Consider the following 72089-nt stretch of genomic DNA (forward strand, 5'->3'; position numbering starts at 1 on the left):
AAAAGAAAAATCCCAATGCAATCAGACAATCAGACAGTGTTGCCTCGCTGAAAAGAATCAGCGTTTTGATTTAATGTTGATGAAAGAGAAATAAGGTTATTTCTGATGTTTATACCCAAATTATGTAGTGGAAAACAATTTCAAATGTCTCACTGTTGAGTGTTTTCATGCGAGGATGGTTAATGTCAAGACCTATAAGAATAATTAGTTTGCTGTGCCCTCGTTGAATAAAGCAACAAGAAAGTTGTTATGGAAAGAGATTGTTACATAAGGTGTATGAAAGAGATACGCAAACTTTATCTCAAACATAAAATTATAATTATTAGCATCAAATTGCTTCTTTATTGAAGACTCACAGAAATTAGATTTTATATTCACTGTTATTTTACAGTACAGTCCATATCAAACGTTTAAGACGGCTTTGAAAAATGGCAAAAAATCCTATTTTGCATGGTTGGATCTTAAAAAGGTTCCAAGTTGAGCTTCAACATGCAACAAGAAGAAATGAGAGTGAGACAATTGATTGAAAACAACACCATCACTGCTGAGGTGGGACGCAGTAAGACGGTCATTTGGAATTTATTAAATGATCCTGGGGGTTGTGGAACAAAAACTGAATTGACCGACCCAAAAAAGTCGCCAGCACTGAGCCGGAGGATCCAATTGGTTGTCTGTCAAGACACTGGATGATCCTCAACCCAAATTAAGTCCGTTACTGGTGCTGACTGCAGCCTCTTAACCATCAGACGGCATCTGAGACTGAAAAGGCTTCAAAAAAGAAAAACGTCTTCAAAGGCCTCGTGTTCTTGAACGCCACAGAACTGACCGTTTGGACCAAACATGGGACATTGAGAGGTGGAAGAAAGTTTTCTTCTCTGATGAGAACAAATGATGATGATGAATGATGGTCCTGATGGTTTCCAACATTACTGGCATGACAAGCAGATCCCACCTGAGATATTTTCTACACTCCACAGTAGAGGAGGAGCCATAATGGTCTGGGGTGTTTTTTCCTTGAGTGGAACAGTGAAACTTCAGGAGGTGCAGGGGCATCAAACTGCTGCTGGCTGTGTCCAGATGTTGCAGAGAGCATCCCTCATGACTGAGGGCCCTCGTCTATGTGGTGTTGAAATCTCCCAAGGAGGTGGCTCTTCTGTGTTGTGCCATGCGCTTGTGAAGTGGCTGTTTGGTCTCTCCAATCTCTACATTGGAGAGACCATGGCACAACACAGAAGAGCCACCTCAACAGGACAAGACTCAGCAGTCCATCTGCATCTTAAGGATAAAGGACACTCTTTCGAGGATGCCAATGTTCACATTTTGGACAGAGAGGACAGATGGTTCGAAAGAGGAGTGAAAGAAGCCATCTATGTCCACTGTGAGCGACCATCTTTGAACAGAGGCGGGGTTTACGACACCAACTCTCTGCCATCTATAATCCAGTTTTGAGATCCCTTCCCAGACGCCTTAACGCCTACTCACATCCTGGGCCATCTGACCTCAGGAATTCGCATGATAAGGTGGGGCCAGGTTTCACAATGAACACACCCGAAACCCTGGCTGATTGGGACCCACGCCCAGTTTCCCACCTTGGCTCAGGCGATTAGAGGATCATCAGGGGGTCCTTTTGTCCCTCTGTGGGGGGTTACTCCCACTAGGTTTATATCTGGGACTCTCCACCATTTGACCTTAGAACTGAAGAAGCTTCTCGGATGAGAGGTGAAACGTCTTCAAGCAACTTAAAGAAGTCCAGACGCTTTTCTTTCCAAGCTCCTTTGACTACGATGACCTGGATGACTGAGAACCTTCACAGATTTATTCTGCACAGAAAATGAACTCTAAATCATGAAACCCTTCTATTTATTGGACTCTTAACTGTAAATGAAATACATTGGTACCAAAGCATATGATTTTTAAACCTTTTATCAAATATTCATATTTTAACCATTTTTTTTATAACAGTAGACTTTTTTTTCTTTGTACTGCAAGCCTGAATAACTGCAGACAGGGCTACACATAGAAATAAGCTCAGTGGAAATTACGTGGCATGTATGGGTTTCCTTGTATGTCTGAAGATACACTGCAGGCACAATGTTTTCTTTGCAGCAAAATTCTGGCAGATAATTTGGTGAAGGCAGCCCATCGTCGTAGCAGCACCAAGCACTCAGGGGGTCTTGGATTCTCACAGTTTTACTTCAAAACCTCTTCAGTTTTACCAAGTCAGAAGAATAGACTGAAGAGTATGAAGCAAAACTCTGGAGGAAGTTTCCTCTGTTACTACTTGTGAAACAAAAGCCAAACTCAGTTGTCAAAAAACTCATTCTCTCTGCGTTTGGCTCAAACTATGTAGAATACATCCATGAACATATTTTGCTTTGCTAGTTAATTACAGAAGCTGTCAAAGTCCATTTTCCATACGAGAGAACATTTGAAAAGTGTGGATGTACTGCAGACAATGGCAGAGCACACATAGGTGTGTGAAGAAGGTGAATCCAGATATAAAGTGGAAGCTTTGTATTATTCACTACCAGAAATTTACCAGTAAGACCCAAACAGTTAAATGTTGTTTTATGCAGTTTACAGTGGTTATCTTTGGAAATCTTTGTCATGACAGCTACTCATTTGGCAAAAAAACATCATGATGATCCACAAGACTTTTGGGAGAACATTCTGTGGACTGATGACAGAATACTTTAGTGTTTTGGATGGTTTATACCCTGGTACATTTGGTACAAAACTAAGAAGAGCATCAAAGGAACAGTCAAGCATGGTGGTGGTAGTGTGATGGTCTTGGCTGCTTTGCTGCTTCAGGAATGGACAACTTGCTATGAAACATAAATTCAGCACTTTACCAGAAAATCCTAAAGGACAGTGTCCATCCATCAATTCTGAAACATGTGAAAAAAAGCAAATAAAATGAAGGGGGTAAATTTAAAGCACTGTGTTTATGTCATGGATCTGCTTCTCCCAGTGGATTCTCCTTTTCTTTCTCCCTCACTCTCTTGCCCCCTCTGTTTTGGTGTGTGTGTAGTGTTGACAGTGGGCTGGACTCTTTCTGAGTCTCTGCCCTTCTCACCTGTGGCTGATCGCTCACCTGTAGAGGATGAAAAATCACAGCCCTTCTTAAGGCAGAGATAGTCAGCCATTCATTTCTGGAACCTTGACCCACAACCCCGGCTCATTCTCTAGTTGAGTCCTTGTGTGTTTCCTTGCAACTTCCTTCGGTTACTGTTTGTCTTCCTTGTGTGCAGGATGTTGTTCCCTTCAGCGTTTCCTTTGAGTGTGATGAGAGAGAGAGTCTTCCCTCAAACCGTGAGAGTGTGCGTGGATCGTGGATTTTTTCCTTGTCTGTTAATAAATATTCTAGTTTAGCCATGACAGTAAAGATCAGTATCGCCTGTGTGACAGCAGCCAGTCATTAATGTACTCATTTTGTGTGTTAATGCTAAATTATCAGCTAGCACTAGTGGGTTTGGTTAACAAGCTGTATCTATAGACTGTACATGCTCAACACACATAGCATAGCTCTGATTAATAAAATATGATAAAGTACAAAGAACTTGGATGGTCGCTGTCCCACAGTAGGTTATTTTATTTGTCAAATAGTTCCATTAAAAATGTTCCAAAAGACTAATACAGCAGTTACTGGAATGTGGGAACATCGCATTGATTTTAAAATCTTATTGGTCACTTTTAAAATCATAAATAACACCACGCCCAGCTATCTTATGGATCTCCTCAGCTTTTATACCCCTGGGAGAGCGCTTAGATCAGCAGGCCAAATGCTCCTGGTGCGACCTAGATCCCGCCTTATGACCAGAGGTGACCGCACATTCACCTCTGTTGCACCCTACCTCTGGAGTAATCTTCCTCAAGCTATCTGATTCAATTCAGTCTTTTAAATTTTGTTTAAAAACATGTTTATTTAGCCTTGCCTTCCCTGCCTCCTAGACCCTGCATTTTAACTGTACTGTAACCTTTTTGCTTTTATTATTGTTTTTATGTTTGAACCTTCAGCCTTTCAGCTCGTGCCTACTATGCCTGCTATCTTTGGTTAGTTATGTCTCCCACCTGTTGGTATATTCTATTTGTACGTATATTATTTACTTGTATTTATTATTGCTCTCATTTGGTTTCTGTGAAGCACTTTGGCATACACCTTGTTTTTAAATGTGCTATATAAATACAATTGTATTGTATTGTATGGGAAGGTGAGGTCTACCAGTGAACACATGCCACGTCAGTGTATCTGCCACTCAAACGAGTCACATTCCTCACTAAAACATTCGCCTTGTTCTAATCAATGATTTATTCAAAAAAATATTATGTAAATTAACCCTCTGTACAATTATGAGGGCAGATCCATCCACAAAGACCAAAAGCTTCTTAGTAAAAGGCTGTGAAGATGCACGTTGGTATTCTAATATTGGAGTTTACAGAGACTGCCTCACTTTTGGCGACAGCTTCAAGTGGTCAATAGAAGAGTAGCAGTGTTATACAACTAATAAAGCTTTAGTTAAATTTGTAAGGTTCCTAGATCTGTCTTAAAGACTCTCGTCATAACAAGCTGTCAAGTACAAACATGTACTTCATGTGGCAATGGTGTGCCTTGCAAATAATGGCATTGTTTTGGACTAGATGTGCAAATAAACAGTTACAATAGCTTTAAGGTCATCTGGGGTTATGTAAGGTCTTTTTTGCAGAAGGAGCATGCAGCAGTAAATTTGTACAGATGCAAGAACTGGAGCGCTGGGGCTGTGGTATGCATCCAATTCTATTATGGATGTCTGATGTAAAGGACATTTGTTTCCATGGTGCATCATGCTAAAGCCCACATATAGCCACAAAAGCAATGAGCTTTGACTTGTGGAACAATACAGCGATGGCATGGATTTACAGGGAAGATGTGTTCCAGCAAATCTTGTCTGGGTGTCGACTTTTGGTGCTCTGGCTTCCTCAGTGTGAGAGCAGCATGACAGGAGTTGTGTCACACTATGCTCTCTCTGCACGTGTGTGGGTGGTGTATATGAGCCTGTGTTTGGCTCTAACTTTTTTCTCTGCCATAGACAACAGGCTATGTGTGTGCATGTGTGCAGGCAGCCACACAACCCCCTGCAAGTTTAAATGGCTTTGTCTCTCTACCTTATATCACCTGGTTGTCTGTGGCATGTTTGTGCATTTGTGTGAGATAGCTACTGTGGAGTTAGCCTAAGGTACTAAAATAGCTTTACTTAATCCCTCAGGTTTCAATAGCTGTCGCCATACCTTATATCACCTGAGCCAGGAAGGGGGAACAGCAGCACAAACTAAATAAATAAATGAGAAAAAGCAAGAGAGAAATGGAAAAGAGGGAAGAGAGAAAAAGAGATGGGAAAGGAGACGACAGGCGAGGTGAGGGTATTAAGAAACCTCAAGTCAAGAATAGAGAAGTTAACAAAGACTGCATGAATGTAATGGACAATCTGTTTGTCTCCTTTTCTTTCTCTGTTAAGCACGACTGTCAGTCCGTCACTCACCCAGTCCTTTAAACAGTGAACCTCCATCAATTATTTATCTCTAGCTCTTGTACTTTCCACTACAGATTGCAGGCTTATTGCAGAGCCTTGTAATCACATGTCCTCTGTGTCAGATGGGGCTGAAATAGTTACAGAGGACGCATAACATCTGAAACCACGGCATTCTGGGATGTGATCCTCGTTGTCAAGCCGTCAACACCTACAGGGTCAGTCATCCCGTTATGACTCACTCACTGTGGCCTTGCTTTAAAATAGCTCATAATGGCCTGCAGCAAAGGCTTGTTGAACAATGTCACACACAAACAACTGCATCTAGCTTGTGTATTGTAAACAGAAGCTGAGCAGATCTTTCAGTTCTCTTCATATCATTGAAAAAGCTCTGATACGGGTAAAAACTGCCACCTGTGTCTCTCATCCAGGAATCCAACTGTTGGAAATATTGTGGTTATTTTGCTCCGTAGACATAAAATATATGTTTTATCACAACATTAGCACTAATACATAATGAGATGCTGATGGGGTATCATTACTACTAAATTCCCACACACCATACACCTTCCGTTTCATGGAATGTACGGAGCATCCAAAAAGTTGTACCATATAGCCCTGTAAATCCAACTCTCAGGAGCATAGCTCTGTTGCTTATTCTTGGGTTAAAATAGAGACATTTCCTCATTACAAAAATAGTCATAAATATGCTTTTAAAGGTTTTAGGACAGGCACGATTAAACCACATCTTTCCAGCAGGAAATAAACAAATGTGTGATACTTTCAATAGTAGTTTAAAGTTTTGTTGAGCTACCATCCACACAGAGCTTCTTTGATGCGTGTGTAGTACACGCATAGCACAGCTACAGCCCTTAGAGGATCCGTTCATATAAAACATACCAAAGGTTCAGAACAAGGTGCTTTATGGGAGGACAGTTTTCTTTTGCAAATAGCTAGCTTCCTCAAACACCATGAAGCAAAGGTAGTTTTAAGTGTCTTTCTTGATTCAGCAAGTAAAACCCTCATAACAAGGAGAGAAAGACAGCATCAGCTCATAATGGCAACATTAGAAATAGAAATATACAGACAGACCTATCAGGCAGAACCCTGCAGTGTGTTTACTGTAATTCATGCTGTGGCATTAGTCCAATTTGGACACACATTCAAACTTATTTTGTAATTCTTATTTGTATAGTCTTCCGGTTTGATTATGAGCAGCTGGTTAAAGTTAGAGTTGGTGAGACTTTGTCTGATTTGTGTTGCTGCAGTGATAACAGTTGGACTGGAATATGACTTTTGCTATCTCCTGCAAGCAATTTGTCCCACTCCTGATCCTGTAGTATTTTGCCAGCATTAGATTTAGGGACAGGTTATAAATTGTAATCTCACATATTATTATAGTTTCAAAGTTGTGTTGACTTCATTTATCCTTTGCACTTGCATTTCAGGGCCCTTTGCAGAGAAGAAGCATCATCACACCATGTTCCTGTCATGGGAGAATTTTTTTCAAACACAACTTGAAACAAAAGAACTGAGAAAAACCCAAGTGGTGAATACTTTATGTAGTCTCACACCCACAGTCACATCAAATTCTAATGTAACACTTGCAGCACTCTCCAAAAGTGTGTTAACAGTGTGTGCAAGTCAATGGTTGTGGGACTTCAGGCATTTGAATTTGAGATCAAAATGCCACAATAAGATAAAAGAGGCTGTTTATATGCACATATATTTAAATTTTGAGTCCCTCTGTATTAGATCTGCTAAAGTAAGTTAAAAAGATAAAGTATTATATGTAGTGCAATGAAAATAAGTTGTGTGACTCCATCCATGAAAAGCAAAAACTGACTCAATTAAAACTTTGCTGATCTACTTTTCAAGGCCATCTCTTTGTGCACCTCTGGACTGCTTTTGTGAGATCCTGAGAGAAGTCCTACCGGTGGCTGGACAAAGCTGGACTGACAGCACAGAGGCTCTAATCATGGCAGCACAGGAACAAGCTCTGAGCATAAGATCCATAGAAGCTCCGGGTCTATCACAGCAGGCAAGACCCCAGGCTGTGTAAAGATGCCCCTGAGACAATCCAGCACATAACAGCAGGGTGCAAGATGCTAGCAGGCAGGGCATACATGGAACGCCATAACCAACTGGCTGCTTAGTGTACACAACCATCTGTGCCGAATATAACCTGGAAGTTCCGAGGTCAAAAGGGTTGAGAATGTGAGAATGACTAAGCTAAGATCCTGTGGTGCTTCCAGATACAGACGGACAAACTGGTGATGGCTAACCCACCGGACACAGTAGTGGTGGACAAGCAGAAGAACACAGTCATTTAGCTATGCCAAGTGATAGCATCAGGAAAAAGGAACATGAGAAGCTCAAGAAGAACCTGAAGGTGATATTTTCTGGAAGGAAAAAAAGAAAAAAAAAAAAAGGAAAATATGTGTATACACATATAAACACATATTTTGCTTTTCTTTTCCTCCAGAAAATATCATGGTCAAATAATGTCACATACTACACACGGTTAGAAGTGGTGCATTTTTCTAAATGAGCTATCAGCTAATATCACCTGCTATCACAACTGCATGAAAAAGCTTTTTTTTTTTGTTATTTACAGAGGAGAATAATGGACCATCCTTTAAACTCTTACATTTGTCCCATTGTTGGTCTCATATATGTGTATTTCTCCAAGCTGGATTAAAAACATGATAATGGACCACCATTGTCACGGTCAACGAGGCGAGCCGTGTGGAATTTATTAAAGGACCCAAGATGCAGGCATACGTGATGAGAGTGGGCTTTTATTGAGGAGGATTACAAACAGAAATGGCAAAGGAGTGGGCAGAAACTAAGCAGAACCTAGACTGGAGAAAGCTAACAAAACACAGACCCGAATGGCGAAGCAGGGAGACGCAGTTAGAGGACACAGAACCAAGCAGGGAATGACCACAGATGACAGAGGGCGATAACGCAGACAAACTAGCAACAGGCAGGAGAGCACATAGGGTTTAAATACACATAGCAGCAATCAAGGGATGAGCAACAGGAGGGGAACACACCTGGGAGAAATCAGAGCTGACGGGACAGGGGAAACGTAAACTGAACACACTCACATGAGGCAGAGACCTTCAGAATAAAACAAGAAACTTGCAGACACAGAACCAGACAAGACACTGAACTAAACAGACAGATTCACAAGCAGACAGTGTGACACCATAGACAGAGTGAACACAGAGAAGTGGGAGCAGGCAGGCACAGAACAAAACCTCAACAAAAGATAAAACAGGATAAACAAGCACAGGAAATAATATAAAGAAACACAAAACACTGAGTTGACAGACTCTGGACCATGACAACCATGACACAAACCGATTGACACATCTGTCCTTAAGCAGTTTAACATTAAAATTAGGCAACATTTTTTTTTTTGGGAAAGGACACATTTTGTTTTTGAGTTGCCTAAAATATTATCCTTATTATCCATATTTCAAAAGGTTTTGTATGTCTTGACTGCTGTTGTCTTAAGACACCTTGTAGCTGGAAGACTGGCAAACTTTTTAAAGGTTTCATAATGAATTTGCTCACCTGCATTTGCCTGGCATGTTGAAATAATGCGTGTAAGCTGGTATATTTGTCTCAGCAGAGCAGACTAGTTCAGTTAAGCTTTGGCTGTTTCTTCTTGTCGGGGTGGGGTAGTTGCATCATTGACATACTTTAGTTATATCAGAATGTGGCACAATATTTTCCACATTAGACACCCACCTCCAGCACAGTTCAACACCCCCAACTTCAAGGCTCATCCCACGGCTCTGAGGGGAGGTTTGCATTGCACACTCGGAAAAATATTTGGAACAGTGTGAAGGTGAAACACAAAGTGCTCTAAGGCTGAATGAATAGCAAGCACTTGGACAGTTTCGATTGAAAGAATTAGACCGTGGTATGATTTCAGTGAGGCTATCAAAGGCATTCATTTTAGCCTCCGTTCATGGACCTGAATCAATTAAGAAGACATGCCAACAGGGCACAATCTACATTGACTATCTTCCTCCTGTTGAGAGATCAGCAGTTGAGAAGCTCTTCAGGGCACAATAGTTGAAAGGGATGAAGAGGACCTGCTTGACCTTTCTAAAAGGATGGGTTCCCAGTTCCTACCTCTTAAGAGCAACATGTAGCCTGGCATTGAAACAATAGCTGATAATGCCAATGATCAAGCTCTAAAATACAGAGTGAATTGCTTCTCCACACCTATTGCATATCTACAGCTAAAACTGCCAGACAAGGAAAGTATATCGTGTTTGTATGTGAGAAAGAAGGCCACAGGGAAACAACAAAGAGGAAACAGACAACCCCTTCATGTCTTCAATATGATGTCAGAAAAACCAGGCAAATCAAAGCTGTAAAAACACATCTGCACTGGGTCTTTTGTCATCTGTGCTGACAAAATTCTGGTGTGCTTAAATGCTAAAATTAGGCTCAGCAGGAAGCTTGCTGCTACATTTAAAGAACTCGCACTTACAGTTCTTATCCTGAATTTTGCACCAAGTTCAACAGCATCCTCTCCCAGCAATACTTTGAAATTGATTGAATTCCCTTTCAGAATTGATAACTGCAGCTGTACACTACAGTTTGATTTGATATTCTGATGGTTTTGTTGTATGTTACCCTAGTTTTTAATTGTATTTCTTAAAGGGGTGTCTTATGTTTTGAAAATGACTGGAGGTTTCACATGCCAGGGTTGAGGCTAGTGTTAAAGGAACACCTCATACAAAAACAACTACACAACAGCTATGACTAAACATTTAGCTACTATTTCCTAAAAAAATACTACCAAGCCTCCAAAGAAGCTGCACTTAGTTTATGGGAGTCTTTGTTTGTTAGTTTGTTGTCGCCACAGATAAAACCCTAACCCTCCAATGTGATAGCAGGAAGTAAAATAGCTAGACAAAAACTTTCTGCCTACTTGTGACTGACCGCTTGCCGCTCTTTCATTTGTAACGAAAAAGTATCAGCCAGATCAAGAAGACCTGCACACGCTACGACATGACCTGCTCCGTGTTTTACTGATGAGCTACACTGTCTGGATCATGAAACATAAAGATTACAATGGTTCATTTTGTTGTTCATTCCCTCAACTTTGACCTGTCTAATCTTTGTAGCTTGTCCTTGTAATATTTGGCATATTTCAGAATAGACTTTGGATTTTTGCTCCTGATATAAGATTTCTATCTTCCACCAGAGTCTTTGTAACTGTAGTGTGACTGTTGTGCACACCAAAACCTCATATACACACTCGGCTTGTGTTTCAGTGACTGATGTGTTGACATTATTGACTATCAAGTGAACTAACAACTATGTGTTTGTGTGTGTGTGAGTGTGTAAAAGAGAGAGAGACAGAGGAAGGAGTCAGTTGATATCAGCAGTGCAGGGTTACAAAGTGATGATAGACTGTCAGGGGCGTGTTCAGGGTTTTGTTTAAGTTCTCTGAAAGGAAGTAAACTTTTCCAAGGACAGAAAACAGAGGAACTGAAGAGCAAATTACATTCTGCAACTGTTGCTAAACTCTAAACAGGTTTGTCTTTAAATTAGTCCTCGTGGTAATGTCTATACAGTGGGGCAAAAAAGTATTTAGTCAGCCACCGATTGTGCAAGTTCCCCCACTTAAAATGATGACAGAGGTCAGTAATTTGCACCAGAGGTACACTTCAACTGTGAGAGACAGAATGTGAAAAAAAAATCCATGAATTCACATGGTAGGATTTGTAAAGAATTTATTCGTAAATTAGGGTGGAAAATAAGTATTTGGTCATCTCAAACAAGGAAAATCTCTGGCTCTCACAGACCTGTAACGTCTTCTGTAAGAAGCTTTTCTGTCCCCCACTCGTTACCTGTATGAATGGCACCTGTTTGAACTCATCATCTGTATAAAAGACACCTGTCCACAGCCTCAAACAGTCAGACTCCAAACTCCGCCATGGCCAAGACCAAAGAGCTTTCGAAGGACACCAGGAAAAGTATTGTAGACCTGAACCAGACTGGGAAGAGTGAATCTACAATAGGCAAGCAGCTTGGTGTGAAAAAATCAACTGTGGGAGCAATCATCAGAAAATGGAAGACATACAAGACCACTGATAATCTCCCTCGATCTGGGGATCCACGCGAGATCTCATCCCGTGGGGTTAAAATGATCATGAGAACGGTGAGCAAAGATCCCAGAACCACACAGGGGGACCTGGTGAATGACCTGCAGAGAGCTGGGACCAAAGTAACAAAGGTCACCATCAGTAACACACTGCAACGGCAGGGAATCAAATCCCGCAGTGCCAGACGTGTTCCGCTGCTGAAGCCAGTGCATGTCCAGGCCCGTCTGAAGTTTGCCAGAGAGCACATGGATGATACAGCAGAGGATTGGGAGAATGTCATGTGGTCAGATGAAACCAAAGTAGAACTTTTTGGTATAAACTCAACTCGTCGTGTTTGGAGGAAGAAGAATACTGAGTTGCATCCCAAGAACACCATACCTACTGTGAAGCATGGGGGTGGAAACATCATGCTATGGGGCTGTTTTTCTGCCAAGGGGACAGGTCGACTGATCCGTGTTAAGGACAGAATGAATGGGGCCATGTATCGTGAGATTTTGAGCCAAAACCTCCTTCCATCAGTGAGAACTTTGAAGATGAAACGAGGCTGGGTCTTCCAACATGACAATGATCCAAAACACACCGCTCGGGCAACAAAGGAGTGGCTCCGTAAGAAGCATTTGAAAGTCCTGGAGTGGCCTAGCCAGTCTCCAGACCTCAACCCCATAGAAAATCTGTGGCGGGAGTTGAAAGTCTGTGTTGCTCGGCGACAGCCCCAAAACATCACTGCTCTCGAGAAGATCTGCATGGAGGAATGGGCCAAAATACCAGCTACTGTGTGTGCAAACTTGGTAAAGACCTATAGTAAACGTTTGACCTCTGTTATTGCCAACAAAGGTTACGTTACAAAGTATTGAGTTGTATTTTTGTTATTGACCAAATACTTATTTTCCACCCTGATTTACGAATAAATTCTTTACAAATCCTACCATGTGGATTCATGGATTTTTTTTCACATTCTGTCTCTCACAGTTGAAGTGTACCTCTGGTGCAAATTACTGACCTCTGTCATCATTTTAGGTGGGGGAACTTGCACAATCGGTGGCTGACTAAATACTTTTTTGCCCCACTGTACATATTCTGCCTAAATGTTTCAGACAGGCTCTCTATAAGCTATGATCATACACACTGAACAAACGTTGGTTCAAAGAAAAAAGAAACATTTATCTTCACATTGTACTCAATTTTTATTTTAAATGAGCACATAGAGAAATTGCTTTTGCCAATCATGAGTGGCTGGCGAAGGCACTCAGACAAAATTCAAGAGCAGATTGAATTATGTGAAAATATCAGATTTTGACAAACACTGTGCTGGTTTAAAGCAGAAGGAGAACAAAAAAGTTGGCAAATAATTGTGCTAAAAACGTTGTCCTTCACCTCCCTATTCTTAGCTTTTCATTAGAAACAAACAGCAGCTGCAGTGAAAAGAGTGCACTTCTAAGCACTACGACTGATCATGAACGCACCAAGGACTTCAAACTTATTTTGATCATAAAGTCCTGAACTTGTTTGGAACCACTGCAGTATACATCAGATCTGACAAAGCAGCCCAGCAGATCATCCTCTCAACAAAGCTACAGCGCCGTTCCACCAGCAGGTAGAACTTCAAAATAAGCTCGCCAACAGTCTTTCAAAATCTTTTGTATAGAAAGGACGAAACCCAGTAATTTTCCGCAAATATGATGAATGTTTGTGCATCTAAATTCAGCTAGAACTGTTCTCTCAGTTATCAGTGAGGTTAAAGAAGGTGTGTGGCGTTTTATTATCTATATATTAAACATAGTCAATTTCAACACATCATATGTGATATATATGAAATAAGAACAAATAATCCCCTGTAGCTGTGGATATCCATTATGGTGTTCATCATTGCCATATGTGTAATATTACTAAACAATTTTACTTAGTTACATCACTTATCATTCGTATTATCTGTTATTTTTGTGCAGATTAATTCAGTTCCTTTTACAGTCAAGGACCATTTTTGATGGTCAGATGTGCTAATAGGACATTTCCTGACTGTCCTTCAGTTTTGCCTGATCGGGAACAAACCTTTGAATTTATTACTGTTCTCCTGCCTGTGGATTTGCTCCTGCATGCTTTTTACAAGAAACTAAAGGTGTGTGTGAGCCTCAAATGGTTAGAATTACCATAAAAGGGCACACCTGCTACAGATCGGCCGTGAACAAGGCAGGAAACTCTGCTTGTTGCACAACTTGATGAGGAGAGAACAAAAGAAATGATGAACCAATAGATCCAATAAAGGTAGTATTGATGGTCAGCATTATTACTATTACTTTTAAGGTTAAATATGAAAGTTAGGCATAAAAATATGATGACATCTTTTGTGATGGTTTTCTGCACATTTTGTCTTTTTTTTTTATTTATTCAGATCATAAAAAGCAGTAAATACTTGGAGAGAATGAAGCCTAAGTTTCTGCTTGGTTTTATTTCCTAAGGCTTTGGAAGTTACAAGTCATAACCTATGACTGAGGGTGGGATTAGCATCTGGCAGAACGGCTGTTCGCTGAGGCAGAGGTAGATTTAATTAAGGATGGAAGAAAAAAATAACTTGTGTGCTACAGCCTTGCATTTTGATTCCATTTTCCTGGAAAATGTGTGTATTGTATATGAAGGCCTTTGGAAAAACAAATTCAGGACAATAAACCAAGAAGTGTAGAAACACATAAACATGATGGTAAACATGTAGCTAACTTAAACTGATTGTTGGCCAGCTGGAAAAGGAGAGTTAAGCCATCAAAGCCGCGTCGGCCATGGGTTCAGGTTACAGGACCATGACACTCTAGAAAGTTCAGACACATCTTAATGAAATTGAAGTCAGTGTACGAGAGAGCAGCACACACACACACACACACACAGACACACACACACACACACACGTACATACACAGCTACACAGAGGGGAGATGGCTGCTTACAAAGAAACAAGATAAAGGGAGAAATGAATTACCCTCGATCCTGTTCAATGTGATTCAACACCTCATGGATAGATGTGTGCACACTAACGATCCAACAGTATCACATGATCCGAGAGGAAGTACAGGTGCTCAGCTCAGTTCCCCTTTGGATCAACTTCCACTGTAAAGAATAACTATGAATAAAACAGCAGCCAAACAGATCGAGTGTTGCTATCTATGTCTGTGTGTGTGTGTGTGTGTGTGTGTGTGTGTGTGTGTGTGTGTGTGTGTGTGTGTGTGTGTGTGTGTGTGTGTACAGCTGTGTATATGTGACACACACGTCTTCATGTGTGTGTGTGCATCTGCGCACTCACTCAAGCATGCGCCGTGGGTGTGAACGTGTGGAATCGTGCTGCCCTGTTGCGGTTTTCCAAAACAACCTTATGACAATTTAATGATTTAATCAAAGCTTATGGGCTCCTTGTTGTTGGATCATGTTCAGCTTGTAGCAGGTGACACAGGGCCAAGAAACACTGACCTAAAAATAACAAAAGCACCTGATCCCCTGGCACTGGGCTGGAGTTCTCATGTTGAATTACTCTGGATTAAATGATAGAGGTCGCAGGTGAGGCAGATGCATTAAAGGAGAATTATTCGGCACGATTGAAACTTTATTCCTACCTGCTTGTGTTTCTCTTTCAGGCTGATGAGTCATTGCAGAAGGAGCATCTTTTTTTAACAACACTCTGTTAAAAGTTTCAAAGTAAGACATTTCACAGGCGCTCGTGAGACTGGCTTCTGCCCACCAGGGTTGTGCATGTTGGTGTGCTTTCTTTTCCTATTGTTACATAGTTGAGACATCTCTCTCTTCATTTTTATAAGTTATATCTACAAGGAGCACAAATCCTTAAGCATGATGTACAAAATCCAGTTAGTGTGATTCAAATTGACTGCATCCTATATTATCACAATGTAATGCTAGTCTAATAAATAAGCTTAACCCTTTAATGATCAATGCTAACAATAACAGTAAAGCCAGTAAATAAAATATATTGAGTTCTATTGCTATGAAGCACTGAAGAGAGCTTTCAAATACCGTGAGAATCTTCTCTATCATCACTCCTGATATAAGAAAACTTCAGTAAGTTCAGAAATTCCTAAATTAAACTTTACCAAACTTGAAACAACTGAGCTGAAGCTAAATAATATCAGTAGTCCAGTAAATACAGCCAGCAGCAGTCTTTAACTATTCACCATTGTAATGTAACAACCTTATTATTGGATTACATCGATTTTTCACCTAAAAGTTCTACACACAATAACCAATAATGTCAAGGTCAAAAAGTTTGCATTCAAGTGTATGAAAAATAAAAAACTAAAATATAACCTGTTTGAGGTGACTAAATACTTATTTTCCACCCTGATTTACGAATAAATTCTTTACAAATCCTACCATGTGGATTCATGGATTTTTTTTTTCACATTCTGTCTCTCACAGTTGAAGTGTACCTCTGGTGCAAATTACTGACCTCTGTCATCATTTTAAGTGGGGGAACTTGCACAATCGGTGGCTGACTAAATACTTTTTTGCCCCACTGTAGGTATTCACTGCCTTTGTTACAACACGATAACCATGACTGACATGATTTTTGACATGATGTTAAAGCACAAACAAACCAAGTCATTAAGTCCAAGAAACTTTCTGTAGACCCATAAGACAAGATTGTATCGGAGCATAAGTATGGCAAAGGGTGTAGAAAAATGTCTGCAGCATTTCTGCAGGTCCCAGTGAGCACACTGGCTTCCATCAGCTCTAAATGGAAGACATTTGGAATCACCAGGACTCTTCCTAGAGTTCGCCAGCTGGCCAAGCTGAGCGATTGGGGTGTTAGGGCCTTTGTCAAAGTGACCATCAGGTTCTTGGTCACCTCTCTGACTGAGGATAGGGCAGCTATTTCTGCAGCACTCCACCAATCAGCCCATTTGCCTGAATGCCAAAGCAATCAGGCACTGCTCATCAGCTGACCAATACCATCCCTACAGTGAAGCATGGTGCTGGCAGCATCATGCTATGGGGATGTTTTTTGGCAGCAGGAACTGGGAGACTAGTCAGGGTGGAGGAATGGTTAATCCATCTTGATAATAAACTGCTTCACAGCACTCTGCACCTTGGACTCAGGCGAAGGTTTATCTCCCAACAGGACAACAACTCTAAACACACATGCAACAAACGAGTGGCTTTGGGACCACCAGTGAATGTCCTGGAGTGGCCATAATCATAAACCCTCCTTGGTTAATGTTGTCTGCTTGTATGTCATGCAGTTCAAACAGCTGAATTTGGCTTATTTTTGTCAAAAATTACTTTCTAAAGATACTATAAAGATCATTCATTCCATTATGAAGAACTGCATCCATAAACCTGCACTACATCTTAGCCTGCAGTATGTTATATGCCATCAAGGTCACAGCAAGCCCAACACTAATTCTTTCATTTATCCCTCCACCCCCCCAACACACACACACACACACACACACACACACACACACACACACACACACACACACACTGTGCCTTCTGTTTCATGATAAATATTAGCTGGTTGTAGCCTTATCTGATGATGTGTTTCAGTAATGCTGATGGCGATTTTGTTCCGGTTATCACCTAGCAACAGTGCTAGAAAGTCCAATAACTCAATGTACAAATGAATATTAAGCTCAATTTCTGGGGTGGAAATGGAGATGAAACACAGATGTGAGTCTTTAAATTGCTAATTTAGATGTTGTGAATTACTTTTCAGGACAGGTGATTTGTAGGACGCTGACTTTTGAAAACAGTGTTTTATTTTTTGTTTTACTTTTATTTAAATCTACATTTTTTTTTTGTCTCTGGTGAATTTGTAGGCCACACAGTGAGAAACACAAACATGCTTCTTTCTCCCTACAGCTGGTTCATAATTTATTAAGGACACATTGATATGCACGGCACTGTTCTGCTCCTACTTCATATTCACTACACTGGCACAACAAAATGAAATGGGGGGAGAATGACCTCATCAGTGTGTGTGTGTGTGTGTGTGTGTGTATGTTTCAGGTACATGAGTTACCTATTGTACAGTAGTGTTAGTTCAGTGCTATTCAGCTTTATTTATACAGGCCAGTTCCCAAGAAAAATCACCTAAAGGCATTTTATATTGTAAGGCAGAGACCCAGCAGGTCAGCTGTTTCACCTTTGAGCTAAACTGTCCTGCATATTAATTAATTACTGCCATTATTTAACAAGGATGACCCATTGTGCCATTGATATCCATTGAGACTCCGTAAAATGCTTTGAAATAATTCACTTATTTTGTATAATCTAGATTTGCAAATATTCAGCATCACTGAGTGTATATGAGTAAGTCACATGACAGCATCAGTACCCCTAAACAAGGTAAACTTTTCTTGTAGAAGTCACAGTATTTTTCTTTGTCACAAGATGAGTTAAGAGCACTATTTCCAGCACTCCTCTACACATGATCTTCCCAGTACCAGCAGATACATTACTAACTAGCTTGTGAACATATGTGACCTTTTCTATAGTCATTGTTGGAAATCAAAACAGAGGGACAATAAGGGACAATAATACTCTCCCAGACCCAGGCCCTCCCAGGCCGCTGAACTATTCACCCTATCTCTAAGGGAGAGCCCAGTCACCCTTTGCAAAAAGCTCATTCCCACCACTTATATCTGCAGTCTCGTTCAGATGAAGCTCATGACCATAGTTGAGGGTAGGGACGTAGATCGACCGGTATATCGGGAGCTTCAATTTTACGCTCAGCTCTCTCAGCTTTCAGTCCCCAATTCTGTGAAACCAGCTTAAAGTCTGGATTTGGGAGACAGACACCCTCTCTAATTTTAAGATTAGGCTTAAAATGTTTAAAGCATAAAGTCAGGGTTGGATCAGGTGACCCTGAATCCTCAGTTGTGTTGTAATAGGTCAAGGCTTCTGAGGGATTCCCACAATGCATCTTTTTCTTCTTCAGTCACCCTTTTTACTTACTATGTGTTAAGACACCTCTCTATGTTAAATTATTTGTTCTCTGGCTCTCTTGCAACCAGTCACAGCAGATGTCTCTCTCCCTGAGCCTGGTTCTGCTGCAGGTTTCTTCCTGCTAAAAGGGAGTTTTTCCTTCCCACTGTCACCAAACTGCTTGCTCATAGGGGGTCATATGATTGTTGGGTTTTCTCTGTTTTTTTTTTCTATTGTTATTGTTATCATTATTATCATTATTATTATTAGGGTCTTTACCTTAAATATATAAACTTTATATATTTATATATATATAAATATATAAAGTGCTTTTGGGAAACTGTTGTTGTAATTTTGCACTGGATAAAAAAATCTGAATTGGATTGTGTTGCGTTTGCAACACCGTTTCACTCCTTCCTGATTTCCTATTTCTTCTTATGTTTGTCACACTTAAAAGTTTTAGATCATCAAACATATTCAAATATTTAAAAAAATATAAGACTACAAAACACAAAATGCAGTTTCTAAATCAAGGTGTTTTTGATTAAGGGGATAAAACGTGTGTGAAAAGTGATTGCCCGCTCCAACATTAGAACATAAATTAGCTGCGGTGTATCACATGTTTGGAGAGTTGAGTTGAGTTTCTCTTGCCACACCCAGGCGTTACTACCACACCTGTTCTCAATGAAGAAATCACTTGAATAGGACCTGCCTGACAAGGTGGAGTAAAAAAGACCTCCAAAGAACGAAATCATCACCGTGATCCAAGGAAAGAAAATAATTGAGATCTCTGAGTCTGGAAAAGATTAGAAAGCCATTTCTAAAGCTGTGGGACTCCAGCAAACCACAGGAAGAGCCATTATCCACAAATGTTGAAAACATGGAACAGTGGTGAACTTTCCCAGGAAATGTTGTTACATAATAAAATGCACAATTAATGCATAGATTACATAGAATTCATTAGATGCCTCTTCAAGATAAATCCTATTAAAAGAAGAAGACTGTTTCCGACAGGAAAGTCTGAAAAGTCTCTGACAACAAAAAAATGTGCCAACCTGTCATTGGTGAAAAGACTGTAATGCCAGTAGAGCCCACCCACTTCTAACCTGCTTCTTCTCTGGGGAATGTCAATTGATCTGAATGGTGTGGGGCTGTAAGTGTCAGACCCACTTGTAGTGTTTGTTCTGGTCCTCATGGCACAAAGAAGAAGAAACTGGCTCCTACAGCCCTGTCCTGCTCTCTTTATCTCCTGATATCTCCAGCACACTCTTGAGACTGTGTTGGGAGACACAGCAAACCTTCTTGCAACTTCACCTATGGCATCACCTATGGCATCCCACGAGTAAAATTCAAAACTAGAAAAAAAAGAGTCCTGATCGATTAGGAGAGAGCAGTGGTCTTTCCTCGAGGACAGACATTTTCAGGGTAACTTGCCACGTTCAGTGTGACTCTAAACTGAAGATGCCTGTGGTTTAAGTGACACATTCTTTTCCTGTTTTGTGTGTATGGCTCATTGACTACTATTTGGAACAGAGCGCTTAATAATATTGTTAGAAGATGATGCTGTGTTGTGTTTGCTTACAGAGTTAAATGTACACACAGGAAGGAAGTGTGCTCTAACTGTTTGAGAGTTGTCAGCATCAGAGATGGGCAGTAACGCGTTACTTGTAACGCGATTACTTTTTTCAAGTAAAGAGTAAAGTGAGGGATTACTATTGCAAAAACGGTAATTCGATTACCGTTACTTTACCGTAGGAACGCTGCGTTACTGCGTTACTAAAACCGTGATTTTTTTGCGAGAATGTCTCATGACAGTGACGTAAGCAAGTGTGACGTTTGTGACAACAGCTGTGTGCAGATCAACAGTGGATAATTGTCATGGCTAGACGGTCCTCACTGATCGTCTTGCCAATTTGTTGTGGTGTTTGTGTGTACTGTGTCGTGTTCTCCTCTCCATCCTGGGCATGTGTTTTTCTGCTGGAACATGTACTTCCGGAAGCCGTGGCACGGAACGGCAGTTGACCGGAGGGGAGTGTCCTAAGCTAGAATCATCGCACCTGTGCAGAATTACCTTGCCAGCGCAGACCTATTTAATGGGGCGGTTGAGTCACAACCAACGCTGGAACGTTGAACTAAACCGGGTAGCGTAGTCATGATTAGCATACCCGGTTTGTGAAGGAGAGGACGTTTTCGTTATTGAGCGTGTGTTTTTTCTCATCTGCCTCCAGAGTTCAAGGATTGGAGGAGGAGCCGGCACCAGGAGTTGTTGTGGATTATTACTGCACTGTCACCGTGAGGAGAGGTCGCCGTATCACTGCACTGCCCTTTTTGGATTATAGACTCGAACTGTTAACTCACCTTTTCACTGTAAATAAATCCACTGTCATTCTGCAAGGAGTCTCGCACCTGAGTCCTTTAATCCAATTCACCATGACAGAACGTTCCAGCCAAGTGGACTCAGCGGACTCGGCACCTTGGCGGCGCGAGCTGTCGCTCCAGGCGGCGCTACTAGAACGCCATGAGAACATGTTACAACATTTCTCCAAGGAGCAATCAGCGCTAATCCAGGTTGTGACAGAGCTAAAAGGTATGTTGCTATCTCCACCTGGAGCTGCTGGGGGGCCTTTACCAGTGCCACCTCCGATCAACGTCGCTGCTGCCTGCCCACTGCCCCCCTCCCCTCCTCCACCACGGCGTGAACATTTGTTGCCAGTCCCAGAAAAATTTTCCGGAGATTTGGACAAGAGTAGGGGGTTTTTAATGCAGTGTGCCCTCACGTTTAGGCAGCAGCCTCAGGCTTACGCCACTGATTGTTCTAAAATCACCCTGATGGTGGAGCTGTTGACAGGTCGAGCCTTGCAGTGGGCACAAGCGGTCCTAAACTCCCAGCCTCAGATTTCCTACACTGATTTTTTGAGCAAATTACGAAGTGTTTTTGATAAAGGAACTAACCCTGACAGTGCGACACATAGGATGTTTGTTTTGAAACAGGGCCGGAGGAGTGTCGCTGACTTTTCGGTGGATTTCTGGATTCTTGCTGAGGAGACTGGTTGGGAGGAGACGGCGCTCCGGGGAGCTTTCTTGAACAGTCTGAATGAGGGACTGAAGCGTGAGTTGGCTTCCAAAGAATTGCCTAAAACCTTGAGTGCATTGATTAATTTATGTATTAAGTTGGACGATCACCTTCGGGAGTTCAGCAAGCGGACACCGGGAGGCGCTGGGTGGCGGACTGGATTACCGGCCCTGGAGTGGAAGGGGACGGACCCGCGGTCAGCGGAAGAGGAGGAGCAGCCGATGCAGTTAGGCGGAGCACGGTTGAGCTCCACAGATTGGAGGAAGAGACGCCAGACGGGTGAGTTTTTTGCATGGGGAAAGAAGGGACATTTTGCTGACGCATGCCCCTCTCGGGGAAACGACCAGGCCCGTCAGTAGCTGTGGGAGTACTGACGGGTGCGACCATGAACATTGCTCCCCATCTGAGTTGTTCTGCTAAGTTGGTTTTTCAATCTCACACTCACCAGTGCCGTGCATTAGTGGACTCTGGAGCTGAACAAAATTTTTTGGATGAATCACTCGCTAGGCAGTTGGGCTTCCCCGCGGTTCCTCTCCGGGAGCCTCTTCAGGTTTCAGCTCTTAACGGCAGCCCGTTAGCGGCAATAACCCATCGCACTGTCGATCTGACTTTAGTTCTTTCTGGTAACCATGTTGAGAGAGTTTCCCTGTTTCTGTTTAAAGCCCCCGGCACCCCATTGGTCTTGGGGTTCCCATGGCTCAAACAGCACAATCCGCAGATCGACTGGGCTCAGGGACGCGTGACAGGCTGGAGCGAGTGGTGCCATGAACATTGTTTACGTGCAGCGGTGCCCAGTTTAGTGCCCCTAAATCCGGCGGCTCAGGTGAAGGCACCCGATCTCTCAGCCGTCCCTCCAGAGTACCACGACCTGGCTCAAGTATTCAGCAAAGACCTAGCAGTGTCTCTCCCGCCTCATCGCCCTTATGATTGCGGGATAGATCTGCACCCTGGCGCCCCATTACCCACCAGCCGGCTTTACAGCATCTCAAAGCCTGAACGTGAGACGATGGAGCACTACATTACAGACTCTCTCGCTGCCGGCTTAATTCGCCCATCTACATCCCCTCTGGGGGCTGGATTCTTCTTTGTTGAGAAGAGGGAGACGGTCTCTCCGCCCCTGTATTGATTTTCGGGGCCTGAACAAGATCACCGTCAAGAACAGATATCCCCTCCCTCTTCTTGTCTCAGCGTTTGAACTACTCCAAGGGGCGACTATCTTCTCCAAACTCGATCTCCGTAATGCATACCACCTGGTTCGTGTTCGTGAGGGGGATGAATGGAAGACGGCGTTTAACACCCATTTGGGGCACTTCGAATATCTGGTCATGCCATTCGGACTCACCAACGCCCCCGCTGTCTTCCAAGCAATGGTTAATGATGTGCTGCGTGACTTTATTAATCATTTTGTGTTTGTCTATTTAGACGACATTCTCATCTTCTCTAAGACTCGAGCCGAACATGTGAAACAGGTGCGACTGGTGCTGCAGCGTCTGCTGGAAAATCGACTTTTCGTCAAGGGTGAGAAATGCCAGTTTCATGTTCAGTCTGTGCCGTTTTTGGGGTTTATTGTGGAGGAGGGGCGGCTACGAGCCGATCCTGCTAAGGTGAAGGCAGTGGTGGAGTGGCCCGAACCCAAGACGCGTCGAGAACTGCAAAGGTTTATTGGGTTCGCCAACTTTTACAGGAGGTTCATCAGGAACTTTAGCCAGGTGGTTTCTCCCCTCACACAACTCACTTCTCCCAAACTGCCCTTTCTATGGTCTAGTTCCGCGCAGCAGGCATTTGCTCGTTTGAAACAACTGTTTTCCTCTGCTCCCATTTTGATCCAGGCTGACCTCACCCGACCATTTGTGGTGGAAGTGGACGCATCGGATTCGGGGGTGGGGGCCGTTCTCTCCCAGCGGGTGGGTGGCAAGCTGCATCCATGTGCCTACTTCTCTCGACGGCTGACCCAAGCGGAACAGAATTACGACGTGGGCGATCGGGAGCTCCTCGCCATCAAGCTGGCCCTGGAGGAATGGAGGCACTGGTTGGAGGGAAGTGAACACCCCGTTGTGGTTTGGACGGACCATAAGAACTTGGCGTATATCCAGGCAGCTAAGCGTCTTAACGCACGTCAAGCCAGGTGGGCCCTGTTCTTTACACGTTTCAATATCACTATAACCTACAGACCAGGATCACGCAACACGAAACCCGATGCTCTCTGACGCCAATTTGCACCACACACGGATGACGGAGAGAAGCAGAGACCCATTCTGCCCGCCACTTGCATCGTGGGAGCTATCACATGGGAGATCGAGAGGATGGTTAAAGAGGCCCAGCAACAGGAGCCGGACCCAGGGACGGGCCCTGATGGACGACTGTTCGTCCCCACAACGGTCCGGGGCAAGGTTATACACTGGGCCCATACAGCAAAGTTCTCCTGCCACCCTGGTAAGAACCGCACCATGAGTTTCCTGCGACGTTTGTTTTGGTGGCCCTCTCTTCTCAGGGATGTTCGGGACTACGTTGCGGCCTGCCCTACCTGCGCTCGCAATAAGACCCCCAGTGCCCCCCAGGCCGGTCTCTTGCACCCTCTGCCAGTCCCCAAGCGCCCCTGGTCGCATGTTGCTTTGGATTTTGTCACTGGTCTACCGTCGTCATCAGGTAACACGACCATACTAACTGTTGTAGATCGTTTTTCCAAGGCGGCGCACTTTGTGGCGTTGCCCAAACTCCCGACTGCCTTAGAGACGGCTCGGCTCCTTACCGAGCATGTTTTTCGGTTACATGGGATTCCACAAGACATTGTTTCTGATCGGGGCCCCCAGTTTACTTCCCGGGTCTGGAGGGCGTTTTGTTCAGGACTAGGGGCCCGTGTGAGTTTGTCTTCAGGTTTTCATCCTCAGACGAACGGTCAGGCGGAGAGGGCGAATCAGGAGTTGGAAACCATGTTACGCTGTGTGGTTTCCTCGAACCAATCCACCTGGAGTGACCAGTTGGCTTGGATTGAGTACGCCCACAATTCCAGCACGTCGGCAGCCACTGGTGTGTCTCCGTTTGAAGCGTTGCTGAGGTACCAGCCACCATTACTTGCCATCACTGAAGGTGAGCTGGCCGTTCCCTCTGTTCAGCATCATATGAGACGCTGCAGGCGGGCGTGGCGCGCCACCAAGGCGGCTCTGTTGAGGACGACGGCGCAGAATAAGAGGTTGGCCGATCGTCGCCGCACTCTGGCCCCTGCCTATCGTGTTGGACAGCAGGTGTGGCTCTCTTCCAGGTATATTCCCTTACGAACTGAATCCAAGAAGTTGGCCCTGCGTTTTATTGGGCCCTTTTCGATCCAAGCTGTGTTGAATCCGGTGTCTGTTCGTTTGGCCCTTCCTCGCAACATGAGGATTCATAATGTGTTTCATGTTTCCCAGGTGAAACCGGTCCGGACCAGCCCTTTGTGCCCGCCTTCCAGGCCCCCGCCGCCCGCCCGGGTTGTTGCCGGCGCTCCTGCTTATGCCATCACGCGGATTATGGATGCCAGGCGCCGCGGTAGGGGCTTCCAGTTTTTGGTGGATTGGGAGGGGTATGGTCCGGAAGAGCGTGCTTGGGTGCCGCGGTCTGCGATTCTGGATGATGCTATGGTGAAGGAATTCCGCCGCCGGCACCCTGACAAATTTGGTCGGTCGCCGGGAGGCTCCCGTTAATGGGGGGGTACTGTCATGGCTAGACGGTCCTCACTGATCGTCTTGCCAATTTGTTGTGGTGTTTGTGTGTACTGTGTCGTGTTCTCCTCTCCATCCTGGGCATGTGTTTTTCTGCTGGAACATGTACTTCCGGAAGCCGTGGCACGGAACGGCAGTTGACCGGAGGGGAGTGTCCTAAGCTAGAATCATCGCACCTGTGCAGAATTACCTTGCCAGCGCAGACCTATTTAACGGGGCGGTTGAGTCACAACCAACGCTGGAACGTTGAACTAAACCGGGTAGCGTAGTCATGATTAGCATACCCGGTTTGTGAAGGAGAGGACGTTTTCGTTATTGAGCGTGTGTTTTTTCTCATCTGCCTCCAGGGTTCAAGGATTGGAGGAGGAGCCGGCACCAGGAGTTGTTGTGGATTATTACTGCACTGTCACCGTGAGGAGAGGTCGCCGTATCACTGCACTGCCCTTTTTGGATTATAGACTCGAACTGTTAACTCACCTTTTCACTGTAAATAAATCCACTGTCATTCTGCAAGGAGTCTCGCACCTGAGTCCTTTAATCCAATTCACCATGACAATAATATATCGAGTGCGGGAGAGAATATGAGCATGCAACGTTTGAAGAGTGGAAGTACTGACCTTATTTTGATATTGATTCCACAAAAAGTGACAAAAACATTTGCGTCCGTTATGCGTGGGAAGAAAACTTCTTTTTACAGCGCAAAACCGCCCCCCCCTAAACGTCCAAGCAAGCACCGAGTGCGCTACGACGTAATGGGAAATTCACTGAGCGCTGCGGCACACCTGCACCAGGGTAAACCTCCGCCTACCCTACTCCTGCTTTACAGGTGAAAATAGAGCAACAGGACCACTAGTCTTTGACTTTATTTATTTTCTGCTGTGTTTTACTTGCATCTATTTGAAAGAGTGAGTGTAAACACACACTAAAAATATTTTATGTGCTGGAATGTGCAGAAAATAGGTTTAAATATTAAACAAATTTCTTCCAGTCAGAGAATGTTGCATATAATTAAATTTTTGCTTGATGCATAAAGTTAAAAGATTAAAACTAATAAAACAAGTTTTAAAAAGGGACTTTTCCATTTGATTACATTTTGTATGATGGATTATGTAGAAAAAGTAGAACTGGGCTCAAAGATCTATCCTTTATCACCTATTCAGGTTGTAAATGGTGTTTTTAAAAAGTAACTAAGTAACTAAGTTACTTTTGAAAATAAGTAATCAGTCAAGTAACGGGATTACTTTTTTGGGGAAGTAATCAGTAATTAGTTACTGATTACTTTTTTCAAGTAACTTGACCAACACTGGTCATCATTCAGTAATAAAAATCTGTGTCACTTTAAGTAATGAAAATGTGGAGCAGTGTTGAGGTGGTCTTACGGCACCAGTAGAGGTTTTTAAATAATTTTTCAAGGCAAATATAAAAAATGTAAATGTAGTAATTTTGTGTTGGTATGATGATATTATTAAACTAAGTTAAAGAAATTCTTTACTAAACGTGACTCGTTGGTGTTCTTATCTTTGGATGTTGGATCAAACACATGGATGTTTGGATCAAACACATGGATGTTTGTGGAAACATACTAGTATGTACTTCATGCAATCTGTTATTGGATATTTTTAAAAAGAAAACTTTATGTCAGGAACACGTTTTAATAGTAAAGATAAATATACAATAGAATATATGAAAATACTGTACTTTTTATTTAATTATATCAACTGTGACAAATATGTTTTTTATGTTTAATATAAAGAGATATTTCATACTTGATATAATTAAAAATGAAATGTAGATCGTTGTAGTTACTAGTTTACCAACAGGATTTTGACTTTTTTAAGTGTTTTTTTTTTACATTAAATTAGATAATAAAACACTATAACAGTGTTTTTCTGATTAACTGTATTACAGCAGTGTTTGACCACATCATCAGGTAATTTCATTGTTGTTATACATGTAAATATCTTTTATGTAACATAAAAAAATACCACGTTTCATGTATATACTGTCTCACAAAATACGTTTTTTTATATAGATCATTCAAAATTTCTTTGTATTTATGCGATAAAAAGAATTCTGTTATTTTACAGTATTAATCTATTTTTTACAGTGTAGTGCTACAGTGATAGATGGTCTAAATTAGTTAGTTAATTATTTAGTTTTAAATAATGAGGTCAGATATATACAAATAATCCCTATGAATCAAAGGTCAGGCTTGTTTAAATCAGGTTTCACTACTCCTTGTTGTCAAAGAGGGGATATTCCCAATACGGCACAGCGCTACCTGGGAGAGTAAAAATATGCTGAAAATAAAAGAAAAGGTATCCTTCACTGAGTAACACAATCCTGAATATGATGCATGGACACTGAAATGTATATCCTAAAAGGATTTTATTCCAAAGTACCCACTGCCATTAATTACTAGTTACTTCATGACAACAGCTCTGTCTCCAGGAGAAAAAATGACAAAGAAACATTTAACTTGCCTGCATGTTTCATCCTTTCATGAGCAAATTCGGGGAAAACACTTCCAGTTGATAGCACGCTGCTTGTGAACCTGAAACCAATCACTTGTTGTTTCTGAAACCTTGACATGGCTTTGTACCTTCAGGTACTGTCAAACACCTATCGAAAACATGACCACTCACTCTCTTTATGAAACCCCGGAGCACACAGTGGGGACAATGTAATGCACAGCAGAGTCAGGTTTCCTCTGAGAATGGAGCAAACCACTGGCTTACTGAAGAGGAAATAGATTTGCCACAGTGCCACAGGGGGGAGAATGCTCTCCCACCTAGAGAGAGCCTGCAGCATTATTAGGATGTGCAGTCCTGCACAGTCGTGCGATTAAAGATGGATTTCCCTTTCTCAGTGTGGAACAAGGGCTTGATGACCCCTATGAGCTCCAAACCCAGCACAGACCAACCGCAGCAGCTATCCAACTGTGTCTCCCTGCAATGCACCATCTTTAAAATGTCAAAGTGACTGCACATGTGACTAACTGAAATTCAACTGAAATATTAAGTAGACTTTGATACTTTGTGACCTTTACAAGACATAATGTGGATTGCACAACACTGGTCACTACATTCTTCATTTCCGGTTAATACTTGTACAGCTGCTGTTATTGTGTATATATTTATTTATATTTATATTTCTTCATACATTCTTATATAGTTCTATGTTGTGTATTTTGTTGTACAGTTATTTTATTTTCAACTTTAATTTATATATTTTATCTTATTCTTTCCCAGTTAAATTTACCCTTCATTCTAATTTGTGTTGTACAGTTATTTCATTTTTAACCTTAATTTATATTTTATTCCTTCTAGTTAAATTTACCCTTTTTAATTTTTCATATTTATTTCCTATCTTATTCATAGCCTTTTCCTTTTTTGTTTTCTTTAGGTCACGAGCAGTTGTCCAAGCATTTCACTACATATCGTACTGTGTATGACTGTGTACGTGACAAATAAAATTTGAATTTTTTGATTTTTTTTTTTTTTTACAATGTCAGCACACTCATCTCTCTCCAATGAATTGAGATATATCTTTATCTCTATCAGTCCTTCTGTTCTTTGCATACGTCAATAACTCTAAACACAACTTGAATGGTTCATTTCTAAGAACCTGAGTAGGTGCAGTGACACATTTGAGTAGTGATATCATTTTATGGCACTTGGTCAATGGCAATCAGCAAGTGAGCTTACCACACCTCTACTGCTCGGCATCATCATCCAAACTGCATGCCATGGTGTGTCTTCATCTGGCTCCAGGAATAATATTACAGGCATCAGAGAGGATCATATTAAATGGACGCAGCTAAAAAAGTGACCATGGAAAAGAATCCCAGTGATGTCACACAGATATCAATGACAAAACCCCAGTGTGCTAACGTTAGCTTATCTGCTAACACTAGAAGTTGCTTGTTACCCAACTATAGGCCAAAACAAGGTTGGTGTTCTCACCTTAGCTCGTCAATAGCTTTAATGCAAAAATATTAAATGTAATGGATACTATTGCCCCCATTAAGGTGAAGGTTATCTCTGGAAGGAAAAAGTCTCCATGGAGAAACTCCACACTAGTGAAAAATGAAAAAAGAGAGTGTAGGAAAGCTGAGCCCAGATGGAGAAAAACAAACCTCCAGGTCCATTATGACATCTATAAAGAGAAACTTCACAATTATAATTTACAACTGAGGAGTGCAAGAAGGTCCTACTTCTCTGACATCATCACTAAAAACAGCCATAATGCTCGGGTCTTATTTTCTACAGTTGACAGGCTAACAAACCCTCCTGTGCCAGTGGCAGCTGAACTTCATTCAACCATGGCCTGCAATGACTTTGCCAAATTCTTCACAGACAAAATCCAAAAGATTAGACAAGCAGTTGGTACATCAACAGCAGATCCAGGATATGTACTGTGTCCACCGAAAAACTGTTTAAACACCATCAAACAGTTTCACCCGATTAACAGCAAAGACCTGGAGGACATCTTAGGTCAACTGAACTCCTCCTCTTGCTGTTTAGATGTCCTGCCAACAAGTTTTTTCAAAAAGGTCTCAAAGACTTTAGAGTCAGACCTGTTACAGATCGTCAACTTTTCCTTAATGTCAGGTGTGTTTCCAGAACCACTAAAAACTGCTGTAATCAAACCTATACTGAAAAAGGACAATCTTGACAAGACACAAATGAAAAACTACAGGCCGATCTCAAATCTCCCATTTTTAAGTAAGATCATTGAAAAAGCAGTTTCTCAACAGCTCAATTACTTCTTAAAACAGAATAACTGCTACGATGCCTTCCAGTCAGGTTTTAGACAGAACCACAGCACTGAAACCGCTCTGACAAAAGTGTTTAATGACATATGTCTGAACACAGACAGTGGAAAAATGTCAGTCCTAGTTTTACTGGATCTCAGTGCAGCATTTGATACAGTTGACCACAACATATTACTCAAACGACTGGAGAACTGGGCAGGTCTTTCAGGAACTGTACTAAACTGGTTCAAAACATACTTAGAAAACAGGAAATACTTTGTATCAATAGGTAACTTCACATCCGAGCAGACAAGTATCACATGTGGAGTTCCCCAAGGTTCCATCTTGGGACCCCCTCTGTTTAACATTTACATGCTCCCACTGGCACAGATTATAAAGAACAACAAAATAAACTACCACAGCTATGCAGATAACACACAAATATATATCACAATGTCACCAGGAGACCGAGGCCCTGTACAGGCTCTTGGTAAATGCATTGAGGAAATTAATGACTGGTTGTGCCACAATTTTCTCCAACTAAACAAAAACAAAACTGAAGTAATAGTCTTTGGCGCCAAAGAAAAACGATTACAGGTCACCAGAGAACTTCAATCTATACATCTAAAAACCACAAACCAGGCGAGAAATTTGGGTGTAGTGATGGATGCAGACCTAAACTTAGAAAAACACATTAAGACAATAACAAAATCAGCTTACTATCACCTCAAGAATATTTCAAGGATAAAAGATCTGATGTCTCAACAGGACCTGGAAAAACTAGTCCATGCATTCATTTTTAGTAGGCTTGATTACTGTAACAGCATCTTTACAGGTCTACCTAAAAAATCAGTCAGACAACTACAGCTCATTCAGAACTCTGCTGCTCGAGTCCTCACTAAGACCAAAAAAGTGGACCACATCAGTCCAGCTCTGAGGTCTTTAAACTGGCTGCCTGTCCGTCAGAGGATAGACTTTAAAGTTCTGATGCTGGCCTATAAAGCTCTGAATGGTTTAGGACCAAAATACATCAGTGACCTCCTGACCCAGTATGAACCTTCCAGATCCCTCAGGTCATCTGGATCCGGTCTTTTATCAGTTCCCAGAGTCAGAACCAGACACGGAGAAGCTGCATTCAGCTTTTATGCTCCTTATATCTGGAACAAACTCCCAGAAAGCCTCAGATCAGCTGAAACACTCAGTTTATTTAAATCCAGGTTGAAGACTCACCTATTCTCAGCTGCATTTGAATAAAGCACCAAATCCACACTTTTAAGCTTAAATTTCAAAACTTACACTAACTACTGATCTTATCTATTTCTGATTTTATCTGTTTTGATTTTATATACTGTTTTGTTTGTTTGTTTGTTTGTTAAGTGGGTTTAGAGCTCTGGGTAGCTCCCCAGCTGGGTCTAGACTGGGTCTAGAGAGTATTTTAAATTCAGGGAATTTAAAATAGAAAGTAGCTCGTCCACAGAAGGACTGGTAGCTCCCCTTACGATAAGGGTTCAGATCGCGCGAACAGGTGTGAAATGTGTGTGTTTAGTTAGTTTGTTTGTTTGCTTGTTTTAATCAATTTTAAATCATGCTTTTTATTTGTTTTTGTTTCTAATGTCTCTGTAAAGCACTTTGAATCACCTTGTTGTTGAATTGTGCTATACAAATAAATTTGCCTTGCCTTGCCTTGCCTTACGTGTGTTGTTGTAGCCTGAATTTTACTGAAGCCACACCCATGTTAATCTTTTGCCCTTATAATCAAATCAAATCACTTTTATTGTCACATCACATGTGCAGGTACACTGGTACAGTACATGCGAGTGAAATTCTTGTGTGTGAGCTTCACAAGCAACAGAGGTGTGTAAAAATACAATAACATAAAACAAGCAAAATATAAGAATGGCTAAATCTGAGAGTAATAAATATATGTACAATATAAGAGTGTATGCATTACTTGATGTGTATACTAAATATGTTTTTCCACGTGTGTGTGTGTGTGTGTGTGTGTGTGTGTGTGTGTGTGTGTGTGTGTGTGTGTGTGTGTGTGTGTGTGTGTCTGTGTGTATTCATATTTTACAAGTTTATATGGAGTGTGTATAAATTATAAACTGACATTTTTTTTCAAGAATTTCTTCAGTCACTCTTCAGCAACATGTTTCACTATTTTCACCCCGTAACAGCATCTGTTACCGCACGCTGCTCCTGGACCAACAGTGGACCAACAGACCTGGTGATTAAACTGAAGTTTTAAGAAAGCAAAAAGGCTGCATTGTGTTCATTATCCTCTAAACAGCTCTATAGACTTGACTCGTGTATGAAATTAGTTGTGTCAAATCTTCCACCTGAGAGCTGCTGGGCTCAGGTGACGTCAGTGCTCTGCAGAACACAGCTGTTCGTTCTCTTTTGGGAAACTCTTGTAATCAGACCTGATATTTTGAATTATTGTCAATTTTTTTTCAGTGATCAAAGTTTATGTTGCAGACCGCGTGCTGTGAATTGCTCTAGGACTCTGCACTGAGCAGACATCAGCATAATCTGCTGCGCTGTGCATGTCCATAATTTCTTTACCTAATAAAAAGCAGCTTATTTTTATATGAAGAAAAAAGACTTGCCTGTTCATCCACTGTGCAATGGCTTAAAAAATAATAAGCACAGATTTAAGAAAAAGCTGAGTAGACCTTACCCTGATTGAATGCTGGTAACTGTTAAATGTGGACTAGACAAAGATTGTTGTCCTTAACGAATAATAATCAGAATTATATTAATGCTGTGGTCTTTCATACATCTATTTATATCACAATAGGAATGAACGTAATCTCTGTTTGTAGCTTACGTAATTCCATGATAACTGTCTCATGCTTATAACAAGGAGGTGTAAACAGCAGCTTATACTATAGATATGTTCTTGTCTGTACTTTAATCAACACAAATGTAATATGCATTTGGTCCTGGGTTTGTTATGCAAATCACATTCACAGAATCACCAACCATAGCAGGAACCTGTCAGAAATATAGTCCACAGGGCAATGCTGTCAGGCCTCTGAATGGATGTCATAGACTGGGAGAAGTTTGTCTTGCGGAATAATATGAAACTTTGACACCAAATGCACGTAAAGGCACCCCAAAAACATAAGCTGTCAACCGGTGCCCCTTTTTGGTTTTCCTCTTTTTAAAAGGTGCCGTAGTGTAGACCAGCGGTCCCCAACCCCCGGGCCTTGGACCGGTACCGGTCCGTGAGTTGTTTGGTACCGGGCCGCGAGAGTTGAGGCTCAGGTGTGAAATGTATGGTTTTCAGTGTTTTTATCGGTTTTCAGCTTTATTTTGTTATCGTTTTGATCGTTAACTCTGTTTTCCTGGGTCTTTTCACGTGTGTTATGAATAAATCTTCTTTTTTCCGGTACCGGTACTAGTTTTATTTTGTTGTATTTATCCGCGACACCGTAAAGGCCGGTCCGTGAAAATATTGTCGGGCATAAACCGGTCCGTGGCGCAAAAAAGGTTGGGGACCGCTGGTGTAGACTATGTCAGACCTACATCTGAGAACTTGCTGTAGTTTTTATGTTGGGGATTTACTGGCAGAGTTACAATATGTGTGGGCTTTGTTTTATATTCTTTAATTGGTAGCAATGGAAGATCTTGCTCCTGTAGTGACCTCACAGCCCAATCCAAATATCAAAACCTCAATGAAAAGTTCATCATATGAAGTGAAGCATGACTTCCTCCAACAACAGTTCCTGCAAAACTGATAAACTTTACAGTGGCACAGGAGCTGTTCGGATCATCTCCAAAACTGACCGGGGCTCATCATTCATGTCTCGCACACTAAAAGAACTGTATGAATTGCTGGGCATTAAATCATTTTGGACCAGTATCTACCACCCTCAGACTGACTGATGGAGCAGCTGAAGAAGACCAAGTCCATGAAGTTGATTCATTAGGATGAATGAATTTGGGATCCCGGTTAGACCCTCTCTTTTTTCCAGTGCGGGGAGTTCCCCAGGCCTTCACGGGATTTTCCTCCTTTGAATTCCCATTCGGGAGAGACCCAGGGGGAATTTTCAGCCTAATTAAAGAAAACTGGGAGGTAGGTGGAAGCCCAGCAATAAATGCCCAGTGTGTGGAGTGGACCCAATAGCAGACGCAAGAGACAGGATTAAACTTAACAAAACACATGCTGTTTAATATGGCGGAAAAACACAAAACAAAAGGCAAGGTGAATCACGACAACACTAAACAATAACCTAAACTGGAAAAACCAGATCTAAAAGGAGGAACATGAATACCTGGAACTTGGAGACATAGAAAACAGACAGCCTGACAAAGAACAGAGTGAAACTGACAGGACATATACACAGAGGGGTGATGAGGGAAAAGGAAACACACAGTCAGTGGTCAGTCAGTGGTATTCTGTGTTGTCATTGGTAGTCACATCACTCACCTTGAAGTTTAACTTGGGAACAGCCCATTTCATGTCACCAGTGGTTATTTTTTCCATCTTTGCTTGAAGATGTTTAATGTCATTGATGTCCTTATTGTCTCTTGTTGCCTCATTTCTGCTAGTCCTGCGCATTGTGACTTTTTTGACACTAGAAACAGTTTTATGAATCTTTTTAGCTTTTAGTGTGCTTTAGTTTACTGATGGGAGCAAGCACAACGCTACATGCACGACCTAACAGAACTATGGAAAACTGTAGGCTTGTTAAATTGACTGATAACTGCAGAGGGTGCAGTGCTTGTTTCTAAATGAATGGGAATTGTTTTTTTGTAACACTGTAAAGTCTCATTTAGATTAACACTGGTAGTGACTGGATGTGAGACTCATCCAAACTGGCCTTGGTGACCCAGAGGATGGAGAAAGTGATCAGCAGCATTTACACCTGACAATTAACATTCTCAAGCTCTCCTTAATGACAAATCACAAGTGTAAACACTAAAATGAATGAGGGCTGGTTCACTTTCAGGCCCTGGTGATGTGCTTGCTGGCTCATTGTCACACTGTCACTTGAACCAAGCAGACTGATCATTTTTCCTACTATGAGTCATAGACAGGCCTGCATTTTATGTCCTGCAGTTACACAAAATAAGATATGAATAAAAAAATTAAAAACTGCCTAATTGTATGAATAATTATTGCTTCCAAAGCAAGAAGTTGAGTGAGACCCACAGCTATCTGTGTGCTTGTTTATTAGGAGATTATTTTTTTTAGCTTGATGAGTCGTGACAGAAGCATAAAGACATGTTGTCAGTAGTGTCCTTGGTGCTAAGCACAGTGATTTACAACCTTTATGTGGAGCCACATCTCTCTCACTACTGCTCCTTTTCCTTTCTCTCCATGTTCTATCTTTTTTCTTCCTCTCTTTTTCACTGCAGCAGCTTTCTGTCATGTTCTCTGCAAATCTGCTTTAAAAACCTTTTTTTATATATAAAAAGCAAACTTTCATGTATTTCAAGTATTGACAGCGTTATCTCTTACTCCTACACTGGATTAGATTTCCCAAGGTAAACAGACACAGCTCTACATATTCCCTTCTGCTGTACAATTCATTTTAACCACTTAGAGCCAATAACTGAGGTGAAGGTTTTCTTCTCTTGTGTGGCCTCTATGTTATCTTTCATAATCTTAGTGGTAGAGAGAAAGTCATTGATGTTGTTCCACATCAGTGTTCTTTATCTGTTTTTGTAAATTCCTCACCTGATACTTTTAAAGTGACTAAAGACCCTACTCCTGGACGAACTCTTTTCCTGTCATTTTAAAAAGCTTTCCAATCATTTTTCACTTGAGTGTTGTGGTATTTTGATGTTCTTTATCTTTTCAACGAGAAAAAAAACAGTTTCAATGAAATGGTAAAAGTGGTGATAAATTAAAAATAAGGTAAACAAAATACAGATAATTCATCAAATAAACGAGATTATGCAGTGAAAAAGTGTATATAACTGGATGCTCACTGTTACCTATGTATATTTTGTACAATCAGAAGCATACTGTAATAAAAAACAATAGAATGAATACACAGTAATGTTACAGGAGCAGTGATGTTTACAGAATCTGACATTATTACAAAGATTAAGATGATTAAGATTCTTTGTTATTATCCTAATAGTACACACTGAAAAGTCATCACAAGCCACATTGCTCAATCATTTTGTTTTACCTTTTCTAAATTGCTTGAGTTCACCCATCATACTGGATGTGCTCCAACATCATCAGTGTTTAAAAGCACTAAAATTTTTATGCTCAGTTTCAGTTGACTAGATCCTGAATTATCATTTTATCTCATTTCTGCTTGTGTGGAGTAATTTGCCTTTTATTAATGATTTTATTGACGTGATTTTAATTGTTTTCAGATTGTATTTCAGTTTCTTTTGTGGAGTCATCCTCTGTGGTAATGCAGCAGCACTGCAACCCCTGCAACATCTGGCTATCAGCTGACACTGACTGTAGTCTAACATGAGCCATGCAGTTAGCATAGCTTTGAATTATTGCCACTTTGGTAACTTCACTGAGCACTGGATGACTGATATTTTAGCCTTTCATTTTTTACTTTCCTCTGTCTATATTGAGTTAACCTGTTATTATCCTTACCTCTGTGTGCTCTTTGTTGCTCTTTCTAATGTTTATATGTCCCTGCGTTCCTGCATGTGTTCCCTGCCTTTTGGATAGATCCTGTTGCTTTTTGGATTTTATTTATTTATTGGATATTCCTATCCCCCTACTGGCATCATGCATTGGTATGTGTAGCTACATTAAATGTTCATGTCAGTGCACCTGCCTATGAGGTGCCGTAAGGGACATTATTACTGAAACGCTCTCACACACACAACTGAAATTTTAGCTCTCACACACACTACTGAAACGCTCTCACACACACTACTGAAATTTTAGCTCTCACACACACTACTGAAATTTTAGCTCTCACACACACTACTGAAACGCTCTCACACACACTACTGAAATTTTAGCTCTCACACACACTACTGAAACGCTCTCACACACACTACTGAAATTTTAGCTCTCACACACACTACTGAAACGCTCTCACACACACGACTGAAATTTTAGCTCTCACACACACTACTGAAATTTTAGCTCTCACACACACTACTGAAACACTCTCACACACACTACTGAAACGCTCTCACACACACTACTGAAACGCTCTCACACACACGACTGAAATTTTAGCTCTCACACACACTACTGAAACGCTCTCACACACACGACTGAAATTTTAGCTCTCACACACACAACTGAAACGCTCTCACACACACTACTGAAACGCTCTCACACACACAACTGAAATTTTAGCTCTCACACACACTACTGAAACACTCTCACACACACAACTGAAACGCTCTCACACACACAACTGAAACGCTCTCACACACACTACTGAAACGCTCTCACACACACAACTGAAACGCTCTCACACACACTACTGAAACGCTCTCACACACACTACTGAAACGCTCTCACACACACTACTGAAATTTTAGCTCTCACACACACAACTGAAACGCTCTCACACACACTACTGAAATTTTAGCTCTCACACACACTACTGAAACGCTCTCACACACACAACTGAAATTTTAGCTCTCACACACACTACTGAAACGCTCTCACACACACTACTGAAATTTTAGCTCTCACACACACAACTGAAATTTTAGCTCTCACACACACAACTGAAATTTTAGCTCTCACACACACAACTGAAATTTTAGCTCTCACACACACAACTGAAATTTTAGCTCTCACACACACTACTGAAACGCTCTCACACACACTACTGAAATTTTAGCTCTCACACACACAACTTAATTTTAGCTCTCACACACACAACTGAAATTTTAGCTCTCACACACACTACTGAAACACTCTCACACACACAACTGAAACGCTCTCACACACACAACTGAAACGCTCTCACACACACTACTGAAACGCTCTCACACACACTACTGAAATTTTAGCTCTCACACACACTACTGAAACACTCTCACACACACAACTGAAACGCTCTCACACACACTACTGAAATTTTAGCTCTCACACACACTACTGAAACGCTCTCACACACACAACTGAAATTTTAGCTCTCACACACACAACTGAAACGCTCTCACACACACCACTGAAACGCTCTCACACACACTACTGAAACGCTCGCACACACACTACTGAAACGCTCTCACACACACTACTGAAATTTTAGCTCTCACACACACAACTGAAACGCTCTCACACAGACAACTGAAACGCTCTCACACACACTACTGAAACGCTCTCACACACACTACTGAAACGCTCTCACACACACTACTGAAATTTTAGCTCTCACACACACTACTGAAACACTCTCACACACACAACTGAAACGCTCTCACACACACTACTGAAACGCTCTCACACACACAACTGAAACGCTCTCACACACACTACTGAAACGCTCTCACACACACTACTGAAACGCTCTCACACACACAACTGAAACGCTCTCACACACACTACTGAAACGCTCTCACACACACAACTGAAACGCTCTCACACACACTACTGAAACGCTCTCACACACACTACTGAAACGCTCTCACACACACTACTGAAATTTTAGCTCTCACACACACTACTGAAACGCTCTCACACACACAACTGAAAAACCAAGTCATTTCAGTTGAACAGGAAGGCATTTCAGTTGAACAGGAAGGCATTTCAGTTGAACAGGAAGGCATTTCAGTTAAACAGGAAGGTGTTTCAGTTGAACAGGAAGGCATTTCAGTTGAACAGGAAGGCATTTCAGTTAAACAGGAAGGTGTTTCAGTTGAACAGGAAGGCATTTCAGTTAAACAGGAAGGTGTTTCAGTTGAACAGGAAGGCATTTCAGTTGAACAGGAAGTTAATTCTTGACAAGGAAACTGAAGGAAAAAGTGTTAGATTTCAAACAAACCACTACACAGATGTCTACTCAGCAACCTGTTAGTTAGGGGTGGGTTTTTATAATCGATTTATTGATTAAAATCGATTCTGGCTTGGATAACGTGAAATCGATTCATTAAAATCCTGAATCGATTTTTTAATATAAATTTATTTTACCCGAAATGCCAGAATCTCTGGTGAAACCTCACAAAATTTCAACAACCACCAAACAGCTAAGACAGTAAATGAGAGCAGGTACACGCTTCTGCACAAAGACGTAAACACACAGCGCGGACCCGCGGATCAGAATCAGTGAGATGTCGCCTTTCTCACCCGACAGCACGGACACGGTCGGGGCTGAAAGCCGACAGCTTGCTGACTCTGATCTGTCGGCAGGTCCGCGCTTTGTTTTCACGCCGTTTTTGCGCCGATTCTAAAGCTGTTAGTTTTATCTCTCTCCAAACAATATTGACTGAACCAGCAGCAAAAGGAGATCCAAACTGCGCTTCACATAAACATCGTCATGAATTCCCTCACTGTTTTGCTTCCACCACGATAAAATCGCACGTCATGCACAGCCCTCTCTCTCTCTTTCTCTCTCTCTGTACTTCAAGAACAGTTTCCCGTCTAAAAATCTGTTTTCTGTATTATTCGCTTGCTTGTTATGCACAAGTCTACTGTTGTTTACAGCGCAGTCGGCCGCTGTTTTTTTTTTTTTTAATTTTACATACTTCCGAAAAGAAAACCTAATTTCTGCCGTTCAATACTGAATAAATTTAAACTTTTTAAAATTATGCAAAATGCAAAACGTTAGCCGTGTCTCTAATAAAACCGCTGTAACGTCAGAGGTAACGTTCATATGGTTTTCTTTCGTTTTTGATGTACTGCAGAATATTTTTTATAAAATCCCAGGCCAGGAAAACCACCTTCATGTTTTTATGTGTTTTATCTTCAGCTACTTTGACACAAAGGCATCTGCTGTGATGCTCACACCTTTGATAAAGTCTTGCGTGTGTCAGCTTCCTTTTTTTAAATACAAAAATATGTAAATGTACTGATCTGAATTATAATATTTCTGACTGTCAAAATTCCCCATAATCAAATCGAATTGAATTGAATCGAATCGTGGAACAAATCGATTCTGGACCTTAGTGAGACAGCTGCATTACTTAACAATATATTAGCCTCAGCATAAGTCAAAATTTTGAATAGCGGGAGACGTGCATTATCCTGGTTATTTTTTTGGCATATGTGTTTTTTGTCTTTTTTAGCAAAGAAAAATATCTTAAAATCATCAATAAAACCAGGGAGAGAAGGCTTAGCGTTCCTCCATTTAGCACAATGGATATGATATTTACTCAAAAGTATGATGATGTTAATAATGTCTGAGACATCCAATGCTAGATGATCCATATAAAAAAAATTATGATGTAATTCAAACAGTGGCACATCATTAATATCCATTTTTTTAAGTTGCACCAAATACATTGTGTGATAGGGCATAGGGAAAAAAAAGATGTTCTAGGGTTTCATTTTCATCAGTACAAAAAGAACACTGATCCACCTCAAAGCCAAATCTCTTTTTTTAGAAATTCTGCCACAGTATTAGTTTTGTTTAAAGTGTGTTTCTTTAACTTTAGGTAGAATAGGCTCTTTCATAAATTTTTAGTATGCTTTATCCAGTGTATATGAAATAACTAAATTAGAACCATGCCATGTAACCATTCTGTTGTAACTATGAAATATTTTGTCTTTGAAGAAACTACTAACAAATTTCTTATTGCATTTTTATCAAACAGCTGACATTGCCCTAGCAATAAATTTGGGAGCACTGATGAGAAATTATTGTATATCATAAAAATTTTAATCAAATGAAGCAGAGGCAGTGGGACCAGTTCACAAAATTTGTTATATTCTCTTTGAGAACAGTTTAGACAATATTTTTCTGAAAAGTCTGTGTAACTTAGAATGACACCGTTATCATCCAACAAATCTGTTATGAATATAATATTTTTGTTCAAACCAGTCACTCTTGAAAATTGATTTTTGATTAAGTGTTATTACCCTATTATTCCATAAGGTTGAATTATGGGGAGAAGTTGTGGGTAAATCTCATTTTCCCAAAAATGCAACGTCTGTTTTGGAAAGTTTGATATCTTTATGGGGATTTTATTTGCCGCAAAATCACATTTCAAAATAAAGTCTAATCCTGTATACTATTTTATTAAACAAGAATCATGGGATGTGGAGCTAAGTAGAGTCTGGCTGTGACAGACAAGATTTTAACCATTTAATTCTAAGGGTGCCAACCATAAATTCCAATTCTGGAGTTTTGATACCACCTTTATTGTATCCCTTCACAAGCTGAGATCTTTCTATGTAATGGGTTTTATTCCTCCACAAAAATTCGAACACATTTCTATTTATGGTTTTCATGGTATTTATCGTTTTTTTATTTCTTATATTGTTTACGTGGCGCAAAAAAGGTTGGGGACTGCTGTACTAGCAGGTTGCTGAGTAGAAATCCTTGTAGTGTTTTGAAATATACCACTTTTTCCATCAGTTTCCTTGTCAGGAAACAACTTCCTGTTCAGCAGAAATGCCTCTGGTTTCAGTGGTGTGTGTGAGAGCGTTTCAGTAGTGTGTGTGAGAGCGTTTCAGTAGTGTGTGTGAGAGCGTTTCAGTAGTGTGTGTGAGAGCGTTTCAGTTGTGTGTGTGAGAGCGTTTCAGTAGTGTGTGTGAGAGCTAAAATTTCAGTAGTGTGTGTGAGAGCGTTTCAGTAGTGTGTGTGAGAGCGTTTCAGTTGTGTGTGTGAGAGCGTTTCAGTTGTGTGTGTGAGAGCGTTTCAGTTGTGTGTGAGAGCGTTTCAGTAGTGTGTGTGAGAGCTAAAATTTCAGTAGTGTGTGTGAGAGCGTTTCAGTAGTGTGTGTGAGAGCGTTTCAGTTGTGTGTGTGAGAGCTAAAATTTCAGTTATGTGTGTGAGAGCGTTTCAGTAGTGTGTGTGAGAGCGTTTCAGTAGTGTGTGTGAGAGCGTTTCAGTTGTGTGTGTGAGAGCGTTTCAGTAGTGTGTGTGAGAGCGTTTCAGTTGTGTGTGTGAGAGCTAAAATTTCAGTTGTGTGTGTGAGAGCGTTTCAGTTGTGTGTGTGAGAGCGTTTCAGTAGTGTGTGTGAGAGCTAAAATTTCAGTAGTGTGTGTGAGAGCGTTTCAGTAGTGTGTGTGAGAGCGTTTCAGTAGTGTGTGTGTGAGAGCGTTTCAGTTGTGTGTGTGAGAGCTAAAATTTCAGTAGTGTGTGTGAGAGCGTTTCAGTAGTGTGTGTGAGAGCGTTTCAGTAATAATGTCCCTTACGGCACCTCATACCTGCCTGCCAGTCCTTGTGCCTGCATATTGTGTCCTTTGATAACCATTTTCAAAAATGTGACAAGGTCAGAGGAAGATGCACATATGTCAAGATGTCACTGGGACTGGAACAAACAATGAATGAAAAGTAGAAAAAAAAGTTTCAAACCTTTGCAACACATCATGTACTGTATAAAGTATGTGGAAAATGCCATATTTGAATTTTTGAACATGTTAGTTCTTCCCAGAGGTGGGACCAAGTCATTGTTTTGCAAGTCTCAAGTAATGTCAGGCAAGTCAGAGTCGAGTCTCAAATCACTGGTGTAAAAGTCCGAGTAAAGTCACAAGTCTGAAATTTTGAATTTCAAGTCCTTTCGAGTCTTTAAAAAAAAAAAACGAAAAAAGAATGTTGCAGTTATGCTAAATGTAAATATTAGACCATGTAATTTTTAAATCTGTGTTTTTCTCAACACATGACAAAATATTGAACTTAGAAAATATACACAAATTGTGAAATTGCACCTCTTTAAAATGCAGCTCAATTAAACCTAGCTCCAACAATAATTTTCACCGACAGTTCTGAGATAAGCTGCATGTTATTCTTGGATGCGGTTGTAGGACCGGCTTTAAAATCGCATGACAAAAATATCATACACATTAAAAAAAACTGCATCACCAACGTGGCCTGGACAACATTTGCTAGTTAGATGAAGTCAGCTATCTCATTGTAGCATATTTATATGCATATTTATAATTATATGGTTCTTGGAGTGAGTGCACACACTCATGAAGTTTAGTAACTTCAGGTCACTACAACAAGCCCAGGTACCGTTTACCGACAGATGGGTACAGGACCTTGAAATGCACCGTGTAGAACGAAAGACCATCGTACCTATCATAAGTTTACCAGTCTCACAAATCGTCTTCATGAATTCACATTCGTTAAACGTTTATTAATAGGACCTTTGAGCTCAACGGTAATTAATTAGTAGTGGAAATAATTTCTGGTACCCATCACAGAAATGTAGCAGTGACAATAACACTGTATGCTGTAATCGTACTGGGCAATTAGTGATACAAAAAACCTGTTTTATCCTGTGAATAAAAGTATATGTTTTTGTCAATGTACCATAATAACAGAAGCGAAACACAATATTGTGTCAGGACAATTCACTATTTATGCACAATAAACAAAGGAGCATAGCGTGACAATTTCTGTTCAGCGCCAGACTTGCTTGTAACCTATATCACCAATTATGTTATGAAAATGACGTATTAACTACTAAAAAACACTGACCTTTGTGTAAATGCTTGGAGCAGACTAACCTGTGAGCTGGAGTGTTCTGGGACGTTATATTTGATCTTTGAATGGCTGCAATCCAGGCCATCCGTCGCCTGTTTGTCACTTCGGAAACATGGCTCGAACAATTTCTCTTCAACGACGTAATCCGATAACAACAGATCTCTTTACCCGTCGGCTTCCCGTGGCTGTCATGCGACCGGCTATTGCGGTTAATAATACAACAGCTTCTTGACATTTTTGTGTTTCTTTTTATCGCTGTGTGACTGATTTCAATTGAAAGCCTGCGTGCGCTAGTACTTCTTGCCACGAGTTCCCAGAATCCTTTGCGGTTTTACCCCTGAATGACGTCACATTTTCAATCTCTATATAATATGCATGTTAAATTTTATATTTGGGGTGAAATATCAAGTCTTTTCAAGTAAACCGGTTCAAGTCCAATTCAAGTCCCAGGTCATTGGTGTAAAAGTCCAAGTCAAGTCACAAGTCTTAGAATATTTTTTCAAGTCAAGTCTAAAGTCATAAAATTAATGACTCGAGTCTGACTCGAGTCCAAGTCATGTGACTCGAGTCCACACCTCTGGTTCTTCCCCGTGACATGATGATCCAAACTGCAATCCAGTTCAGTCAGGATGAGCTGCACTAGTGCACTCATTCACTGACATGAGTTATTGATTTCTGTGTTTTACAGTGTCACATAGTCACATAGTTGTTTTCCTAAAGGAAGATTTGACATCCCTGAAAGTAATTGCATCCATATAATTTTGATTGCATAGTGGAAAGAATTATTGTCAAGGATCTTATTACAGATTGGCACCACTCTAGTGCTAAAAACCATGAATGTCCTTTCCATTTAAAGCCAGTGTCAGTCACATTCTTGTATAGTTCTAACTCATTTGGTTTGTATCTAAAAATGTGAAGTCTTACATTCTTTCATGGACTAATATCACATTTCTCGTTGGGATTATTCTCCTTAAAAGAGAAGAAATGGAAGCATCTATCCATTTTTTATCCATCCACTTCCCCTCCTGCATTATTGTTTTGAACCTCCATCCATTCATTCTCTTCCACTTATCCCTATCAGGGTCACTGGAGCCAACCCCAGCTACCATAGGGCAGGGTACATCTTAGACAGGTTTATTCAGGGTAACCAGAGAGACAGACAGCCATTCACACTCACACCTACGGGCAATTTAGAATAGCCAGACTAACTGCAAATCATTGAACTGTGGAAGAAGCCAGAGTGAATGCAAGAACCCATGCAAACATGGGGAAAACAAGCAAACTCCACCACCATGTTACCCTAACTGGTTTTAAGCTGACCACTGGATTCAATCCCTCTTGCTATGGGGCCTCAGTGCTAATGACTGTCTCGCTGTGCTGACAAAGAAGAAAACAGAAAGCTATTAAGAACAGATGAGCTCAATACAAAATCAAGCTCAACATTTAAAACCGAGGTCCCTTCACAAAACAAATATCTGCTCACGGTTTCATTGAGTGGTTCAAATTTACAACAAATGCTTTGAACTACACCTTGATCTTTGTGGTCCAGGACTCCTAGTCTAACCTAGATTACAACCTGCTTCATCTTAACACATGAAAACAAGACGCAGCCTGCTGCTTTCACTGTACAGCAAGAAGTGCAGGCACTGCAGATGAAAATTACATGTAATTGGCTGGAATTCAAAGAATAAGATACAGCATGACTTCTTTAAAATGAAGTTGGTTGTGCTCGAGGCAGACAGTAACCTCTCAGGGAAAAGGCTGGGAAAGAGTAAGTACGACAGAGACAGGGAAGAATGCCCCGCCGCGATGGGGAAAAGGGGGAATTTGATAAAAAAAAATTAAGGGAAAGGAATGGTTGAAACACAGTCAGGTAAAGAAAGAAAATAGATAAAGTGTGCACCAGGGTGCTTAAAAAGAGATGTGACATCCTACAAACAAAAATAAATGAGGTCTGGAACAGGGGCCATTATAATCTCCAAAATACATCCAGGTTCTTGTTTGGCCCAGTCACAGTCGCATTCATATTTTTCTCTCCTCGCTATCCATCATTTTCTCTGACTTCCTCTCCCACTAAGTCTTGCTGTCTATTCCTCACATTTACCTCTTTTTCATTCCGTTTTGTTTTTTTTTCCTATTCCTCAATGAGCCACACACACGCACACACAATCCTAATACCATTTCCAGACAGGCATTGTTAAAATCCAGCTAGGCTGAATGAATACACAGCTCACTTCTGCTGGCTGAGAGCTCAGACTAAGGAACTGATTGTTTGTATTATTTTCATGTTGAGGCGTCCAATAAAATGAATTCCTCAGTTTGCAGAATACTGAATGACATAGGTGTCATTTTTTGAGATTGCCTGGCCTCATATGGGTTTTTTGTGTGGAACTGCTTTTGAAAGGACTCAGGTGAAAGTACTTGATTACAGCGTGCCATTTTGCAACGGTAATTCCATAAGACGAGTTTCTTCCTAAGAAATTCTGCGATCCGTGTATATGTTCTGCTAAAACCCACCTCGAATCACCTGATTTACAAAAACACTAATCAGTTTTTGGATTTAAAACGAGGCCTCTTCTTTACGTTGCCAGTCCCACAGTCACCCCTGATACCTGCTCCGCTGCTGTTGACTGCTTTTTCCACTTCTTGTCAGCACTGCACAGATCAACTCTGTTTCATTGTTTTCATCTACAGAAACTGCTGTTTGTGGTTCCTTCATCTCTGTCTTCTTTTCAAGGAAGAGTTATTCTGGGTAATTTGGCAAATGAAAAACCTGCTGTAACAACTGTCATCTGACAAATAGAAGCTCCCCACTGCTGTGTGTATACAATGATCTGTCAAAGCAAAGACGCCCAGGCCCAACCCTTCTGGGTCACCCTCTAAGAGCAAGACTCAAAACTTTTATATGACTCCAACCCTGAGAGGCTTTTATAACGTGCTCATGTGCTCAGGCTGTGCAGACAGTTTCTTTCCACTGCCCTGCTGCATTTCCAGGACCTTTTGTCACAAAGCTTATATTTAGCTTTCTCGCTCTTACATCTGTGCCATGCACTGATGTCATGTAAGCATTAAGAAGGCTGGAGTCTAAATGTAGCGCTTCCACCTTTCACAGAATATTAACCTTTAGCATTAGTGCTGTTCTTACCATATTGCAAATAGATTTTTACCCAAGTGCACTTTTGACTCAATATAAATTATTAATAGATTTTCCTATTTTAAATTCAAAATACTTCTGCAATGTGTCTCAGTGTCCATTTTTGGCATTTTAGTGGATTTCCTGACAAGCCACTTGTTGTCACCTTAAAGAAAACCATTTGCATTAAGCCTGCAGAATACTAATAATACCTGTTTAAGGTATTTTGCTTCAGAGGCGTGTGTGTGTGTGTGTGTGTGTGTGTGTGTGTGTGTGTGTGTGTGTGTGTGTGTGTGTGTGTGTGTGTGTGTGTGTGTGTGTGTGTGCATCCTTTTCTCACTCAAGGTCAAAAAAACGGGATTTAAGAATTAACGGCCCCTACTGTGCACTGGTTTTTAGCTTTCCCAGTGTGCTGGTCACATATGCCGAGTCCCAACCACTTTATATGTCAGTTAGATTAATCCCCATTTATGACTCATGAAGTTTATGTGTAGTAGTCTCTTCATGTCTGCTTATAGAAAACACTTTATAGTGAGATACTCTAACGCGGTGTCCACTGTAACTGATGTGTTTGTATGTTGTCTGAACATGGAACATTCGTCTGGCGGAAACGTCTTGACATCTGATGGTTTTTCCATAATATTAATATTCAAAGTTCTAGAAGACGAAAGGCCATAATGTCTTTGGTGCTCATCTAGACTACCTAGTACCATCAACAACTCAATCTTCCAATGCAAAAGAAACAGAAACATCTCATTGATTAACTGGAACAAACTTTGGCTGAGACATTCTTGGTTCCAGATGACATATTCATGGGATTCCCTGAGTTTCACTCCACCACCAGCATCAGACTGACATTTTTGGCCCAATGTGAGGCATCGCAGCTATTGTATGAATTGCTTTAGAATCAAGTGCACACATTCTGTTCATCCGAGGATGAAATGGAATACATTTGGTGATCGTCTAGCCTGTAATTACATCCTGTAGCACCACTATTGGATTACCTTTTAAAACGAATAATATTCCCACCAGATAGATAAATACAGGAAACATCTCAAACTGACCTGCAGTGCCCTAAAAAAAGGTAAAATGTTCCCCAAATCCGTAATAATATGATGCATAATTAGGAATCTCGAGGTGAATGCCTGCACTGAGTCTGTATTGCTTTGTTCTAATCCAGAGGAGTGGGACCTGTGCAGTGATGCATGTCAGACAATCTGGAAGATGCAGGCTGCTGAAAATGCTGATATTGCATCTTATTATGTTTGCAGTACTGTAACCGGTGACATGTCTTCATTTAAATTGTCCAGTGTGTATCCCTTCACTTACTTTATCGTAGTCAGCTGAGCACCCCTCAGTTCTTTATACTTTGTCTTTGATATGAACATTTATTCAGAGATGCAAACATCCACATCTTCTCAGACTCGCCTCTCTAACGTTGTTTCCAAACTCCTCAACCTGAGCTGTTTCTCTGATGTACTCATTTCTAATCTTGTCCACTCTGTCTCAGTCTTAACATCTTCAGCTCTGTCTCCCGTCTTTTTCTTAGTGTCACCGCCTGAAAAACCACTGCCCTGCTGTCTTTGTGTCCTGCACCACCATGTCAAACATCCCTGCCAGGGCTGCATTCCTCATAAAGTACCACAGTTCCTCTGTTGACACCTTCTCATATGCTTTCTCTAGATCCACAAAGACAAAGGGCAACTCTTTCAGACCTTCATCTGTATTTCTCCACTACATCTACTACATCTCTGCACATCACCTGTACAAGTACACTTCCTCTCTATTCTTCAGGCATCATCTAATTCTCCAGAACTCCAGGCTAAACAATCTGGTTAATCTGCCCTCTTAGCCAAACATCTCCACAGTGATGTCATCAGGACCAGCTGCCTTGCCATCACTGCCTACATCCATCCTTATTTCTCTCTGAGTTTCTTCAATAATCAGTTCGTTAACACAGTCTCTCATGTCAACTGTTTTTCTCCTTCCTTAGTGCACACCCTCACATATAACCCTTACCATTTCCCTCTGCCCTCTCACTCTTTGTTCTACACCTAGCCTCCCAGTACTCCCGTCTAGTTTGGCTATCCCACATTACTTCCGTTCTTTGAATAACTCTCTTTCTCCTCGTTCCTCTGTCCAGAGGGCACACCAAACACTTTCTAGGGAGTTTCTCTCAACACCACAGTTCTACTTTCCAAGTTATCAGCCATCTCTTCTCTACCACCCAGAGCCTGTCTCAGCTTGTACCTGAACTCTGAGGAACATACTTCCTTCTTCAACTTCCACCATCCTTGGCTTTACCTTCACTGGCTTCCTGGTTTTGCAAGTTAAATAAGAAAAAAAGAAAGTAAAAAAGGTCAAACATCAAGAAAACGCAACCCCAAAATGCTCCTACTGAGCTCAGCAGAGAAGAGCAAGTTCAAACTGATGATTCACTGAAACAAGGTGGATGATTTCAATTTTCAGCACCCCATTCACCTCTGGTTGGGATAATGTTGCTTACTGCTTTTTGTTAACTCGCTCCTCTTGTCCTGTTTAATTCCTTATCTGTCAGCATCTACCATGTTTCTATAGACCTGACTCTTGAAATGATGCATTTTTCATAGCTCTGTGATTAATTTCTGCTGCTCCCACTCTGTATATCTCCAGGGGTTTGATTGCTCTCCCTGCTGCTTGAACACAGCATATACAAAAAACAACTGGATAACGATTAGGCCAGCAATTATTTCATCATGAGAGAGCATTTCTGACAAAAGTATTGCAAAAAAAAAATACACCCTAGAGGACACATATATAGTGCTAACCTCATTTAATGACTTATTCAAAAACACTGCCTATGGAAAAGTGCATTTTCTAAGAAGCTTTTATTGATTTATTTCATACATTGCAGCGTTATCCTTTTTCAAATTATCCTTGTTAGGGCCCGAGCACTAAAAGTGCGAAGCCCTATTGTATCTGCTCCGTTTATTAGGGCCCGAGCACTGAGAGTGCGAAGGCCCTATTGTATCTGCTCTGTTTGCAGCCTCAAATTTCTCCAGGAAAGCCTTAAGGAGTTGGTCTTGGGTTACAGTGAAAACTGTGACTTTTCGCGAAAGGGTGTTACCCCAGCAGCATGGCGAACTTTCATGTCTCGCCATGAAGACACAAATTAGTATAACTCAATGAAATCCAGTCTGATCAGTACCAGACTTTACAGGCATGATGTCAGACCCGCCCTGAACAGATTGATGTGCCCATTGTTGGGAATACGCACAGCGCCACCTAGTGGCAACAGGAAATATCATGGCTTTAATTTCGTTGTACTGATTTTCACAGGTTCATCGTGGCCACCTCAAAAGCGGTGAATATCACCATCAGTCCTTCATGATGCTTTAGTGTGAAAATTGTGATTTTAAACTGAATGGCGCACCCTGATGGCAACGCGGTTCATCATGAACAATGGCGTTGCTTTTCAGGGGCTTGGAAAGTTTAAAAAGTCTTGAAATTTGGTGCATACCTCCAAAGTGATGAGGGCTTTTTTGTTATGTGATCATTTTCATTGAATAGGGCTTTGGAGCGTGATGTCACAGGGGGTGGGCGTGGAAAGGATTTTGGCCCGATCCGCCATTTTGGGGGTCTAGCGCAAGTGAAAAGGGAGCGAAGTCACACACAACAGCCATGGTTCATATTTGCTGTGTGGTCGGCTGCAATGTTCGATCACACGACCGGCAAGAGAATAAGGTTGAAAATGGTTTATCTTTTCATTCTTTCCCAACCTGGAAGCAACATGAGCAGTGTATTGATGTTACCAAACGAAGGCGTCTAGCCTGGATAGCAGCTGTGAGACGAGCTGACGTGCAGTTCTCTTCCATCTCCAAATATCTGTTGGTGCTCCAGACATTTTCATTCCGGTAAGTTCTAAATATGTTCATATCACTCTTTATAGCCTATTAGTTTTATTTTCTATGCGCTCTGAGGTCATAGCAAATTTGAACAAACATCCTACTGAGTGATTTTGCAGAACTACCTTCTATCTATATGCGCTCTGAGCTCATAGCAAATTTGAACAAACATCCTACTGAGTGATTTTGCAGAACTACCTTCTATCTATATGCGCTCTGAGCTCATAGCAAATTTGAACAAACATCCTACTGAGTGATTTTGCAGAACTACCTTCTATCTATATGCGCTCTGAGCTCATAGCAAATTTGAACAAACATCCTACTGAGTGATTTTGCAGAACTACCTTCTATCTATAGAGATGCTAATTATTTGGCATTATTGCAGCAAACCAGCCTATGAAATGGATGAAACATCGTGACTGGGTTCCAGCGCTACACAAGGGACCTGCTGCAAACATACCACCATGCCAATCAGATTACTTCTTCCATGTGAGGGTGAAGAGTTGACCCTTGTGGATAAGATGGTGAAGGTTTGCTGCGTTTTGGTGAACAGTGTGATAATAAAACCAGGGAAGAATGAAACCTGCTCCTGTTAAATATTCTTAAGTCTTGTGCTGTTAAAATTGCTGTATTTTTTCAAAAGATACAGTAAATAAAGTAATGTTAGTAGTGGGTGATGTCATGTAAACACTCATGATTTTGTGTAAACATTTTGTCATTTGTAAACTATAAATGACATGGATTCTACATTGTAACTGGTGTGATGTTCTATAAGGTGGTTTCAATAAAAAAAAAAAAGAGGCAAAAATTAGTTTGTTTCTTTATTCAACTTTTGAACAGTGGTACTCAGTCAGTATATATTCAGTAAATGCAAATTATTTACACGGCAGTGCACTACAGGCATAAATGTAGACCCCTAGATAAAACATTATGGGTCATTCCCACAACCCACAGCTTTACTGTGTTCCAGCAAAGTATCCAATAGCAGTGACAACTCCTCCAAAGTAGCAGGTGGGATTTTTCTGTTTTGAGGATGGCTCCTTTTACCTGTCACTACAGATGGTCTGTTTAGGTTTTGATCAAGAGCCTTTTTTTGGGCAGCTGAAGAGGAGAAGTCTATCTTATGGCCAACCTCTGGCTGTATCTTGGTCATATTACCCAGCAAAACCCAGTATGCAGGTTCATCTGTAACAGTCCTTGTGCCACGGATCAACACTGTTGCTTCTACATTAAACAGAAGAGCAGCGACATGGCTGCAGGTCTCTGCGACTCCGGCCTTACAGGTGCAGTGGGCGGCTTCAACCTTCCCTGCGATGCTCACGGTGACCCATGGCTGCAATGCTGGTTCATTCAGTCTTTGAGAGTGCAGGACCTGAAACACACACAGACAAAGTTCATTTAAAGACAAGAACTATGAGCCAAGGCCGACGTAAATGTGTTTTATCTACTTTATCATAAATGTAACAAAGTGTTTAGAAAGTTAGCACATACATGTAATTTTTCATTTCTTTATGTGTCCATCTATAGAACGCTGCATGTTATAGTGTTAATCTGCCTGCAGAAAATGAACCTAAAGTATGTACCGGTAATCACTTTAGAGATGGAGAAAGCATAAAGTGACAATTATGAATCCCTTAATATGATAAGGAGATTCTGCAGGTCATTGATCAATATATAAAATTAAAATAAATTGTATTTTTAGTGACACAAGATACAAACATGGAAGCAAGATGTTTAATTAGGATTATTTATAATAAATATGAATAAAGTGCAATTTCTTTAACCATAAAGAATAACAATCCTTCAGGAGAATGTCACATCAATGCACTGAACTCGCTATGTTATCCACCTAACAGCCTCCACATGTTCTCACTGTAATTTCCCCTCATGAATGAATTTATGCTGCACTAATCTGAATGTTTGCAAGGAAATTAAACGCATTTCACTCGCAGTACTCGAGCTGACTTACCTTTGCTTGAATGACGACTTGTACGCGCTGATTCCACAGATAAGGTACGAAAATATGTCAGGCTACGTCAGTAGCGGTTGGTCTTCAGGGTTTCTACTCCACGGCCCTATTTCATACTGGTCCACATTTCCATTGCACGCTATTTTCTGCAAGTACCGCTGCTTCGCCTCTGAATGAAATCGGTCTCTATACAGTTCATTCTCTTTTGAGCTGCTTTTAAGCATCTTTCTTGTAGTTGTCGTTCCAACACAGTGTGTTTGGTTTGATTCGTAGACCCCGAAAATGGCGCTGCGCTCCCATAATGCATTGCGGCGTGATGTCAACTCCAAAGCTCTATATCCCAAAATGGCTCCACAGCGACCCCTACAAAATTTCAAAACATCAGCCCCTGCTCTGTGTTTTATGTATGAGTCTGAAACCTGGTAAGCTTATAGGAGATATCAAGATGTACAAAAAAGTCTCTTGGAGCAATATCCCAAATCCAACAGGAAGTCAGCCATTTTAAAATTAATGTGCAATTTTGACGACATTTTCCCCTCTTTTCAGGCACCGTTCTTTGACTAACTCCTCCAAGGGATTTCGTCAGATTGGACCGATCTGCAGTGCGTGGCATCTAAAGACCTTTGTGATGTTAAATTGCGAAGCTTTTTACATTCAGGGAAACGGGGTGGTCATGGCGGCTCGTAGAGTTTCAATCACTCGCCAAAAAGCAGTAATCTGCTGTCACTCAAAAAAACAATGTTCAATCTCTCCCAAAGGTCATAGGCGTGACGAGACTCGAGCTCGGAAATGTTTGTTATGCCATTTGTCAGTAATGGTTAGAGCGCCACCTAGTGGGACGACTATAATCATGATTGAATGAGATGAAATGTTAGCTGGTGGTTAAATGCATAAATTCCATCAATGTGACATCAGATTGGACGTGCTGGTTGTAGGTGTTGGGCGTGGCTCGATGCGCGGGGGGTGCGAGGGCCCTCATAAAATTAAAGCTGCTTGCAGCTTTAATTTGTTGTTGTAATCCTTAGTTCCCGGTTTGATTACGTTTCTGTGTCTCTTCCTTTTTCAAGTTTCTGCTCTTGATTGATGACATTGAAGAGTTTCAGTGTTTTCAGCTTGTTTCAATGTCTCAGGTGACTCTTAATGGTATAGTTCCTCTGGTTGGAGTCAACCTGTCTCCAAACAGCCGGGATTTTACTTAGATCAACTGCAATCACTCTCAGATAGATTGGCAAAGGGCTGCAAATAATTTTTATATAATTGGTTTAATATTTTGCAATCATTCTAAGTCAGCCCGTTCCTCTTCTGTAAAGTGTCTCTTTGCAATCAGGGCATTGACTCATCTGGTTCCCAACTATCCTATTCTAGTTATATTCATATGAAAAAGCAATGCTGCAGAGTGCCTATTTTATTTTTCCTCTCACCATTCTGCAGCAATTATGTCACAATTTCTGGAGGAGTTTCTATTATCGCAACTAGTTTACATGCAACTGCCAACTTTATCCCATTTAATTAAACTAACAGCAGACTGACTTCAACAGTTTTACTGCCGTCACTAAAGCTGCTGGTTGAAGTTACCTGGTCCCCATCTTTAAAGCAAGCTTTTGAAAGGTGAAGACACTCTAAGTTCACTGAACACAGCTGCAGTGATTTTGTTTGAGCTACAGTCCCCAACCACTGTGTAACCAAATGTAACTGTAGCACTGTGAAGCTTTCCCATTTAATGGATGTTCTATCCACTTCCAGATATGAGTTCTGAGTGATTATTTTGGGCTGTGTCCATTAAACAATGAAACACATTTTCTGGAAATGTTGTACAAAACTTTGTGCACATGTTTAAAAAGTCATTTCTAATTCAATCATGAGAAACTGATGTTATATCGGATGAATTCCAAAGTGTTACTGTAAACTGAAACTGAAACAAAAGGTGTTATCACAAATTTGATAGACAGCATGTTGACATAACCATCTGAAGTTCTTGTTTCAGAAAGGTGCGAGCATGTTAAAGCATGTGCGTGTGCTCCCAACCACTCCTTACCTTTCAGGGGCAAAATCCTTCTAGGATTCCCAACCTGCACTGCAACTGTTTGCCATCCGCTGATCAGCCGCCCACTACTGTTAGGGAGAACCTTCAGTCTTCACCTGAGTGTTTAAGTAACCACGTTAGTGAGACCAGCTCCAATCAGCCTGTGGCCTGCCTCACTGATCACTTACCTGTTCTTCTCTTCTTTACAGAACATGCTGGTCCTGTTCATGTGATTTGAGCGCTGAGCTCATTAATGGACTTTCCCCTTCTATGGACCTTGTAAATAAAGACTATGGATTTGTCCCTTGACAAAGATCTGATCTCTTGAGTTCTGTGTAAGCACGGCCCGCCTCACTGATTATGACACTTAGAGGGAATTTTAGAGTTAATAAAATTTCAGATAAAATTAAAACCATGAATCTGAACAACGGAAGGGGAAACGCATGACGAGGATGAGGATAAGTGTAGTCAGATAACTTTATAGCTCTCATAAAACCTAATGAAATGCACAATATAAAGTGTGCTCCTCCTCACGGGAGCAAGTCATTCAGTGAATTTGAGAAATAATCTGTTGAGTGGATTTGGATATTTCAATGAAATGAAATGAAGGAGGATCATCAAAATCACAAGCGAAGCGCATACGTGCAGCAAAAGAAATGTGAAGACTACAAGATCAGCAGACTCATTTCAGTCACTGTCTCTCAAATTCAAACATAAAAAGAGGTGATTCTCAGCTACAGTTGAGGGATTGGTAGAAAAAACCCTCGTGGATTAGTCATCGTCTGCTGAGAAACATGAACACCTGCTGGCAGTTTTTAAAATAGCAGTGAAATTGATTTTAGTGTAACTGAACCCTGCAAACCACAAATGCACATGCTGAAGTTCAACAGGCTCATTTGCACCTTTCACTTCCTTTACTCCCATCTCCCCTAATTCTGTTAAGGTCAGAGACATTTTAGTGACCCACAAGCAGGAATTTAGCCCAGGCTGGCACTGACTTCAAATAGCTGCTGGAGTGGAGATGGAGTGGATGGTTGAAGGCCTGGCGTTGCAGATAGCCGAGCAGGTAGAGGACTGTAGATTGGGAGTGTGGTGCGATTGGCTGAGGTCCGGCAGGCAGACTAGAAGGCCAAAGGTGAGTGAGGTAGGCTGGAGAATGCAGTCATAGATGAGCTGATGTAATAACATAACAAACTTAGCACTGACCCTGTATCTACTACACAGCAGTAAGTCGGGAGGTGGCGGGACATTTAGTGCTAGTGATGATCGTATGAAGCAGGTATGGATGCTGACTGAAGGAGACCAGTAAGGCATCGACATGCTGACATTTATACATTTCTGCACAGTGACCCCAAAAACCACCCTGGACCCAGCTGTTCAAATATGCGCAACAGAGCTAATCGCCACCACTCAAGAAAATGCTTGTGATTCCCCCAGACAGAATGTTTTAGACACTTCCCAGAAGCAGCGCTCCGGTCCATGTTGCTAAAAATAGAGTCGGGTCTATTTTTTTTCACAGGAGCCGTGTTAAGCAGCGCAGAGCAGGAAGTCAGAGGCAGGAACGGCATAGTGGGATTCATCCCATCTTCATGTCAGTTTCACTGGCAGCAGCTTTAAGTTTTTGACAAAGAGGCATGAAAGTGAAGTAAAACTCAACCAACTTGTGGTATTTTTTTGCCCCAAAGCATCAGCCCATGAAACTAATTTGGTAACAGTGCCAAAAGCCAAATGTTCAAAACCTCAAATATATATACACACACACACACACACACACACACAGACACAGATATATATATATACACATATATATATAGGGGAGACCGGGGATAGTTGTAACATTTTTGACATTTCTGTCTGTAAATTGAAGCTCTTTTAAGGTAGTGGATTCAAAATGTAATGCAAAGTATTTACATGTCTCTGCTATTAAATAGTGCAGCTATTTTCTCTGCAGCACAATTACCCATTGCATGGTATGCTCTCAAACACGAAGAGTGAAATGTTACAATTAACCCCATAGTCTGGGTTAGTTGTAACATATCCTGGGGTGAAATGTAACACAATGAAATAAGGGTACTAACAAAATATTAACATGTAATCTTTGTTTATTCAACACATGAATGCACTTAGAGCCATTTATGTAGCTATGTGTGTGTGTGACAGAATGCAGAAATCTAGCTTTTGAACATATTCCAACCCCCCAAAAAAGACAAATTATGGAATTTTCTGCAACTGAATATTTCATTAATTTTGGTTGGTCTTCCTTGAGTTTGGCCTCATTGGCTCAGTGGGCATTATAACCTACAACTCTTGCACCAATTTTGAACATAACAATGAAGCTGAAAAAATGTAGTTGTTCACCAGCATTGCAATTCCATTACTTTTTATCATGGCTTACCTTGGTGTGGTTTGCAAAGTGCTTCAGAAAGATGAGGAAATCTGTTTCGTGCACCCATCCTGATTTATTTCCACTACCAATACTTCCTACTGGTCCATCTCTGACACAGTGGTCTGCATAATGTATGTGTGGGAACACAAACAGTGGGGGAATTGTGTTGCCAATGGCATTAACCGCATATACAAAAGCGACCAGTGAACCTCTCTCTGCTGATGTCGTTGCCCCAACTTGTTTAATATAAGTTAAAGTAAAAGTGTGGTAAGTTGTAACATCTGCATTATTGTTACAACTTACCCAGACTGTTGCTGTTACAACTGACCCAGACTCCTATAGCCATGAACTAGCTAACATTACAGCCAACGGCTAAAACATTAGCACTAAAGACCTACACAGAATATATCCCCACAGACATACAAATAACATAATTTAGGTTTGATGAGTTTAACTGCAAAGCAGATAATGCTATTAGAAATTGAAATAAAGTAGAAAAACTTACTTTTTGGCATACAAATTACTTTTTTTCGTGTTAAATTGTCTGTGTTTGACGAAATGTGCTGATTTTTCACATGTGATAGCAGAACTGAGTTGGGCATGCACAGGATGAGTCACATCATTTGAAACTTAGCCCTGATTGGAGAAATTGGAAGTGTTACAACTGACCCACGTTACAACTATCCCCGGTCTCCCCTATATATATATATATATATATATATATATATATATATATATATATATATATATATATATATATATCCCTGCACGTAACTAACACATATATTGCATTATATTAACAAATATTTTGGTATGTCACATTGGTTTGCCCCAGGAACTCTCACATAGATGACTGGCCTCTCCTTCCCACTGCTATATTAAATCCCAAAATATCAACTCAACTCAATTAAGAATCATCCCAAAACATAACCGCAAGCTAAATGAGCATTTACACACAATCAGTCATGAACTAATAAACCTATATGATAACATCTACTGGTCTCCCATTATATTTCATAATGAAGCTCAGCACCAATGCTGCTCTTCTGAAAAGCTCCCAGTGGGATTTGAAGCCTCGCCTGAGATTTGTGCTCACAGACACACATCCAGTGTGTTTCCAGGAAACATAGCAAACAAAACACAAAAGACACGAGGAGAATGAAAACGGGTCGTGGTCAAGTCACATTCATAAGCTCTTGATGGTTAACAGTCTGTGTAAATCATAACCCATTCATAATACATACATTTCCCTTATGGCCTTGACCATCTTTATGCAGCTACTCGGTATCCATTCAGTGATGTCTAAACTTTCTTAAAATGCACCTCAAGTTTTCCCCTCAGGTGACAAAGTCACTGATTTGTTGGGAGTTTGGAAGTGTTTAGATTGTATGTAAGTAGTGTTTGCTGATTTTAGCAGGTATCATGGTTAAAATGCTCCTCATATGGAAAGAAAGTGCTTGGCTGAGTGTTTTCATGATCAGCACAAAATGTGATTGAGGCAGCTTTTTCTTCGCCTGGTGTTGGGGGTAAAAGAAAAAAAAAGTTGTGGACATGCCCTGGAGAGACCCAACTCCCAAATATCTAAAATAAGAGATTACAAATTTGAGACTTGAGATGAAGCTTGGATGTGGCCACAGCAGCCCCCTTCCCTTCTGGATGTTCTCCCATCACTAGGAAGCTTTGCAGCACTATAGCTGCTCTATCTCGCCTGTGACAGCAGCAGGAGCGGCCACGCTAATCCAGTTAGAGAAAACTTGCTCACTCACTCTAAATACCAGCTGCAGAGATTATTCCTTTGGGTGAAATGGCACTGTGTATATTTGTGTGTGTGGGTCCGTGTGTTATGACATGTGTGTGTAGGTCCCTGTGGAACACACAGTGTAATCACAGGAGGCGATTACTTGGTAGCCGTCAGGTGTGTGTGCATGCAAGTCCTGGGAGAGCAACACACTTTAATCACAGGAGACTGTTACTCAGTGGCAGTCAGGTGTGTGCATTAAATGGTTGTAGTGATAAGGACGTATGCACTAAGATAAAATGATTGCTCTGTAGATAGGGCAGGCAGCTACAGCACTGCACACAGACACACACACACAGTCCCTATTTATCTGCATCAGCACTTTGGATCTGAAAGTGCACTTCAGTTTGCAGTGAGAAACATCTCCACTGAACATCAACAGACTTTACGCTGAAATGGCCCTAAATGGTTATCAGAATCCTAATCATACACTGATGAAGATCAAGTGATGTAATCCTGTCTTATGGCTGAGTCACACTTGAGTAAAAATATGGTGGAAACCTTCTTTGTTTGACTCGGAACATTTGCTTTTGCATTTTTTTGTTGTTAATATTGAAAGGTTACCTGGTGGGAAGCAACCTGTTACCAACTTCATCAAAGGAAGATTGTCAAAATCAAGGTTGTCAAAGTTTCCAAATAACTGTTTCTAATTCAAATGCAGTATCACGGTACAGCGTGTAATAGACGTGGTGTGTCTCCAAAGTATGAAATGAACACGCTTGCAGAAGTTGCAATAAGTTTCAATAAGTTGCAGTACCAGCAGAGCAGACCAGCATTTTAGTTTAAGGCAACAGACATTATTAACACATTTACATGTATATACATATTAGTGGTCTAGTTTAACTGTTTGTGGTATAGAAGAATGCTTCATACCTTCCTAAGAGTCTTTAACTCTTGTCTTTACCCTGCTGGTACTGCAACTCCTTCATTATCAGTGATGAAGGAGTTTAGCTGTGACGATAACTTCTCATCTGACTAAAAATCAAAAAGATGAGCCTAGTCCTCTCTCAAATGTAACTGTGGAATTAAAAGTCTATGATTTGGGGACAGTTTATAAGAGAGAATCCGTTGCTCAGCCTGTGGTTTCACCTGAAAAGAAGCAAAGAAAATAGTTTAAATCTACCAACCAAGAAAATCTTCCTGTGAACTACAGACTCAGAATCCACTGTGACATAAACACAGAACATAAAAATAAATTATAAAGAATCAATGGAAGTTTGGTTTACTAATTAAGTGATTTTTTTAAATACATATTAAGCTTCTCCTTATTACCTACACCTTATCCCTATGAGACAACAGCTCAGTATTCAGACCTCCTCTAAATACTTTGTTTTGGTGTTTTTCCATCTCTGGATCTGTATGATGTCAGTGATGTCAGCTAATAATAATATGGCTATCTGCAGCACACAGCTTTAACTGTGAGCACCTGCTCAGGTGGACTCAAACCTATTTGTGAGCAACAGCCAATCAGAAAAGATTTAGATTAAATTGCCCAAAAACCTTCAAAGACAAAAAGGATCATTTTTAAACGTGAATCATACATATTAATCCTACTGGAGTCTAAGAATGAAAGTGTTGATGTGAAAAAGAGCGCAGTAGGTATCAGCTGTAATTTTCACACAGACAATCTACAAATGCCGTAAACTTTATTATTCCATTTAAGGGCGATCGTGGCTCAAGAGTTGGGCGTTCGCCTTGTAATCGGAAGGTTGCCGGTTTCAGCCCCGGCTTGGACAGTCTCGGTCGTTGTGTCCTTGGGCAAGACGCTTCACCCGTTGCCTACTGGTGGTGGTCAGAGGGCCCGGTGGCACCAGTGTCCGGCAGCCTCGCCTCTGTCAGTGCGACCCAGGGTGGCTGTGGCTACAATGTAGCTTACCATCACCAATGTGTGTGTGAATGGGTGGATGACTGGATATGTAAAGCGCTTTGGGGTCCTTAGGGACTAGTAAAGCGCTATATAAATACAGACCATTTACCATGAACATCAGTAGAAGCCCGTCCACCAACTAGATACAACTTCAACATTCATATCTGTTTGTGACTCTTTCAACCACTTTTTTACCTCTTTAGCAGTTTTCTTCCTATCTGTCTTAGTTTCCTTTCCCTTGAGTGCACACACAAACGTTGGTTATTTTCAGTTTGCATAATTCAAAGCCATAACATGTGACTTCATAAAGCATGGTTTCCAGTCATGTTGTCTCCAGTGTATTACTACTTTGGCTCCTTTCTCACAGCAAATCCAAAGTGCTATTTTTGATACCAACTCATGAATCTCTCCCAGCTGTGGCAGTGATAGACATGTGAAAACCTTTTTTCTTACTTCCAGTTGTCAGCTTTCACATTCTTTAACATCTGACTTTCCTCTTGTATCTGGGCACCTCATTTAATTTTTACCTTGTCTAATTTTCATAATGCTGATTAAAGGAACGAGCAAGTGTACATATTTGTTCCTTTATCATTAAAAAAAATTTAACTTCTCTTATTAAAAAAAATGACACTAGCATGATTGTTTTTCCTCTCCTCACATACACTGACTAAGAACCTAGCTTAAAGCCAAGGACATCCATTGACTCTGCTTTTAGATGAGATGTAATAAAAGTCACAAATAAACCTTGTCCTCCATGAAAAATAAGAAGATAGCACAACTTAAAAGGATATGCTGCAGGCACAAGTGCAGAAAAACAAAGGAGCAGCTGTATTATGGCATTTTAAAGGACAGCCTTGGAAATTCCAGCTTTATACTATTAGAGTTTCCAGGCAATCATCCTTCACCTCACTGGGCTGGCTTTTTCTAACCATAAACACCACAACAGCAGCATCTCACAAGTCTTGTATTACTGAATATTTTAGCATTTATTCCTCACTTTTTTTTCTTAAAGAATTAACTTACATTGAGGTAAGAGACAAATTCTTCTAGAGCTTTAACAAGGCTCCTGCACTCCTTATTCACTGAAAGTGTACTTAACACCGAGGTCTACGTCATCATTACTGATGATCTTAACCCTAACCTCAAGTTTAAAATATGTCAATTGTAGTGCTGTCAGCGTTAATTTTGTTAAAATGACGATAACATCATAACCGCATTAACGCAGCAAGTCTGCGTTAGCGAGTTAACGCAGATCGCCCTGTGCATGGGGCGATCCATGTCATTTTAACAAGATTAACACTCACAGCACTAGTAAATTTTCTTTTTAAAAATAATAATAATACCAATTCAACATTGTAACATATTTGCAGAGGTATTCTCCAGTATGTAACTTGTATATGTAATTTAAGCAGTGTAATATCAGCAAAGCTAACATGATAGCTAATTTGGAGAGAACAAAAGTAGCTGATAAGTAGTTAAGTATAACTGCTAGTTGAAAGTAGCAGTTACTAATCATGTTTTAACCAGGAACAAGATGGCAACAACTACATGAAGTTAAAGGATGGTATGCTCACACAGGTCCTTGATACAGACTCACATAAAGTCAACAGAAAGCTGGTGGTTGTAAATTCAGAAGTGTGCAAATGCCGCACTTGCATACAATGGAAAGTGATGTTTTGCATTTTTAAACACTATATGGACAAAAGACATTAGAATTGCTCAGCGATTGAAACCCATAGATGGCACAGTGTTTATCTAGGAGGGAAGGAGCTTGACAAACTGATTTGTTACAATGGTGGCATCCTATTACAGTCCCAAGTCTCAAATCAGTGAGCTTCTTAGAATGACTTATTATTTTACAAATGTTTGTAAAGACTGCATTACTGTGTGGTTGATTTTTATACACCAGCAGCAATAAAACTTAAAAACATCTGTTATCTTAGAGAACTACTGTGCAAGTTGTTCCGTCTTCCAGCTGACCCGTTGTGTTGCCGACATGCTGTGTGAGCATTAAACACATTCTTTGGCTGTAGTGATTTGAGAAAAGACCGAGAAACAGTGAATTCTGCACATCAAACCTGACAGATGTAATTTGCCTGGTTGCGGAAAATCTTTCTCAAGATGTTTTCACACAGGATCATTAATCACTTGTCAGTTCTGTTTTCCACACCTTTCTTGTTTAACACTTGATGAGGTTGTTGTGTGTAAAGTCAAAGATTTTGGAAGGCTTTGCAGCCAGCTTGCTAAGCACCACTGAAGGCACCAAAGACTGTTATTCAGCTAATTCCAAAGGCCACTTCAGTCTGTATTGATGTTAGACACATATTCCATGTGGCATCCTAAGCATAGGTGATTTTTGTGAGTACTGCAGTCACATTGCACTTCTATTGAGCCATGTTCCCAGACATCATTTTTAACCGTTTGCCCTGAACATTTACAGGAATGTTCATGCATTGATTTGTTAGATCTGCATACATGAACGTTGAAAAGGGTGACATATATCACTCAAGTTCCACTCTCAATGCTTTTTACACTTTCTTTGGTATTTCTTTTATATTTAAGCTATATTTTCTTCCCTGTTTAATGTTGTTTTCAGTCAGTTAGCTGATACCTTAGCTGGTGCCTTTTTCAAAGCTCAATTTTCTTGCTTACTTTGTTCAAGACAAACATTCATTCAGTTGAAATACTTTCAAAATCATGGTGACTGTAACAAAGAAACCTGTGTCCCTGTACATGAACAAACAGATTGCATTTTCACAAGTATTTCTAAACTTGCCAAGAGACCAGGCCTAAATGTTGAGTATGGTCACCATGGGTGTCTATGTGGTATTAAAGAAAACTCTTCCAGATTGATTGAAAGTTGATGTTGTTCAACTCATCTCAGAAATGTAGTGATTTTCAAAAGTAATCGTTTGGGGAAAACAGTAACAACTAAAAGAAAAAAGACAGAAAAAGAAGATCCAATTAATCCAATTTATACCGCCAACACACTTAACCCTGATTAGTGTGTTTAGAATGACTGATGAGATTATAGATTACTGCTTTATTTACTAAATATACTTGCAGACACCAAACTTGGTCTACCTTTTGTCTCTCAAATGAAATGTGGAAACATTTCTGTAATGCAGTGTCATGTACTGGATGCACTTCATTACATTCCTGTAAACAGACAGATTCTGCTGGTTGGCTGCAAACATATTTGATCAGATCTGATGTATCGATTTTAAACAGACACTGAAACGCAGAGAAGTGGTCGATTTTCTGTTCCTGGGTTTTTCATCAAAACTGCACAGGTTAATTTCCTCTGTGAGCTTTGTTAACCTGGCACAGAATTAAAGAGATCAGAGTGATAAGAACCAGAACTTCCAATGTTTCTCTGCCTATTTGTAGAGACTGTATGTTGTCTTGGTTGATTTTATCAGAATCTAAATCAATATATGCACTTGTAGGTTCAGCATATTTTTTTAAAGATCGGCACATAAGAATTGCCAACTGTTTGTTATTTAAAACTGTCATCTGACCACCAAAAACACAGGAAACACACCAAATACATCAAAAGGAAGACCGTTTTTAGAACAGGTCTAAGCGTACTAATTGACAGTAATATGCAGAAAATATAGTAAATTACACATTTGATGTTTTTGGTTTTACTGAAGAGATGATGAAATGTGGCAGAAAGAAAACAATATATCTGTGGAACATCTATACACTGTGTAGCAGCCTTGTGTTTAAATAGTTGCCTTGTGAAGTTATTCTCTAAGCTAAGTTGTACACAAGTACAGGATGTCATTTGAGAGTTGTTTTTTTTTTAAGTGTCAAGTGTCAGTTGCTGCAACAGGATTTAGAAAGAAGCAGCAGTTAAAATGGGTTTTGCAGGTAGGAGAAGATCTGGTGTAGAAGGGCAGTGAACTTCATTGATACACTTGTTCAACTGCCCATTGACACATAGAAAACTCATATCATGTGCCGCCAACAAATCTGCAAGAACTGCATGGCATTATCACGTCAACATCTCTCTGGAATGTTTCCAGCACCTTCTTGAATCTACGCCATGGAGAATTAAGACATCTGAAGCCAAATTGGGGCCCAACCTGGGACTAGCAAGGTGTTAGTAATTAAATGGTTGGATGTGAAACAGAGAATGTTAGAACTCAATGGCAGGAATGTGTAATTTGTATTTTATCTGCAACTTTAAATGTGTCATCTATTTTTGTAAGGGTGTAATGGCCTCAAAATCCACTTTGATGTGTTCATTGGCTGTTATTCAATTTTGTTTGGGAAACTTGGCAAGAGACGTCTTTGTTTTCATGCTTTCAGTACACGGTAATGTCATAGTGACATTGTGTGGTGAGATCTAATCTATGAGTCGCGTGTAAATGCTTTACTTAGCAATTTAGACTTGTTAATAAAAATTTTATTGCCAGCAAATTGTCATTTCTTATCGGTAATTTTAAAGTCATTGTCAGTGCTCTGCCTGAGAAAATTTCAAACTATCTGCTCGTCAAAAGGAAAAGCTTTTTCATGGTAGTAAAAATCCTCATCTGAAACACAGTGAAGGACAAAAATAAAGATTACTGGAACAAAAAGGCTTCCACATGACCTGTGTCTCTTGGCCCATACAAAAATCAAGCCTCAGCACTCCAAGAAACCAGTACAGCATCAAAGATGGATTGTTCTGGAAAGATATTTAGTTTATTTCAAAGCAATTCCCTCCCAATTCACAGGTCTCAAGTGAAAAAGTCACACTGACCATCACGTGGAAAGCTGTGAAATTCCCAACGGAGCAAGAAAACCACACTCACACATTCACTCTTGATTGCCCTTAGTCATCGATGCGAGAGCAAACACGCTGTTCTTGTTCATTTCGGTCCACAGTATACCCCTGAAGGTATTCCGGAAACACACACACACTGCATCCACCCACCATACACCATCTCCAATAGTTTCAGACTGTGGGGGAGAGACTGTCTGACAAGGTGCCAAGCTGAGTTCACTTGTCTCACAACTGACTGGGTGTTGGGGATTGGCAAGGGATCTGCAGTGATTGGTCAGTTCTCTTGAGAGCTGCACATATCTGCTAACAATCTAAGCTGCACTTTGGGCCTCACCGAGAATAAAGTTAAAGCTATAAATGAAGCTGTATACATCTAAGTCTGCAAGTAAGTCTACAGCCTTTAGCTGCGTTTTGTTGAGATTTTCATTTAATACAGTTGTAATTGAAAAGAGTTGCACTCTATGACAATGTCAGCCATTGTTGATTAAAATAAAACTGGTTATTAACAAGGAAAGGTCAGGATACTGCCAAAATATTAGCAATATAATTGTTTTTAGCAATCCAGGTCACATTTAAATATTTCACTGAAAGCCACAAATGTCACTTATGTTGGTGTGCTATGAAAAGTCAAATACAGCACCAAAATGATTACGATCGATCGTCTGGGAACCATGAATGTATGTAGCAGATATTACACTCCATATTAACCAACAGAACACTGCATGGGCAGAACACTGCATGGGAAAATGACAAACATTGCCGGGGCTCGAACTGGCAACCTTCCGATTACATGGTGAACTCCCAAATCTTGAGCCACGATCCTTTAACTACATACATCCTTGGAAACAGATAAATGTTTGTCCCAAATTCTGTCCAATTGTTGCTATGACACAATAACATACAATAAATAATTGTTTTTTTACTCTCTTTTGCAAAATTGGTGCCTGTTTAAAAAGAAGAGTTTCTCCTCGTAGTTAGGGAACCAGACTGTGCTGTGACACTCGAGCTTATTTCATAGCTGATGTTAGACACAGCATGTTAGAGTTCAGTTATATCGGCTCAGTTGCTTTAATATTAATTGTTCGACAGCCATGAGCGCTGGCCTCATGCCAACATTTCCAGGCCAAATGATGATTATCACACTTGCTGCGTGAGACCTGCTATGTCTGGCGCCACTGTGTGAACCGCTAACTGTCCACTAGATTAGTCAGTGTCACTTTCACTTCCTGCACACATTCAGGGAGATGTTATGTCACTGCTGGTGGGTTGAACCAGACCCGTTCAGGACAATATTGTTCTGTTCTGGTTCACTTGCCTTTTCCTTTGCCTTTATCTCTCTTTGCTGTGTGCCTGTCCTCACAGTACTCCCCGACTACCCAATGTTTCTTTGATGCTCTTCTTCTTTGAATATTTTCTACTTCCTCATTACACCACCAAGTCTCCTTGTCCTCTTCTTTGGATTCACCAAAACCTTCTTGGCAGTTTCTTTCAGCACTATAGCTGTACTTTCCCAGACAGCTGGTAACTCTTCTCTACCACTCACTTTCCCCAATTTAAGCTTTGGCTCTGCTTTAATGTGCTTCCTCTTCTTCATTTCCAAAATCATCCTAAAGACGACCATCTAATGCTGCTTTGCTACATTCGCCCCCTCCAGAACAACACCTTACAGGATCTTATCTCTTCCTGATTGCACCTTCTGCAAAATGTAGTCCACCTGTGTCCTCCTCTTTTATACATCAGCTTAAAAAAACTGAATAAAAAACTTTAGCATATTGTTACAAGTATGTTCAGGTTATGGTACACATTAAAAGTGTTTGTGTATCGACTGTATTTGAGTTACTGAAACAACAATAAACATTACAATTATAAGGCATAGGGGAAAACACACTCTGCTTGTCTGGTACTATTACATAATTAATTTAGAACATGTTTGATGCATACATACAGCCATACTTCCTATTTCTGGTTCTTTGTTGTTTAGTTATTAGAACAGTGGCTGTTTCAAAGTGTTACAGAAACTTGACAAAGAGGGATTTGACAAAATCTCCATTCCAATGCAGGCGATATGAGCCACATCTTTACATCAGTCTTAGTTTATTCTAGAAATCCTTGCCCTTGTCTGCTGTCTTCTTCTCGGCTAGATCTGTTTAAATATTCCTCCCACTGTTCAATTTGACTGTGTCAGAAAACTCACTGCCAATTCTCACAAATACCATCAGAAAGTAACACGGGAGGCTTTGCAGAAAATGAGCAGTGAAAATTTTCACTGATATGGGATGGGTCCGTATTGATCAAGACAATTATCTGCGACAGGGAAGGAAGGCACTGAAACAGCATTAGTCAGGGTTTAAGTACAGTAAATATTATGGCTGACATAACTACTATGAACAGGAGAGGAAGGGGTGAGGACAAGGGGGTGATGGAGTGTTTGCGTGGGTTCTCTCCAGGTACTCTGCCCTCCTCCCACAATCCAAAGACATGCAGTTAATGGGGTTAGGTTAATTGGAAATTCTAAGTTACCCATAGGTGTGAACACCTTACATAAAAGGGAGAACAAATGCTAGAGACACAGTCACGGCTGGTTGGAGGTGTCACATCCACACACTGCCCACTCAGCCAGGGAACAGCACTGTCATGTATTCTCAAACAGCGGAGGGAAGTAGTGATACTTTATGGGCGTGCATGGATGTGACTGAGACACTTTGGTGTCAGAAACACTGGAGCATAGCATTATGTGTTCAATCTGTGTCCAGCTGCGCTGCTGGTAGCATAATGCCGTGCTGCCTTTGTCACTGTCCATGTTTTTCTTCATCTGTTGCACCGCTTCATGAACTCCCATTTTGCCTGCATCTCCTTTTCTTCTTCTAGTTTTCTCAGAGCCGGTTCTTTCTTCTCATTATTATCTCTGTATTTGACAGAAAATGCCAATGCTCTAGGTGTTAGCTGTGACAGTGACAATTGTGCTTAAAAAAATAAACATATATTTTTCACCCATTTTTTATTCCTCAGCAAATCAAGACCAAAACAAACAAATAATAATAAATTCAACATCTTTAAAGTGCTTGTTTTGGGGGAAATTGGTTATTCACCCAAAAATTCAAACATTGGTTAAACTGCTGGATGCAATAATACGTGGTATTTTCTATTTCAATTGCTTTATGAGAATGAAAACAGTAAATGCCAATGAACAGCACAGAGCTGCGCTGCTTCTCAGTTCATCCCCTGCATGAAGGAAGCTGTTTTAACTGATGTCTTTTTTTCTAAGCTTTCTTGTGATTGGCTACCCGTGTGTCTATGCTCTGCCCACGTTGGCATATTTGCTCTCAGTGACATCATACAGGACTGTTACGGCTCTTAGCAGGCCCGTGTGATTTGTGTGGGTGTGTCCTGTTTCTCTTTCCTCGGCTGCCCTGTGTATCCATGAGGAGTCAGTGTGCAGCTGGCTCCACTCAGCAATCAGCCACCCAACAGTTTAAAAGCTGGAGGAGAGCTGCTCGGTCAGTGTGTGAGCCAGCCCTGAGAGTAGCGAGCTGTAGCGGTGTGTCTTGTTTAAGTGGTTTGACTGTGAGATTAGTGTTGTTTTGGGAGCTACTGATCAGCTAGTGTCTACTGGCAGCACAGGGATTTTCCTTTGATTTGTATAATCACCTCTGCTTCTTCTTAGGATGTCTGCGCCGTCCTTTATAGTGGTGTAGCCGTCTTTTTGAGGCGAGTCCTTTTCAGCAGAACTGTATTTTTACAGTTTTACCCTTCAGCTGTTACTCCCCTCATCCCCTAGCCCTTATTCAGAGACATAATGAGGGTCATGTGTGAAGTCTAAGCTTTTAACTTCTCTACCAGGAAAAGTTAGGAAAAAGCAGAACAGACCCCCTTTAACAGTAACTACAACACAAAACATGGGCCAACAATAACAATGTCAGAAAACCCATTCAGATTGGCAGTTCAGGCTGTTATATTTGCTGAAATGCATGTTTTAGTCTGCAAGAGAAATGTGTACACTGAAATCTTTCACCAAGCGTGGGATTTAATCCGGGACCTGGATGGATTCCTACTTTGATGACTGTATATCTCATTCAAATAAATCATTAAAAACTAACTTCACTTGTAACATATGTACGCTCTCTTTGTGCTGCACATTCAAATATGTGTGACTTGTGTTTCCTGCTGTCTATGAAATAAGTCATTAGTTACTGCAGTGTTCTTGCATTTGTTCACCGAGGTTTGAAAGTTATAACTAAAAGTGCCAGAAAACACACAACAGGGTGCAAGAGGCACAAACTTGATATCAGAGCTCAATCAACGCAACGCCATATATCGGCGTTTAGTCCCCCACTGTAATTCAATTATTTTCTGTTCAAGAAACAAAGTAAAAAGTGCACGAAATAAAACTCCCAGACCCATTCACCACTGTGATCTGCAGCAGGAAGCTGCTCAGAAGCACTTTACTCTTGCAACTTTGATGTTATCCCACTTCACCTCTAAGTATACAGGCTGACAGGAGGGGAGGACTTTATTATTTATTTATTTAGTTATTGCTGTTACAAAAATCATATCTACCATCTTACCTTCTTCAGAAATGATCCATTTGGTCTTGAAAAAATCCAACGTGCTCATGGACCAAAAGTTAAAGGAAAGGCTTAAAAATGTGGCAAAAGCAAAAGGGTGACACAGTCGTTGCATTATACAGTCCACGGTCACAGCATAGTGTGCTTGGAGCTTTTTGGATTCTTACCCATTTCCTGGGAAAGATAAAACCGATAACAAATAATAACTACATTGGAGAACAGCATTAGCACTCCAGAGGCATTTCAGCTATAGCGTTCTGGCCATGAGCCCAGGGTCATAGCACGCTCACTGCAAAATAAGCCAAGAAAAGAACTCTCAGCTTGTCTCAGCTTGGCTCCTGCAACACTGCACTGTACCCACACAGTCTTCATACATGCGAGCCACAGATTTACTTTAAGATTACAATAAAAGTATCTGGTGATGCTTTTTTCAGTTGTAATAAGCATTTTTGGTGTCAAACAAAGGGTTGCCTTTTCATTAGTCTTCATTTTTCTCTGCACTCTTTGATTTGATCATATGTAAGGAGACTGCTTTTAAAAATAATGATATATATATTGTGATTGATGGTAAATATGCACACTCCATTGCTAATTACTCCTTATCTGTGGCTCTCTGTAACCATGTAATGTGTTGAATTTGACAGAGTGCCAACACTGATGCATTTTGTAAGCCAACATCAATGATGGAAAGTATCGATGATAGCTAGGTGAAGCTAAAGTGAAGAGAAAAAACAGTATCTGTGATTTTATTCTCAGTGATACAAAAACAGCAGCAAAAAGAAAAGCAACTAAAAGTCTGTTATTTTTGGAGATACTATGGATTTGTACCCCTCTTAAAATACTTTTATCATATTGTTATGATAGGATGTTAGGTCAACGGTATGTACCATAGACCAGTGGTCCCCAACCACCGGGCTACGGACTGGTACCGGTCCATGAGTCGGTTGGTACTGGGCTGCGAGAGTTGAGGTTCAGGTGTGAAATTTATGGTTTTCAGGGTTTTTAGCGTTATTTGTTTTATCGTTTTTATTGTTAACTTGGTTTCCCTGGGTCTTTTCCCGTGTGTTATGAATAATACTGGTTTTATTTAGTTGTATTTATCCGTGACACCTTATTTATCTGTGAAAATATGCTCGGACATAAACCGGTCCGTGGCACAAAAAAGGTTGGGGACCTCTGCCATAGATCAACTACAGAATGGCTGCTGACATTTTCTTGTCATATTCAAATTAAGACTAAGGCCATGTTGACCCTTTAGCAGTGAAGGATCATATTTGATCAGCCATTTGTGAAAACTGTATTTATTCTATTCTAGAGACAGTGACGTCGAGTATCAGACCCTAATTAAAATAGAAAAGTAACCTTTTCATAAAGTTCAGCATATCTCGTATCATTACTGTTTCACTTAAATATGTGTTCAGTTTTTTTATTTTTATTTTTTATTTTTATATTGTTTCAACTTTGTTTTATTAATTTCAACAATGACATACAAAGTTAGCAACAGCTAAGTCAATCTTGATTTCAGAACAGTGGTATGTCCATTATACCCTCCAACCCCCCCAACCCAAATTCTCCCCCTACCAGGTCTACAATAGACAAAACACTGCAGAAAACCAGTTTCTACACACACACACACACACACACACACACACACACACACACACACACACACACACACACACACACACAACCCCCAAAAAAAAAAAAAAAAAAAAAAAAAAATGTACTGTCATTCGTCTTGTTGTTTGGATATTTGGGTATTTTTTCCTATGCACTAAATGAGACTCTTGTGGAAACAAACATAATAAATAAAATAAAGTTCAGTTTTAACTCTCAGCATTAAAATAATTCCAGACATTGGCATTTTAGACTGGGAAATGACTGTCTTGTCCTTGATTGCTGGACTCCCTATGGAGTCCATATTTAGCTGCTTGTACTCAGTAGTCTGGCACCCTTGTGCCAGCGACTGAAATAGTGCCGGTCGATAATTTCTGTGGGAAATAGTGGTTTGTTTGTTTTTTATTAGATAACACGCTGCGTTTCTG

This window comes from Maylandia zebra, linkage group LG2 (genome assembly GCF_041146795.1).
Source record: "Maylandia zebra isolate NMK-2024a linkage group LG2, Mzebra_GT3a, whole genome shotgun sequence".
Taxonomy (NCBI): domain Eukaryota; kingdom Metazoa; phylum Chordata; class Actinopteri; order Cichliformes; family Cichlidae; genus Maylandia; species Maylandia zebra.